The sequence below is a fragment of the Leiobunum rupestre genome, chromosome 3, assembly GCF_980474605.1.
Source record: "Leiobunum rupestre chromosome 3, qqLeiRupe1.1.hap1, whole genome shotgun sequence".
In the NCBI taxonomy this organism is placed as follows: Eukaryota; Metazoa; Arthropoda; class Arachnida; order Opiliones; family Sclerosomatidae; genus Leiobunum; species Leiobunum rupestre.
The window spans coordinates 61,460,410-61,532,498 of NC_143386.1; the positions used below are offsets into that span (position 1 = coordinate 61,460,410).

The following is a 72,089-nucleotide window of genomic DNA, read 5'->3' on the forward strand; positions in this document are numbered from 1 at the left end:
ACATTCTTGGTTCTGTATAGACTAATAAACCCATTGGACGAAACACTAGCGAATCAAAACGTAAAACTAGATCTACGTCACGTAGACTGAAAATATCGAGAATTTCAATTGACGTTTGAATCATCCTCCTAGGAAATCGCCAAGAATTAATATTTCCGAGAGCCAGGCCCCGCAAGGTATTGTTTATATAGTGCTTGTGGAAATAATGGAAATTTTTCACCTGTAAACAGAACGTCGTGTTTTTGCCGAGCCTTAATATGTCGAAAAAGCTACCTGGTTAAACGGGAACGCCATGGGGAATGCTTGTTGCTGCCGTAAGGCTGAAAATTTTCAATTATTTTAACAAGCAATATAAACAGTTAGGAGCAACTAACACAGCACCCCACACAAGGAGAACGCAACCCGTCAAAAGTCGCGCATTTTCTGGTGTACAATTTTCATTGGTTAGACGCTTTAGCGCCGGCTGCGGCCGTCGGAAGGGGAAAATTCGGAAATGGTCTAAAACGTAAAAGTTCGTCCAATTAAATTTGTACACAACACTGCGTTAGCGTTTTTAAAAGCTAGCTGAGTTCTCCTTATGTTTGTTGCTCCTAGATAAACAGTGACTTGCAGGTCCTATCTCTCGGAAATATTACTTATTTTAAATTTACTTGAAGACGTTGTATATATAAGCGCCTATTGGCTGAAACTTATTAAAATATTAATAAATCATTATAACAATATGAAATGAAATTTTATTAATGCAATATTTTTTGAGACAACTCGGAAACATTTTTTTTTGAGATTCCGCCTCTTTTAAAATGAGACACATTAAAAAATTAACACATACGTACTTCGGATGAGAAACATTATTTACAAGTTTGTTTTTATCTCTCAACAATTAACAATGTGCGGACGAAAATGTTCAAAACTTTCGGTTGAATTCTCGATTTTTTTAATCTTTATTTCTTTAAAAGGCTCTGGAATGTACGGCTTTAACAATTTTTATTTCTTTAGTCGGATATAATATTTTTTAGGTAGACGAGAATATATATCATACGCTGTACAAAATATAAATAAAAAATAGAGAAATATATGTACACAAGGTATATTATTTTCGACTTGGGTAAGCAAGGCACCTCCGATTTTTGTATTCTTTAAAATGGCGACGAATAATTTTGATTCTTTTTTCTTCTTAATATATATTTTATTATTATAAAAGGCGCTAGATGGCGTCATGGACGGGTGCTGAAAGAAAGTGCCCAAAAATGCAACAACAAAGAGTTCTTCCTCATATCATCAAGAACAGCGCGCATGAAAACACCATTCCAAGTATCTGCAACACAAATTCACAATGATTCATTTGATTTTTACCTCTTTAGGGTTGCCGAATATTAAGATAAGTATGTAATTACGTCATTTCTGAAATGACCACCCATTTTTGGTGAACTTGAGATTAATAGCGTTTTCCATTTGACTGATCTCGAGTGCTCTAAATCGCTCTGATCAATATTTTATGTTCCATTTGCGTATTCGGATCTGCTCCGATCAAGTTTCGCGTGTTCCATTTCCCGCTCTCTGGGGCTCCGAGATCGCTAGAAACCGATCTGCCGATTTCGACAGATCAACGGATCGAAATCGGGATCTGAGCAAATTTTGCGTGTTCCTTTGAGATTTTTTCGCAAAATGGCAGACAAAGACGCGAAAATTCAAATTACTAGCAGACGAAAAACAACAAAGCGCAGGAATATGTTAATGGAATTTTTCATTTGAGGTTTTAGGTATTACTCTAGTCGATTGAGGCGATATCTAGGACGTGAGCGACAGATTCGGAGCGAATGTCGAGCAATCAAATGGAAAACGATATAAATCATTCGGCCTAATAAACGCTCGTTGACTCGTCATCAAAGTGTCGAGGTGATAACCAACGCCTGAAAATTGGTTTATAATTTTCGTATTTTTATCGTAAAGGCTTTATTTATTTTATCAGTGCTTGTGGCAATAGGTGAAAACTAGGAACAACTCGAGCTGTTGGCTCGCGTGGAAGAGCTTGCCACCTAGGAGCCACAAACACAAGGAGAACGTAGCTAGCATTTAAACACGCGAACGCAGTGTTGTGTACAAATTTCATTGGACGAGCCTTTACGCTGAACGTTTTACGGGTGGGGGGAAAGACAATTTCCGTATTTTCCCCTTCCGACGGCAGCAGGCGCTAAAGCGTCTAACCAATGGAAACTGTACACAAGAAAATCGACGACTTTTGACAGGTTGCGTTCTCCTTGTGTGGGGTGCTGTGTTTGTTGCTTCTTTGATTAAAAGCATTATAAGTCGCTATCTGACTTAGACCTAAGGTGGTGCTGGTGTTTTGAGTGCTTAGCTGATTATTATTATTATTTCAGCATTATGGAGCGTAATTATAGACTTCTAGTAGTAGTAAGTAATTGAATCAACACTTAGCTAATCCTAATGGCTTTAAAAGTCGCTTGATGACTTAGGCCTAAGGTGGTGCCTTGGGTCGAGCCTTGGGTATTAGCCTAGCTGATTACGTATTATTAATATGGTAAATCTGACAGTTTAGTTTGTGTCAGTTATAGTAGTTTGAAGCACCGACAAGTGCTTATGATTTTGGGTATGACGTTAATTTTACGTCATCCGCACATGACTAACAGTAAATTAACTGACACACTTAATAGAAAAGAGTTGATAGAGTTCCGAATTGACTTACCAAAATGAGAGCAATGGCAATAGCAACTCCGGCCAAAGGTCCAGCGTGTTTCTTGATGGTCTCTTCAACTATGCTGTAGCAGCCCTGTAAGGTCAATGACGTTTCGTTTCGTTAGCTCAAAAAACACAAAGGGATTCTAAGTAATTCGAATTGGTAAACTTACATTCAAGTAAGCATTCGTTTCGTTGGGGATTTTCGTGCAGTCTTCGGTCTTGATGTCTCTGCAACAGCTCTCGGGGACTCCGCCAGTTTTGAATTCCGCGTTCATCGTCCAGTTCTCGTAGCTCATGATTCCGCAGCATTTCAACTGAATTCACACGGAAAATTTAATTTTTGGACAACAATATCTCGTGCAGGGTTTCCACAATATTTTCAGACTGAAATATCCCGACTTTTCCCTGACCATTTTTAAGGCTATTAATTTTAAATTTACTTTTATCAGATGTTAATGAGTTTACTTATATCAAGAATGTATTTATGTATACTTAAAGAGCATGACTATGTTGGGACAATTTTTAGCATCTTACTCTAGTATAGAGGAAGATGGTGTTATTTTCGCTCCTGATGTATGAGGTGGTGGTGATGATGGTGAAGCTTAATAATACAGTGGAAGCTATAGGTCCGTATAGTCTATAGCCCCGTAAGGGTCCCCGGGAATTGACGAATTATCTTTAACGGCACTCGATGTAAATTTAATTCAGGCGTCATTCGATTGGTATTAGTCCTCTCTATCTACCTATGCCAGTGCTGGGCCGCGGTTCTAATCAAAGGGGGATATTTCGCCCCCGATTGGAAATTACGGCGTATAGGTAACCGGGATTCAACGAATTATCTTTAACGGCACTCGATGTAAATTTAATTCAGGCGTCATTCGATTGGTATTAGTCCTCTCTATCTACCTATGCCAGTGCTTATCCACGGTTTTCAATCAAAGGGATAAAATCAAGAGTGCTAGGAGGAAGAGGCTACTATTGTGCCATCTTGTTATAAAATGCTAGTATCATTATTTTTAAAGTCAAATTTACGAATAGCATCTGCTTTAGGCCGCGACGCCGCGAAATTTTGACCGGCGGCGGTGGCGGCGGCACGATTGGCGTGCGCCGACAAAAAAAGTCGGCGGAGGCGTAGAACCAAAATTTAACGGCGGCGTCGACTTGGTGCGGCTTTTATTTGCATTACCAAAGTAATAATTGAAATCAGGAATGCTTATCCTTCCGTAACGCGTATGGTAAGATCACTCTGATGGCTTTGGCCCCGCCTACGAGATAAAAAATAGTCTGCGCGCGCTCTCACGTTGTTGTTTGTTAAGTTAACATAGTGACGTCACAAAAAACCGTCAGCCACATCGAGACGAAAATCTGCCGCGATAAGCATTCCAAGTAGATGTATGGATACCTGTTGAAATGTAATAAAGAAAGAACTACAGTTTTGTTAAATATACAAAGAGACTGATATTAACGGAAAATCTTGTAGCCCTGTTAAAAATATTTATAAACCGTCAAAATGTTTCGGCGGCGGCGGCGGCGCAAAAAAACGTTCGGCGTCGGGGTCTAATCTGCTTAAACCGCTACCTATCTAGGCATCAATGGAGAACCATAGGGGGCGTAGCGATAGTTTTCGGACGCGAATATTCATTCTTTACATTCTAGCGTATAATTTAGTAAGTGATGATTCTAATTAAAAATATATACATACTTTAACGTTGATAAACCTAAATCTTTTAAATCACCTTCATAAAATTTAGACGTTAAAATTAAATTCCCCGAAATTTTACCAATTCTTAAAATTCCCTCGCTTTTCCCAGTTTCCCGTGACTTGTGGCAACCCTGTCGTATCTTTCGGGAGATGTGTTTGGGATGACTTACGTCGCGTTGCATTTCGTCCCAGGCTTCTTTGATGATTTTGTCGTCGTCGCCGTACTTCTTGATGCTTTCACTCAAACCATCTTTCACATAACCGGATACCTGCCGAAATAAATATTTATTTTAGACTCAACATCAGCCGTGTCCTCTGCGTTTACGTTGTAAATCGCGCGTTGATTGCACCTTCCTAATACTTTATGGATTTGAGGAATATTATCTGGGATTTGTTTTGGATATTTTTGTGGATTAGTGAATATTTCAATATACGTTAGCCGAAAATCTATTTATGTCTTGTTCAACTTTTTTTAAAAATAAAAATTCCGCGCGCGTCTGGATATTTTAGTGTAAATGGGCTCGAGTGATTTCGCTCCATAAAATAAAAAAAAATTGATCGAACCTTTTACGCTAAAATATCAATGAGCGCGCGGAACCTTTTAACAAGTTGAACAAGACATACACAGTTTATGCTAGCGCCTATTGGATGTTTTGGATTTTTCTTATGAACTTTGTGGATTTTTTTTCGAGAAATTTGTTGCTTGGTTAAAAATCCATAATTTAAAAAATAAATAAAAAACCATTGCCGGATTTGTTCGTGGATTTGGGATTTTTCGGTGAGTGTACGAAAATTTTCAGAGTTGGCACAAAAACAGTTTTTATTATTAAAAAATCCAGTATGGTTAAAACTTAAAACCGGATAAAACCACTAATTCAAAATAGGGTGTATTCTCGTGACGTCATCATCGCTGTAGTGGAAGGCTAGTGTCATCCGCCTTTTCCCCATAACTATCTACCTTAGAGCAATGGCCGCCATCTTCTCGTGAATACTACCTATACTCAAATTGCTTATATCTAGCCCTCATTACTTCGAAAATGCTCAAATTGCCCGATTTCAAAATCAGGTTTTTGAGCGTGACAGTACCTTTACATCGTGAGGTATAGCAGACTTATTTACCTGTTTTTACCTCTCCGAGGGGACAAAGTCCCCTAGGAGGGGTTATACAACGACCGTGTCTGTCTGTGGGTCTGTGGGTGGGTCTGTGGGTGGGTCTGTGGGTTCGTCTGTGGGTGGGTCTGTGTGTGGGTCTGTGGGTGGGTGTGTCTGTCTGTCAGGACTGCGAACGCGTTCGCATTTTCGGTGCAAAGTGTAATCACTGCGTACGCAGTTTCTCAAAGGGTTGGCAAAACCACCGTGCGACGGTGAGCGTTAACGGATGCATTTGCGGTTTGGGTTGGATGGTGTTTTTTCGCTCACCGTCGTGACGGTTTGGTGTATTACGTTTTTGTAATGTTTATGCGTAGGTTGTGAGTGTTGAATTTGTTGTGTTTGTGTTCTGATGGATGTGCATGTTGAGTCTGTTGTGTTTATATGGGCGTTTTCTCTCCAACTTCTTCTTAATGACTTTGGGACGGACCGAGTGCTGAGTGTAATGCTACCTCTCAACGTTCAATGGCAGGGTTTCCACCAGTTGTACACGGTATTCGTCTTAGTATCAATTTGCGATCGCATCGGGCGGGATTTGAACCCGAGACCTCCTGATTGACAGGCGGACGTTCTACCACAGAACCACCGACACTTGTTACGCCTTATTGAAAATTAGACCTTCAGCTTTATCGGAAGCGTATTTAATAGAGTACGAAATTTTGGTTTAATTGAAATAGAATTGAAATTGAAATTATTGCATCGAAGAAATTCTAATTTAGCGATTTCTCATTTGATTAAAAACAAATGCGTCACCCAGGTTTCGAACCCGTGCCGTTCAGTTAGGCAGTCGAGCACTCTACCACAGAACCAACGATAACTTCAAGCTACACTGCAAATAAGACACTCATTGTAAGCATTATAGTTAACAAAGTCCTGAAATTTTTTACGAATGAAATTGTGAAGGCCTAATGTGGTTTTTTTACGAAAAAATTATAAAGACTTAATCTTGTTTAATATAATAAGTTGCTTTATTTCAATTTGGTACTTTTGTTTAGTGTTTTTTTAATGAATGGAGTTTAAGATTGTTTCTTCTATTATTTGACGTTTTATTTTTGCGGTTGTATATTTGTTTTATCTTTTATTCTTTTAAAATTATTTACTTCTTCCGCAAAATGGTTCATTTTTTGGAGGAACCTTTTTACTTATTTTTTGTGTATTAATGTTTTGAGAACCTTTACGTTTGGGAAAGGATAATTTTTGACGGAACCTTCAAAGTGTATACGTCGCATTTTCAAAAAATTTAATGGTCAAATCTTGTTTTAGCGCAGTCAGCAGATAAGATAAAGGGTAGAACCCGTTAGTTTTTTGTAATTTATTTAGTTTTTTTCAGTCGTATATTCTTATCTATTAGGTTTAGCGTATTGGTTTTCAAGCTTAATAATTCATTTATTAACAACATATCGAGTTGGTCTGGTTTTCAACTAGGTCGTAATTTATTTTAAACGTTTTCTCGGCTGATTAAGATGTTTAATGCAGTTCATCAATTGGGTTCGTTTGTGTTTATTTATAAAGAACCCTAACTATTCCCTCTACGGTCATTTATTGATATACGTTTAGTCAAGTGGCTTTCTGTGCTTTGTGAATGGTAAGTTTTTCCCTTCTTGTTAATAAGTTTTTTGTTGGTGTGGATATTTGGATATCTACGATTCCTAATGCAGTCATTGATATCCTGGGTGTGCGAGTCATTATATGATATGGGAAATTGGACGGTTTTGGTCTTTTTCATGCGGTATGTGTCACAACGTCAACAGGTTCCGACAGTCTACGAGTCGTCCACTACCAGATATCTACGGTATCTTGATCGGGCGATAGTTGAAATAAAATGAGCGTTAACTATGCGGCAAGTATTTCGTAAGCGACAAAAATACAAATACCCTCTGTAGATATTTCTTTCATTAAAATTGGCTTCGTATTATTTTTAACTGCTAAACTTGTACCGTAAATAGGGTTAAAGTCAATTGTGCATTGTTTTAGTACGTCTAACTCACTGTTGTAACTACTTAATTTATAATATTCTGAATAAATTAATCTCGGTTGTTTCGTCTCAATTATTTTAATTCAAATTAAAATTTTATACCGGGCGGGATTGAACCGGGATTACGTTATTAGTAAATAACTCTGAATTGGGGAGATATAACTTAGAGGGTCATCTCGAGAAATTATTACCACTAGGGACAATGCTTCCGAGGAGAGGTTTATTTTGGCTTGCCAACTTGTTACCTCTCCGAGGGGACAAAGTCCCCTAGGAGGGGTTATACAACGACCGTGTCTGTCTGTGGGTCTGTGGGTGGGTCTGTGGGTGGGTCTGTGGGTGGGTCTGTGGGTGGGTCTGTGGGTGGGTCTGTGGGTGTGTCTGTCTGTCAGGACTGCGAACGCGTTCGCATTTTCGGTGCAAAGTGTAATCACTGCGTACGCAGTTTCTCAAAGGGTTGGCAAAACCACCGTGTGACGGTAAGCGTTAACGGATGCATTTGCGGTTCGGTTTGGATGGTATTTTTTCGCTCACCGTCGTGACGGTTTGGTGTATTACGGTTTTTGTAATGTTTATGCGTAGGTTGTAAGTGTTGAATTTGTTGTGTTTGTGTTCTGATGGATGCGCATGTTGAGTCTGTTGTGTTTATATGGGCGTTTTCTCTCCAACTTCTTCTTAATGACTTTGGGACGGACCGAGTGCTGAGTGTAATGCTACCTCTCAACGTCCAATGGCAGGGTTTCCACCAGTTGTACACGGTATTCGTCTTAGTATCAATTTGCGATCGCATCGGGCGGGATTTGAACCCGAGACCTCCTGATTGACAGGCGGACGTTCTACCACAGAACCACCGACACTTGTTACGCCTTATTGAAAATTAGACCTTCAGCTTTATCGGAAGCGTATTTAATAGAGTACGAAATTTTGGTTTAATTGAAATAGAATTGAAATTGAAATTATTGAAATTCTAATTTAGCGTTTCTCTATTGATTAAAAACAAATGCGCCACCCAGGTTTCGAACCCAGACCATTCGGCTTGGCAGTCGAGCGCTCTACCACAGAACCACCGATAGCTGCTTAGATTCACTGAAATTAAGACAGGCATCGTAAGCATAATAGGTAATAAAGTCTTTTTTTATTAATGAATTTATGAAGGCCTAATCTGGTATTTTTTAAAGGTTAAATCTTGTTTTAGCGCAGTCAGCCGAGATTAGAGGGTTAAAGGGTAGACCCTGTGGGTGGTCCACTTTCTTAACGACCTATATATAGTTCTGTTAATTCAAAGGAGATAATTTAACGTTAATTGCTTTAAGAGGTGGCGGTTAGTCAAGTGGCTCTCTGTGCTTTGTTGATGGTAAGGTTTTTGCTTCTTGTAAATACATTTGGTGTGGATATTTGGATATCTACGATTTCTAACGCAGTCAATGATTTCTTGGGTGTGCGAGTCATTATATGATATTGGAAATTGGACGGCATTGGTCTTTTTCATGTGGTATGCGTCACAACGTCAACAGGAAGTGAACGAGTCGTCCACTACCAGATATCTACGGTATCTTCATCAAGGGCGAGTGTTGAAATAAAATGAGCGTTAAAGATGCGGCAAGTATTTCGTAAGCGAGTAATTCCAAAAAGCCTCTGTAGATATTTATTTCATTAAAATTTGCTTCGTATTATATTTAACTGATAAACTTGTTCTGTAAAAGGGTTTAATTCAATTGTGCATTGTTATAGTACGTCTAACTTACTGTTGTAACTACTTAACTTATGATATTCTGAATAAATTAAAATTGGTCGTTTCGTCTCAATTATTTTAATTATAATAAAAATTTTATACCGGGCGGGATAGAAATGGGTTAATATTTTTAACAACTAACTCTAAATTGCGGAGATATATCTTTAAGGGTTATCTCGAGAAATTAATACCACTAGGGACAAATCTTCCGAGGAGAGGTATATTTTGGCTTGCCAACTTGTTATACCCTAACATGGTCGCGGATTTTCACGTGCAAAATGAAAGTTAAGATCCCCCAATTGCATATATCTAGCCCTCATTACTTCGCAAGACGACGTAGCAGACGACAAAAAGTGATGGTTAAGTTTTAGTTTCGTTTTGGAACAAAAAATGCGGAGTATTATATTTGCATTTTTTGTTTGAAATAATAAACCATGGTGTTTTTTTTTCGCCAACCCTGTAAATTTCCCAGAATATCGTGACTAATGGTAAAACGCATTCACGTCAATTCGACTTACCCTATCTTTGTAGACGAAACCCATAATAGCTCCAACCAAAAGAATGACGAAAATTATCATTAGAATGATGAAGAACTGTAAATGTAAAACGTCCAATGAGAATTGCAACTTGCTTTTTCTAAGGATTATTAGCTGGCGTGGGTGCGGGGGATTTCTAATTACCGTTAAGAGGAGACACTTGACTTCCTTGAGGGCGCCGCAGCAGCCCAGGAAAGAGATGATGGCGATGACTCCACCCATGGACACCAAGATGGCCGCCGTGCTGACGTACAAGTTGGTGTCCAACAACTTCTCCATGTTGCCCTTGTCGGCCAGCGTGTAGATGCCGACGCCGCATATCACCAATCCTCCCAGCTGAAAACACACCGTACCAGAAGTAAATTAGACCTGTCTTACGGAGAAGTATTCGTCTTTTAATGGGGCTGTTCGCAAATGACGCCAAACCATCAATTTGCTCCCACTCGCAACGAAGAACACAAATTGGCAAAACACCCACCCCTAAATTACGGCACAAATATTTAATGGAATCATAATAGCACCATAAACCATCAAAATATTTAATTTCTTTCAATATTTCGAGTATTTATTTATTCTTTTACCTATGTCTTCCATAAAGAATGCGTTGATGTTATATTCCCATTATGTCACTAATTTAACTTAAAGCAAGTGGCGGCTCTATCATTTCCACCTGTATTATGAAAAGACCCCTGTTATTAGAGCAAAGAGTATAAAAACTACGTAACCTAGAGATATAATGACGGTCGAAAGCAGTAAAGGAAGTTGTAGCAACCGGGGGGGGGGGAAGTCACTCAGTGAATTTGCACTTCAAATTTCGGTACCGCAGCGCCACTACGGCAGTTTTAAGTGGCAATCATTTTGATTTAGTTCAACATTCTTGAAAATTCCTTAAGGAATTGGTTACCTTTAGGATTTGGCAACGTTAGAGAACAAACGCCTTATTCTTCACTTTTTGAAAATAAACACCGAAACAACGAATCCACAAATTCTAACTAAAAAAATCACGAACCAGTAACTAATTACTGTCACTTTTTTGAATTGACAGATATTAGACAATTAAATATCCAAAATGCCAAATTTAGCACCTCCGCAACACCGTAACTGCCATTTTTCTCCGGTTTTATTATTTATTGTACTAAATACTGCCGTAGTGGCGCTGCGGTACCGAAATTTGAAGTGCAAATTCACTGAGTGCCTTCCCCCCTCCGGTTGCTACAACTTCCTTTACTGCTTTCGACCGTCATTATATCTCTAGGTTACGTAGTTTTTATACTCTTTGATTAGAGTATGGTCATGAATCTATCCGATTCATCTAAAAGCAAACTTTACTGGAGAGCGTGGTGCCATCTATTTATGACAAAGGAAGCCATTGTAGAGTATTATAGCTAGACAACTTATACTCTATTTAGTGAACTTTAACCTAAATTATATATCCTATGTAAAAATATGGGTTATAATTGCCGTAATTTATGTTATTGGCCAATTTACAAACGATCCAATAAACGTGAGGGGTACCTATAAGTACCGCCTTTTTGATTTCGACGCTAGCGACATCTATTGTAAAAAGAGCTACTTCACGTCGAGCCGCCACTTGCTTTAAAATAATTAATAATTTAGATTCTGGTAAAAAATTTGCGACCCTCTCTAATTATTGCTAAATTTATTCGCTTGATACATGTAACTTTACAAACTACCATTGATTTTTCAAAATACTTTACATGATCATAACCAAAACTAATTAGCTAGGTGGCTTTAAGTAAACCGAATTTAAAACTAATTTAGAGAAAATGGTTTATAAATATCCTTACGGAATGTAATATTTACATTTTACATCGTTAGTCGACTTGTCAACAGCCTGTGCCTGAGGAAATACACGTTTCATTTTTCGCGTCCTAGATAAATATTTATCTCGTTAAGAGACATAGTATAAAATTCTGATCGTCGATCAATAACAGACAGACATACTCCATCGCCGCATAAGGCTCCTTGTTATTAGTATGTCTGGCGATGCGATGAAGCGCCGTACCCTTACTAGATATTCGGCTACAGTTAGATAATTACCCCTTAACCCTTTGACTTAACTACAAGGTGACGTTCGCGATAAAGAACCATAACAAACAGGTTGGTCACGTACGTTACGGTCTCTAGATAAGTTAGTGAAGTGACAACTTACACCCAAAGTGGACGTTATAAAGATGAAAATTTTGACGAACGTGCAACACATATTTTGTCTCTGTATTTCACGACTGGTAAAAGCGAACAGTTGCCGTCCATGCGTCCTTTAAATGAAATCCATCCTCAAAGCGCAAAAACTGTACAATGCGTTTTCCACTTCCCGTTATCTCTCACTGCTGGCTGAGAGGCTCCGTCGCCAAAAGTACTGAAGCACCGGAGGGGGGGGGGGGCGCGGTGGGGCTCTGAAAGGAGAGGGCAAGTCAAGGGCGGGGGCACACTTACTAGCTTGAGTCATCGCTAACTAAAGCCAGGTTGTTCGCTGCTATCAATTTACAAGGTCTAGTTTAGAGCCAAAATATGGGCTACGTACGATTTTCTTGCTCACCACTATGTTCTCGGACTAAAAGTGTACTCTTTTAACTAGTGTTGTTAATTTTCCGGAAAAGTAAAATGCGGAAAAATTTCCGAATTGCGGAAAAATTTTCCGCAAATCGGAAAAATAAAAAATTAAAACATAAATTACTTTTTAAGGGTTTTTAACTATTTATCGATAAAAAATGTCTAATATCAGTAAATATACTACAAAACATTAATTGTGCTACATTGTTAATCAGTCTAGAGGTTTAGTTTTACTTTCAGATTCGAAAAAATGAGGCGAAAATGCCGCTTTATTTAAATTTTCAAACAATATATTAGACTAATCATGGAATGAAAACTTTTTTTATTTTTCACGGAAAAATACGGAAAATTTTCCGGAAAAAGGCATCGGTCATTTTCCAACTTACAACACTACTTTTAACCCTAAAATGTTTCATTCGCCTGTTCCGGGGATGATAATTACTCTACACCATAAACTATTCGTCTACTCTATTTACTCCTCAAAAGGAGGTGTCAAGAGGGTAAATCGGATTTTGTCGTCTGCTAGCCCCGAGCTCTTCGTTTTCCCCTTCTATAAAAAACTTGTAGAGGTTAACGGAAATAGTTGGTGTAGGGAGCTGTACAGTTGGCTAGCGTGGCATGTAGGGCTTGCCACCACCCTCCTACGCATTGTAACCCGGCCACCTGAATTAAAGGCTTCAAAAGTAGCATGATGACTTAGGCCTAAGGTGATGCCTTGGGTATTAGCCTAACTTATTATTATTATTATTATTATTATTATTAAAAGGCCACGGGCAGCCATTTTGGAAAAACGTTTTTACTCCGACTCAAAACTATTCGCCACCACAGAATCGGAGTAAATGACGTCAAAGCCTTGCTCTTCTTACCCTACTCCGAAATCCCGGAATAAGCGAAAAGAAACCAGCTTATACTCGAAGGCAATGTTACCTGAGACAACTAGCGGTTGGCATTAAACATTAATAAGCATCCAAGTAACTTCATTATCTGCTCAATAGATGGCCTTAGTCCTCTTCCGTATTTTTAAAGACGAAATTTTCAATTAAGAGCACCCACTGATAAAAAATTATCTTACAACTTACGGACTTTGTTAATTTATATAGACAAATTAGCTATTTTCTGTACAACCGTTAGTCCCTAGTTGTTAAATCTATCTTTTGAAACAGTGTTGCCATGATCTTTTTAAGGTAGAAGCGGGAGTCATTACAAATGACGGTGGTTGAAGTACGGTTACTTGAAATTCAATTGGCGCTTAAATAAACTCCTCTCCGACTGTCTGGCCCCCCTGTTGAAAAATGCTGCCAGATCTATGCATAGAAAATTCTCAGCTTTGGCAGTATAAACAGAAACCATAGACAAACCTGTTATATGTCCAGTCGCGGCAGCACAAACTCTATAATCTGCTATGAATGATCTTATATTTAAAGGACTATTGGGGGGGAAATATTTGATTGAAAATATTAATTTATTTACGATCCCTTTCAAGCTCTTACTTCGTATTAGTGGCAGACAATAAATTTCACCCAACTTTATTTAGCGGACTATCCCCGCCTTTGGTAGTGGTCAAAGGTAACAGTGATTGTAGGTGGTGATTATGGAAAATGTCTTCCATATTCCTACAATCACCCAACAGTGCTTTCTCTCTTTAGAGTATAAAGATCGAAGGTTTTTTCCAGATTTGAAATATGTAGATACGATATCGAAATCCCACCCATTTATCGGCTAACTTTTATATTACAAACCCTGGAATGTGGTGAAACAACGATATCTCTATGTTGTGTTTTTATTCTATTCTAATATTCCTATATTTTGAAAAATATTCTATTCACGAAGGTCATATTAGCAAAATATCAGCGCCCATGTTTAGCCGCGTAAACTAACAAGTCTAATGGTTCGTTTAAATTCTCTTGAAAGCAGTCCTTTGTTAAGAATAGACGCGATCAAGGTCGTTGTATTTCTTAAAAATTGTGGTTCACTGGGTCTACCGTTGCCGTAGATTTCGGAAAGAGGGATAAATTAAAAACAACCTGCCTTCCCCCTCTCCCTTTTGGCGCCGTCTGTTGGTCAAAATATTTTCCAAACTGTAAATCGTGATTTCCAAGGTCGATTCGTGGCCGAAGTAGGAATTGTTATTTGGAACCGGTATCCTTGATAAACTTGAAATTCGGGATTTTTTTTTATCGCGTTATTATTATGCCTCTAATTCGTTTCATAACTTGCACCCATGTTGTCCTTTAGAAATATTTATATTTAAAAGTCAGCTAAGCGGCTTCTAATTAACGTGCTAAATCTTATCTTTGCAGTGCGCCTAGACCTACACAGTAATAAGAGCTAATTCTTAGTTAGAGTGTGCATTAAGGCCAACAAGACGAATAAATTCTGCAATAACGCCTAGAAGACCAGTTAATTCTTAGTCATAGTGTGCACTAGGGCCTACACGACGAGCAAATTCTACGATAAGGCCTAGAAGACCAGTTAATTCTTACTTATAGTGTGCTTTAAGGTTTAGAAGACCAGTTAATTCTTAGTTACAGTGTGCACCAAGGCCTAGCATAGAGCTAGTTCTTAGTTTTAGTGTGTGCCAAGGCCTCGACGATAATCTAATTATTAATTTTAGCGTGAACCGAGGCCTAATAAGACTGATTGTTATTTTTAATGTGCACGGTAATTAATATGGGAACTAAAGCTAAGTTCAAGAATATTTAAAATTATTATTGATTTTGTCATTAATCAACGAATATATCCGAGGCCTTGGTCCATCATAGCAGACGACAAAATTGGACGCCCCCCTAAGTTTAAAACCAGTGATGCCAGGTCGCGAAAATGGAATTTTCCTTTCCAACCAGGCCATTTTTTATGTTAGCTTTGAATAAAATAATTATTCCCCTCGAATTTCCCTATATTTTGATAATTTTTGGTCGGATTTCTCTTTTTACCCGTTTTAAGGTGTAAAAATTTCCCTAGATGTGGGAAATTTTCCTCAATCTGGCATCACTGATTAAAAAGCGCGCTGTTTGATAAATCAGGTTAACGGGACGCGTAGTATTATTTTTTTTAAATAAATAAGCCTTGGTCGAAAGTTACTAGGCGGGTTTTGCGAACCTCGTTTATCCTTCCGAGGGGGCAGATATGGGTTATTGAACCACAAAGAACTCTCAGCTGTAGTTACAAAAATACCGGAAGTAGTGACAAACGCGTATACAGTATAGATTATTCCTAGTTGCATAAGCAAATCTTAAATCAACAAAATTTGGAAGGGAAACTAGTCGAGCTTACTGGCTTTAGATTAACGTAAACATTGTTTTGATAACGGAGCTGGAGCGGGGTTTAAAACTAATATCGAGAGACATCTTACCACAGCAGTGATTACGGAATATTTCAATCGGCAACGGGCTCGCTTTGAAAATGGATTCGAACGCGTTTTATATGGTTTCCTTTTTTAGGCTTAGCTCACGCGTGTTTTTCGAGAAATCTCCTGCACAGAGGAACGCTAGAGCTCGTTTATTAAATGAACAGCCGTACTGCAATCTCGAGACCTCGGCAATGGGAGGGCAATAGGAAAAAAAAGTTGGAGGGAGCAACAGAAGTTTGGCCGAAAGCGCGCACGTACATTTAGTCAGGCGTGTAGAATACCCTCTTTTGTTGAGCCGCGACGCGAGCGCCTCTAGTGGTTCGTCGCGTTAATACTCCCGCGCTTTTTTCGCATCCCCGCGATTACGACGCGACTGATGGAGGCTTCACTCTTCAAATACAGGCTGACTTTACCCCTTCACGACGGGATTGGCAGAAGTGTCGGCTTACGCTAGGTTGGTTTTTTTTTGGATTAATAAATTATAAAGAGGGTTTGTCACTCACGAAGATGACGAAATTAACGACGAAGACGGCGTATTTTATGAACTTTCCACAGCCTTCCATTGTGCTCATGCTGAAAACAATAGGAAATTTTCCGTTAATAGAGAACGTACAGATCGCTATTTTAAACAATGAAATACGTTTAATGAGATATTGACACAGTTTTTGGCGACTGGTTCGAGCTTATAGGAACTATGGGCATTTTTAAAATAACTAGTTTGCTCGTTACTTCTTCCCTCCAAAATATTCCAATTATAGACTTTTGTTAAAACGTAGAGCGATTTAAATATTTAAATTTCTGATATTATAATATTAAATATAAACAAATCTAAAATCTAATATATATTGAATGTAAAATATAAAATATTAACTCTATTAAATATAAGATATTAATTCTTTTAAATAGAAGATATTAACTCTATTAAATAGAATCTATTAAATAGAAGATATTAACTCTATTAAATAGAATCTTTTAAATAGAAGATATTAACTCTATTAAATAGAATCTTTTAAATAGAAGATATTAACTATATTAAATAGAATCATTTAAATAGAAGATATTAACTTTAATAAACATGCTAAATATTAAACATGTTAAATATAAAATATTAAACATGTTAAATATTAAACATGTTAAATATAAAATATTAAACATGTTAAATATGAAATATTACACGTGTGAAATATAAAATATTAAACTTGTTAAATATAAAATATTAAACATGTTAAATATGAAATATTACACGTGTGAATTATAAAATATTAAACTTGTTAAATATAAAATATTAAACATTTTAAATATGAATTATTACACATGTTAAATATAAAATATTAACCATATTAAATTTTAATTATGTTAAATATTAATTTTTAACTATATCAAATATTACATTTTAATTATATCAAATATTAAATTTTAATTATATCAAATATTACATTTTAATTATATCAAATATTACATTTTAATTATATCAAATATTACATTTTAATTATATCAAATATTAAATTTTAATTATATCAAATATTACATTTTAATTATATCAAATATTAAATTTTAATTATATCAAATATTAAATTTTAATTATATCAAATATTAAATTTTAATTATATCAAATATTACATTTTAATTATATCAAATATTACATTTTAATTATATCAAATATTACATTTTAATTATATCAAATATTACATTTTAATTATATCAAATATTACATTTTAATTATATCAAATATTACATTTTAATTATATCAAATATTACATTTTAATTATATCAAATATTACATTTTAATTATATCAAATATTACATTTTAATTATATCAAATATTACATTTTAATTATATCAAATATTACATTTTAATTATATCAAATATTACATTTTAATTATATCAAATATTATATTTTAATTATATAAAATAATAAATTTTAATTATATCAAATATTAAATTTTAATTATATTAAATATTAAATTTTAACTATATTAAATATTTAATATATTAAATATTATATTTTAATTATATCAAATATATTAAATATTACATTTTAATTATATCAAATATCAAATTTTAATTATATCAAATATTACATTTTAATTATATCAAATATTACATTTTAATTATATCAAATATTAAATATATTAAATATTACATTTTAATTATATCAAATATTAAATATTGCATTTTAATTATATCAAATATTAAATATATTAAATATTAATATTGAACTAACTTCAACTCAACTTACTGAATAAAAATATTCTTGAATCATTAAAAATTGTACACAATAATCTAGACAACTTTTAATCCGTTTAATTTCACTTTTAATTATTTTTGATCGTGAAATGGTGGCAACCTTTTCTTATTGATTTATGTGGAATTTTTAATTGCTCAAATATCTTTGAAATTAATTAAAATTATTCAGCGAAAATCTTAAAACCATATTTATCGGACTAAATGTTAAAATGTTATTTTAAAGACTTCATACATTTTCTTCTGAACCTTTTAGCCACATATTAACTATATCTTTATTATGGAACTAAATAATATTTAGAACAATTGAATAACGTTTGACTAAATTATTTACGAATTATAAAATTAATTTTATTAGAATGTTTTCCATATAGAAAAAATTTAACTGAATTATATCTACTTTTATATTTGTAAATTTTCCATAGGTAAGGGTTTACTTTTACTACAGAAATACATGGTTTTCTAAGCATTTTTACTGTAATTTAAAAATTATTCAATAATATTATCGTGGGAAGATGGTAGCACGATATCATCCCTAAAGATTCTTAGTCGAGTAAAATCTTGAAGTAAATAATAAGTGTGGAATGCATTCAGTGTTCGAAATTTTGTTGAAAATATCTGTAGCGGTGGTTATACCCCTAAAATGTTACTTTCACTCTAAGGCACCGGAGTGTCGCGGTTAGAACACTTTACAGGCGTTTTTAGTTCAGAAACAGACCAAATATCTTTGAGAGATTAGACAAGTTAAATCTGTGCAAAAACCTCGTCAAGGAGTGTCCCTGGTGTTTACAAGCAATAAACAAAGTTACGGGGATTTCTGTACGCTGTCTTAAAAATAAATAAATTTTGCATTTTAATAAATATTCCCAAATCTAAATATCCAAACTATTCAACCATATTCAGAAAATGTCTAATTTGATTTAATAATCAAAACGGTTAAAGCATATCCTAAATTCTTGGGCGACGAATAAGAAGCTAAATGGCACTCAATGAAAGCAAAAATATCCAAACTATTCAACCATATTCATAAAATTTCTAATTTGATTTAATAATCAAAACGGTTAAAGCATATCCTAAATTCTTGGGCGACGAATAAGAAGCTAAATGGCACTCAATGAAAGCAAAAATATCCAAACTATTCAACCATATTCAGAAAATTTCTAATTTGATTTAATAATCAAAACAGTTAAAGCATATCCTAAATTCTTGGGCGACGAATAAGAAGCTAAATGGCACTCAATGAAAGCAAAAATATCCAAACTATTCAACCATATTCATAAAATTTCTAATTTGATTTAATAATCAAAACAGTTAAAGCATATCCTAAATTCTTGGGCGACGATTAAGAAGCTAAATGGCACTCAATGAAAGCAAAAATATCCAAACTATTCAACCATATTCATAAAATTTCTAATTTGATTTAATAATCAAAACAGTTAAAGCATATCCTAAATTCTTGGGCGACGATTAAGAAGCTAAATGGCACTCAATGAAAACAAAATACTAGTGTTGTTTATTTTCCGGAAAAATAAAATGCGGAAAATTTTCCGCAAATCGGAAAAATAAAAATTGAAACATAATGTTTTTACTTTTTTATCAATATAAAATGTCTAATATCAGTAAACATACTACAAAACATTAATAGTGCTACATTATTAATCAGTTTAGAGGTTTAGTTTTACTTTTAGATTCGAAAAAATGAGGCGAAAATGCCGCTTTATTTCAATTTGCAAACAATATATTAGACTAATCACGGAATGAACACTTTTTTTTAATTTTTCCCGAAAATTACTGAAACGTTTCCGGAAAAAAGGCCTCGGTCATTTTCCGCGGAAAATTTCCCAGCTTACAACACTACAAAATACCTTTTCTTAACTATGTGCAAAGCTAGATTGTTCACAAATCGTAAACTTACGAATTAATCATTTCAAATTTCTTATACTTCTTCGTTTAATGTATGTTAATCCCAAATGTAGAAATCGTCAGCGCGGATCGAAACCGATGTTTTTCTGTTACTCGCAAACAAGTCTCTCCTCTGTGGATCAATTTTCTCAAGTTTTATTCGATGGAAGGCAAACTCTCAACTGTCGCAGTTCAGCTCCGGGACCTTTTCGCTTCATGGCGTGTCCTTCGGATTATTCGCGATTTGAAGGTATCCACCCCCGCCGCCGTAGCCGTTGCGTGTCCGCGTGACGTCAGCGGATATCACGTGGAAACCCCTCCCCCTTCCGGTACGCTTGTTTGAATCACGGATGTACTGTAAGTACTGTAGGCGACGAGGCGATATGAGACTGGCGGAAAGTGTTCTTTTACCGTTATTCCAAGTAATTTCTGATTTTTTTTTAGTGATTGTACAAGTTTTCTTAAATTGGAGTTCACGTCACCGTGTTTTGGCGGTGGCAAATCAATGATCATAACGGTGCTGTTTTATTACATATGAGGTGTTTTAACTGTTACGTACGTTTACGACGTGACTGGTTTTTCAAAGCTCATGATTTCCATTTATTTTATCCGGATGTAATATTTGAATTAGCAGGAGACGTCGCCGAGGCCTACCATATTCTTAGGTTATTATTATTATTGTTTTTTTTTAAATAAAATTTAATAAAATTGACAAAAACATCGATTTATTTGATTTAAATCGTAGATTTTTTATTGTAATAATTTTTTAATGAGGTATTTTTTTAAGAGCAGCCACCGATTAGATGGCGCCACTATGTACTAGGGGAGTTGAACAACTACCAATGGGAAAACGGATGAAAGATTATTGCCCTTTACTTTTCTTTTCTATTGGCAATGAACGATCGTGATCTGCCTTCCCATTGGTGGAAATAGCTTAACTCCCTCTATGTCAGTGGCTCCATCTAATCGGTGGGCGCTCTTAACATTTTTCCTCACTCTATTGATTTTTAAATATTTTCTATTTTTCACAAATTTACGTGTAATGTCCCCTAAAATTTCAATTAAATATCTGAAATACCGGTAATTTAGTTGCCACATAAACAATTTTTTATCAGTCTCATAAATACATAAAAGTACAATAGTTGCTTAAAATCGTTGATTAAAAATCATTTGTTTTAGATCGCTGATTTAGAGTTCAGTAATTAAAAATTGTGCTCGCAGCCAAATGATGGCGACTTTTGATAATTCAAATATTTTGATTAAATGAATGTTCCGGCAAAAATTCAGTCCGCTAGCAATTTTACCAAAGTCTGGCCAAAATTTTGACTTAAGTTACAAGTCTATTAGTAATAAATTCCAGCTTTGAGCCGGACGATTACGTTGACATTATTTCGAGCACTATGAATTTTATCTGGGAACCGCCAGCCAATCAACTTATCTGAAACATTTCCTGATAATGCGAAACTTCCGGTTGCATTTATTTACTTTCTATCCCGGCCTGGAAATGGAACTTCACGATGGATTGTGTATATTATCCTGCTTAGTGGGAAGGAACAACGTCATTTAAATAAATACTTCTTAAGCCCACTCTCGAAATAGAGCGTAGGAAGTGCTTTCAAAAACACTTTTGTTCTGGTCTACTTTGGATATTTTAAATATAACTTTTTTTACCGGCATTTGAATCGTTGGAAATTTATCCAGCGTAACAGGTACTTTATTCCGTGAGTTTGAAATAATTGAATCCAAGTATTATTATTATTCATGTTCTGAGACGTGATAAAAAATCAAATGGAGATTTTATTTAAGATTGTATTAAAGTATAATTATTTAATTTCATAAAATAATAATAATTATTATTACAAATTTACAATACGTAATAAATGATCCTTTTAATAAAATAATATGGTTGTATATGTTAGATTGATTCTATTTCCACAAATGATAAAATCTATCATATATTTGCGAATGTTTGTTTGTTTGTCTGTCTGTCTGTCTGTCTTATTAAAGTGGTTCACATCTTTGCCTTAGAACGACTAAACTTTGACCAATTGTACTCAATGTACAAAGTAAGCACTATCGTAAGCCTGGGTTCCTCTAAGTTTTTCATTTATTTTCACGTTCTTCGGTTTCCCCTTTCCACAAAACTTGTAGAGGTTAACGGTAATAGTTAGTGTAGGGAGCTGTTGGCTCGTGTGGCATGAAGGGCTTGCCACCACCCTCTATTTGGAATGCTTATCCTGCCGTATCACGTATGGTAAGATCACTCTGACGGCTTTGGCCCCGCCTACGAGAGGAAAAATCCCCTTTGCGCGCGATCCCTTCTCACGTTGTTGTTTGTTAAGTTAACATAGTGACGTCAAAAAAAACCGTCAGCCACATCGAGGCCAAAATCTGCCGCGATTAGCATTCCAAATAGAATTATGGATTCTACGCATTGTAATCCGGCCCCCTGTTTAAGGTCACTAGATGATTTGGGCCTTGGGTATTAGCATAGTTGATTATTATTTAATATTATTATTTTTCGTGTTTATAATATAAATTAAAGACGTGAAATTGGTAACCATAGTGATCTATGTTGGTAATCTTAAAAACGGCACGCGGCGAAGCCACGTGGATTTATCTATTTTCTTAGCTGGTGCAAACTGCACCGCGACAATAGTAAAATATTCCAGCTTATCATATAGCGTATTTCATATAAAACAGCGGAAATGTGTGAATGTACGTTTTCCCGTTAGGCGAAATTAATTCTAATTTCCCCGTTATGACGTCGTAACTATTTCCTGTTCCCTTCGTAACTATTTCTAACCGTCCCGACGCGCCTGGCTGACCTCAAAAATTCGGTGGGAAAAATAGAAACGCTTTTTCCACCGAAAATAACGCAATTGTTTTTACCATTTTATTTTTCCGCGCGTGTAATCGTTTGTCGAATTGTCTTGGTGCTTAATTTGGCCGTGATATGAACGTGAAAATAGATTTCGCGTTGTCATCAATTACCTCTCTACATTTCGTCTTCCTTTCTGTAGCGTATACGCCCCCGAACTGTTTAAAAATAGCCAGCTTTACTTTTGGTTCTTAAACTTTGTTTTTTTTATATTATTTTTAGAATTTTTTTGGGACTTTCATGGATAATTTATTTTAATACGTTAATATCATTGTAGTGTACAATTAGTGTATTTTTGTGTATTTATAGTAAATTGTAGTTTTGTATAATTTTATTGAATTTTCATTTGGTATATTTATAATAAATTTAGTTTGGTATATTTATAATAAAATTTAGTTTGGTATATTTATAATAAAATTTAGTTTGGTATATTTATAATAAAATTTAGTTTGGTAAATTTATAATAAAATTTAGTTTGGTATATTTATAATAAAATTTAGTTTGGTAAATTTATAATAAAATTTAGTTTGGTATATTTATAATAAAATTTAGTTTGGTATATTTATAATAAAATTTAGTTTGGTATATTTATAATAAAAGGACGTTTAGTATATTTATAATAAAATGTAGTTTTGTATATTTATAATAAAATTTAGTTTGGTATATTTATAATAAAATTTAGTTTTGTATATTTATATTAAAATGTAGTTTCGTATATTTATAATAAAATGTAGTTTCGTATATTTATAATAAAATGTAGTTTCGTATATTTATAATAAAATGTAGTTTCGTATATTTATAATAAAATGTAGTTTCGTATATTTATAATAAAATGTAGTTTCGTATATTTATAATAAAATGTAGTTTTGTATATTTATTTTAAAATGTAGTTTCGTATATTTATAATAAAATGTAGTTTCGTATATTTAAAATAAAATCAGTTTCGTATATTTAAAATAAAATGTGATTTCGTATATTTATAATAAAATGAATAATCGTATATTTATAGTAAAATGTAGTTTCGTATATTCTTAGTGAAATGTAGTTTTATATATTTATAATGAAAAATAAATAAATTGAGCATAAAACTGGCTCCTTTTAAGTTGAAGTTCGTTACTCTGTTATTAAATAATTTACTCAACGAGCTTTCAATACGTTGCCATAAAGCATTTTTTGAGGAGTTCCAATTTAATTTACTTAACATTTTAATTTAATTAATTAACTGAAAAATTAAAATATAATTTTGTATATTTATAATTTTATGTGATGAAAAGTAACTAAATTTAGAGAACGGCTCGAAAACCAATAATAACGCAAAATCCACTTTAATTAAGTTCTATATTACGGAACCTCTAAAGTTCAAATACCCCTTTTCAAGTTGAAGTTCGTTGCTCTGTTATTGTGTAACTTACTGTGCAAGCTTTTAATACCTTCGCATAATCCGTCTTTACCGTGTCTAGCTAATATCAAATCGTAACTAAGTAAAACCTATCGGGTTAACTTTAACTGCGTTTCCATTGGACAATATTTTTAATAAACAGCGAGGTAATGACTTTTTTTCGTGTTCCGCGTTGGACTCTACATTCCCAAAGAAATTAAATACTCAAAGTATACATACATAGAAAATACTTTCCGCTAAGACCTTCCAATGGAGTTCAACAAACCGTTAATGATCATTTTCATCGAACCACCGCTAGATGTCGTTCTTAAATTTGTTTATTCCCGCAGGAAGGACCCTAGGCTTAAACTCGTACTCCGTTCTCGGGCGAAAAATAGCTTATGGCGAAAAATTAAGTACCCTTCTAGTATTCAATAAAGCCATTAGCCGACACGCGAACTAAATAACGCTTTTTGTTTGGATCGCGACATCCGCCATCTTGAGGGTCCGTCATGGAGAAATTTCCTAGTTAAATGCGCGAGTTACCACCCCGTCGTATTGAAATGAGAACTTCCACGGACAACTACGTTTCGCAATGATAATACTTGAGTGTTATTTTTCTGTATTTTCGCGTGCTTTATTCCTATATACGCATCTAGACCGATATAAAAGTTGTTTTGTCTCAAGCTAACGACGATTCCTAGAAAATGAGTAGCTTTTTTCCGGGAATCCTGTTACCAAGGCTGCGGGTTTAGTTGGATTATATCGCGTCTTGGCTACTTTCGCGCGGTTCAACCTTTTGAATCAAATAGTTCGTGGTGTTAGCTAGAGATGCCTTAATTATGTATTTGGCTCGTGTCAGTAAGCAGCATGTGAAAGTTGTTTTGGGAACGAATATTTCAGTCCACAAGCAATACGCCATATTTTTTCCTTTTAAACATATTTAGACTATTTTGGAGATCCACTGTGGCACACATTTGGGGATAATCATTTTTAAAAACCCAACGAAATGAAAACAAACACTTTATGAGTAATTTCACGTTCGTCACATGTGTGGGGATAGCATATTCGAACTCAGGACGTAGTGGAAACAAACGCTATATAATTAATTAAGTTGATGACTTATTGTGGTACACGTTCGTCACACGTGTGGTGATAGCATATTCGAACTCAGGACGTAGTGGAAACAAACGCTATATAATTAATTAAGTTGATGACTTATTGTGGTACACGTACGTCACACGTGTGGGGATAGCATATTCGAACTCAGGACGTAGTGGAAACAAACGGTATATAATTAATTAAGTTGATGACTTATTGTGGTACACGTACGTCACACGTGTGGGGATAACATATTCGAACTCAGGACGTAGTGGAAACAAACGCTATATAATTAATTAAGTTGATGACTTATTGTGGTACACGTACGTCACACGTGTGGTGATAGCATATTCGAACTCAGGACGTAGTGGAAACAAAAGTTTCACCTTTTTTGTACACTGATTAAGTAATTAGTAAACGATTACAGTGATTACAGATAGAATAATTGCAGGGTAATTTCGGAGCGTTTACAGTTTATTCCGGAGGGATTTCGGTGCGTTTATCGTAATCGTTCAGACAGAGTGTACACTGATTACGGCAAATGGACCAAACATAATAGTTTTCCTAATAATTCTAAATATTTTACGAAATTACGCAATGAAGCTACACCGCAAAAACTAATTAACTTAAAATTGGCTGAAGCGGTGCCAATTTCAGGTCGTCATTTGAATCGAAAACGTTTTTGACACCATTTCCTCGTGAGAACGAAATTCTAAGACTCCGAAGGTCGAGTTTTGAAAACCTTTTATCTCGTGATCAACTCGTTTTCGTCTTTGAGACGTTTGTTCCGGTACTTTTCGGCGCGTGCTATCGTTGCTACGGGTGACCTGCCCTTTGTATTCTTTCTCGAGAAGAGTGAAACTACTTTCTTGTTTCATTTATAGGGCCGGCAAAGAGGTCACTAGACCCTCCCACGAAAGTTCTAAATTCGTAAAACCTTAACCCCAAAACGCCTACTAATCGATTCAAGGTTCCACGCAATGTTCCCAGATCTAGAATGAAGATTGAATATTTTCACTTGTTTTTACCCCCTCGTGCCAAATTCGTTAATCACTTAAATAATCAGTTGTACAAATCATGAAATCCACAGAACGTCTTTCGATAAACAGTATTCAGGTGTACAAATGTTTTACGAGTGATTACGACCAATCACTCCAGGCTTCTGCTAAACCTGGTGGCGGAAATATTGAAGTTCATACCCCCTTTAAACTAGTGTTTTAAGTCGGAAAATTTTCCGCGGAAACTGACCGAGGCCTTTTTTCCGAAAAAAAATAAAAAACGTTTTCATTCCATGACTAGTCTAATATGTTGTTTGCAATTCGGAAAATTTTCCGGAAATTATCTGGAAATTTTTCCGCATTTTATTTTTCCGGAAAATTAACAAACTCTAGCCTGGTTATTGATTTGTTTTTTTATAATAAAATTGCCAAAAAAACTATTTATTTTATTTACATTGTACGTTATTTATTGTAATAAAATTTTTAATCCTGCAAAATTGATTAAATATTTGCGTGTAATATAAACTAAAATTTAAATTAAACCTCTGAGTTACATTAACTTTGTATTGGTCATTTAGTTTGCTCTGAATTGACATTGCTACCGAAACACTTTTTCTAGTTTCATATTGCAATAAGCCTTTCTATAAAGTCATTACGCTTGCCGAACTTGTTTTAATGTATCGCTTTCGTCACGAGATACGTAGCAGTTCAGTTCAGTTTCGAAGTTTAGATCTTTATAAAAAGGGCGACTCGTCGAATTTTAATTCGTGTCTTGCTCAACTTGCTAAAATGTTCCACGCGCTCTTTATTATTTTAGCGTAAAAGGCTCGTGCATTTTTTCATTTCAGGGAGCACGCGTGAAATCGCTCGAGCCCGTTAACGCTGAAATATCAAGACGCGCGTGGAACTTTTTAACAAGCTGAATAAGACATAAATAGAGTTTATGCTAGCTTCTATTGGCTGTCATAGCGAAACGTCACTTCTACGTCACGAATGACGCGCCCGATACATCTAAACAAGAAGGCCAATGTTACTTTATAGAAAGGCCAATTGAAGTTGATTTTAAAACTAAGAGTTGTTTTTACAAAATATAATCATATACCTTAAATTAAATACCAATGCCTAATTAATTAACGTTCTATACGAATTCCATTAAATTTTATCCTTATAAAACTTTATTAAAACTTCATAATATTATTATATAATATATTATTATATTATATTATATTATATTATATTATATTAATAAAACTTTATTTAATCTCACGAATAAAATTTCAACCAGATTTTGAAAATTAGCAGGTACTCGCGAAAACGGGTGGGCAGCACGTGCAGATAAAACAGTCCGGAAATAGAATTGGAGGCCATGACAAATAATGATTGGTCGGATAGATCTGTTGGGAAACTGACTGAAAGAAGCTATTTGAATTTCGAGTTGAACTGTTCAAATGGATTCTGTGGCTCTTTAACCTCGACTTCTATTAAAAAATTATTTAGGGGTTTAAATATTTAATATTTAATATTTTCCACAACTCGCAAATAAATTTGAATACAAAATATATATTTATATTTTAGGGATTTAAAGGGACATAATACGAAATTGTGAAATTTCTGTGTTCGATTCAAACTACTATTTTAGCAGTTTGAACCCTTCTACAAGGGCTTACAGCTACGAAATATTTTCCACAACTCGCAAATAAATTTGAATACCAAATATATATTTAAAACTACACCACACCCAATTAATCTAAATTACCCTATGAATAAATCATTAAAGCCGACTATTAGAATTGAAAATAGACCCTTTTAAACAAAAGGTACGTCGCTTTATTTCGGTTTCATTAGCCCCAGCACGGTGACTTGATGAAATAGAAATCCTGTGTAAGCTATGTAACTTCCTCTTTCGAAGCTGCCTACTACAATGGCCCGCTCATTAATTAAATTTAAGGGGGGATTTCCTGCAGGCCGTATATTTTATGTTGAACAATATGTTGTTTTGGGAAATATGTTGGATGTCTATGTTTTTTGGGAACGCCAGAATGTTTCCACTCTTTGCGGGAAGCGTAGACAGTACGCCGTGTAATATACGATTTTGACCCATATAACATTTTATTTCTTGGCATATGACAGATATATTTTATAATTTATTGTATTTACGATTCAACCACAAGGTTTGCCAAGTTTTTTTCCAATCTACCTTATATTAATAATTTCAAATCCATTAATTTTGAGCAATTGTTCAAACCTATTCAAGGGATTATTTATTTGTTCGTGGTTTTGCAATAGAAAAGTTTAAATCTTATTTATTATCAATAATTTGCCAAGTTAGCGAGTACCACGAGTAGACTCAAAATCCTTTTGGCGCGTTTGTGTGTTTTCTACTGACGTGACAACTAAAGGTGTAATTAATTGAAAATTTTGATGTTCATTTAAACAATAATTTGCCCTAACTTTGTATAAGTTCCCTCACGGGTATATTGGAAAAATTTATTTAATCCATGATTTTAAACGTTTTTGAACTCGACGTTCGCAGTTTTTGGAAGTTTTAATAATTTTTTTTTTAATATTTGGGTTACTGAAAATGCACACGCCTACCTTCCCGGCCTGTGAACATGATCTACTACGTAAGCTCCACCTTTAGTTAGCTCCACCCATCTAATATCGGTCGTAAGAACGTTTTCTTTTATTTTTCGACGAAACATGTATATTTAGATAACGATTTTATTTAATTGATTATTCATAAATGGGAAAAATAGTTGGTAGATTCTCAATTACCGCGCGAAGAAAAAACATTTAAAAAAAAGTCCCCGAGAGATGGCGTTACAGTTACAAATTTAATCGCGATAGTAAACTTGCACGATCGTGTTGACTCGGACGTTCTCAGTAAATTTAACACGTTCTTGATTTTCAGTTTCACAAAGCAATGAAATATAATACGTGATTTAGTGAGCTATTTAACAATTGTTTTAAACGAACCGAAAGCGACGTATAAAATTAGAAATATTTCCTGTTAGTGGAAATTAAACAATGCAAGCATTACAATGTCAATTTGTACGAAACTTCTGTTGACTAAGCTTTATTAGCTCGAAACGCCTGAGTCAATCGCCACTACATTTCATTTTCATTTCACTCGGCCTTCGTGGAATTCTGACGATTACCACAGTAAAATTGACTTCCGCCTTGGACTCTCGTTGGACATTTACATTTATGATGAATACCGCCACTCTTTACCATTCACGTTGCAGGGTGTACTCAATTACCTAGAAGTGTGTCCCCAATGTCTGTGTAGACCAGCGCCTTAATTTTTCGAAAAAGTCTTACTAAAAATATATATTTATTCACTATTTTCGAATTAAAGCCATTTTCTCTATGATTGTAAATTTCTCTATTTTAATTATTTAATTAGATGTATTTAGGAGTTTATTTAAATTTAACATCGTAATAAGGAACTAACTTGCCTTGTACAAAAAATATTTTCACCCTCAAAATTCCATAATTAGACAAATTTTTACTAAGATAAGCTGAAGATGGCGCTAAGCAACATTGGGGAGCTTTGCTATTTTACATCGGCACGCGACGCATGCTCCTAGACACTTGTTAATAGAACGCGCCACGGAAAGCCCCCTAGTGCTATATAGCGCCATCTTCATAGAAAACGGAGTAAAATTCTTCCTCGGTAGTTATAGATTTAAATTTCCTTATATAGTGCCGGATACTTCGTAGTTTTAAAAAATACTTAAGTTTTTATTTTCAATTTAACAAGATACATACATAAGCAAATTTAAATCTATGATTAGTAATTACCATGTCAAAAAATTAAGTCTAGAATTTTTGATCCTCAGTAGTTATTTATTTATATTTTTATTACTTGGTTAGTTATTTAATTATAACCAACCAAAGCTAAAAAAATCACAAAACTATCCAAAAAAATTTTTCCCCCATAAAATAAAAGTTTAGCACATCTCATAATTTGTAATCGTTTTGCAATGTTACCCCACATATTACCCATACCCTGTTTCAAAACGGCTATACCCGTCAAAAAGGTGACGTTTGTCATTTATACCGGATCGTTATTCATTTGACACTTAGCAATTCCTTGGCAAACGGAACATCGAGATACGTGACTTTTGAAACAAAAAAAACCCCAAGTGTTATTACTTCAAGCGGACTCATTTATTTAACTTTAAATATTTGTCTTAAACCTTTTTTTACGATATTACCATTATTTGTTAATTATTATCAAATTATTATGCTAGATAGAAAACAAATAAGCAAATAGTTTTTCTCAAATTGGGATTTTTAGACTTGCTTGAATTTTGCTCTCATCGCGATGCAAGTAGAGGTATACCGTACCTCTGTAATAACTTATTTATACACGCAACAGCAGAAAATGGCTGTTTGTTTTGTCCCAGCCAGCTACGGTCGTAAAATGGCCATTTCATTACGTAGCTGTTTCATTCGAAATTCCAAAAATGAGGTCTCTTTGCGCGTTCGCGATAGAAGCTGAAGTTGTTTGTATTTGTGTGACGCGGACAGTGACCTTTGCACATTTCCACTAATAACGGGAAAGAGCTACAGGTTGCCCGTTCGCAAATGAAATGGTCTATTTAATTTAGATGCTCATGGTGGCCACGTGATCAGTGACGGTCTATGTTACTTTGAGGCTCTAGGCGCAATTTCCTCATAAGGCACTTTTAAGTATTTGATTTTTTATTGCTGTATAAATTTTGAGGCCACCAAAGACCACAAAGGCCTAGGCGCGCTCCTAGTGCGCCTATTTGATAATGCAGGATCCTGGGGAGTTTCGCAACTTTGGCCTCGTGATCTGTGACGTTAAATAATGTCATGGCGGACTTTTCAGGGTGGGGCCATGGATTAAATAAGCTTACAGGGATAGTTCTCTGGGGTACAATATTCACTCCAGACGTACCCTGGTGGCCAGAATTGTCAACGACCGGAAGTCTCGATTTTACAGATACACGGCGAGGGGGGGGGGATTGCAAAAGGGGTGCAATCGCGATTGATGAAATTATTATTTTTGTAGGCCAAGGCCTATTTACAGTTTGAAAACCTATAAACAATTTAACGAAAAATTAGGTGATATACATAAATGGCTAAAAAACAATATCAAAAAGGTCGCTTACAGTATTTATTTCCCACAATTAACCAGGACGTTCTATAGGTACTGACCACGATTGAATATTTCAATTGCAAATGTTATATTAAAACAAACCGTTAGAAAAATATTAAATTCGCCAAAGATTCAAGATTTTAATGGACAACTTGTAAAGAAGATGCAGCCCTTTTGCAGCAGGGCGGAGCCGCCGCAAGATGGCGACGTTTCAAGAAATCTTGTTCCGGATTTGTATCGGTAAAGGGGGTAAAATTGAGGGGACGGTAATATCTGGCAGCCTCGTATGAAACAAACTTCTTCAACTCGTAGTATAGTAAAATAGTAATATTAGAGATAACTATCCCTCAGTGGCGTAGCGTGTATTTCTTCCACCCGGGGCAAACCCTAAATTTTCCACCCCCCCCCCCCCTATTTTATAAATAGGTGAAAATTCTGTGATACTCTGTTGCTCTGTTGATTGCAAAAGGATTCAAGTCGTTTAAAAATTAAAATTTTACTCTGCGTGTCTTTCGCAACGCGAACTTTTTAATGCAATGGTCAATATTAATTTGTACTTCTTGTTCGATTGCCAAGATACCTTAAGATTTGTTAAAATCTACCCTTGAGACTTAAAAATTAAATGTTAAAAATTAAAAATTAAAAAGTAAAAAATATATTAAATGTTAAAAAAATTAAAAAGGTGTAAATAAAAAACGGTTATAAGAGATAAGAAAATTGAAACGAGAAATTTGTAATTTAGTTTGTTAAATCATACAAGAAGAACACCGCTTGACGAGGGGTCTCGAACCCGAAAGCTCCGGGAATATGTATAAATTTTAAATTTTAAAGATTTTAATAAAAACACCATGAAGTATCAGTCGTGATTTTAATACTCATTATAATTCTCCCAGGCTACTCCACCGCCCGATTTCGTGGGGGGTGTTTTGAACCCCCCCCCCTCTTGCGGCGTGGACATTTATCGAAAAAATGAATAATAAATTCTAACCAAGAATGTATTTATTTATACTCAGGGAGAATGAATATGTCGAGATTATTTTTAGCGTTTCTCCAATTCCACCCGTTGGGCCCCCCGGTATGCTCCTCCGCTTTAATAAAATCAAATAATACTGCAATCTCATTGGTTCTTAAAAATGACGTTTTTCGACGCGTTTAACGCTGCAGCGAGGACGCAAAAAATAAGACCGCCTCCTTTTTCCCTCCCTCCTCTTAGCGCGACGGGGTTAGGGGCTCAACGTGTCCGTCGATAGTCTCGACATATTCATTCTCCCTGAGTATAAATAAATACATTCTTGTTCTAACCGTGTCGATGAAAGATGTTTCTAAGATGTCATTTGCCTCTTCATTTTGCAGTTTTGTTTTTGGCCCGACACTTTAAAAGCTACATCTCGTGCCCTTCGCTAGATGTCGCTAGCGTAGAGTGTAATTTAGGGTGATTATCATACGAATGACCATTAGTTACAGCTCCGCTTAATTATCCAATATTATACGGACCAAGTGTGCTTTTAAAGACGTAATGGCGCAGTCAGTCGACGACCAATTTAAGACGAAGAAAAAGGGGGGAGTAACGGGGGGAGGTAACTATAACATTCCGCGCCACTGAATTCAAGGTCTGCCTCCGTCTACGCGAAGGTTCCAATTATCTATGCTAATTTAAAAAGAAATATAATTTACTTTTACGACTCATATAACAGCCATTTAAAATAAATCCATAATTTTAAATTCTCCAAATGAAATTTCTGAAAAAACAGTAGAACCGAAAATTTACTGATTGTGGTTCTTCATTCAGGTAAAGAGAAATTTGTAATCTGAATTGAAATCTAAATTTGCTAATATCCCATCCTATTATCATTGAAATATCAAGAATGTTAAATTAATTTCTAGCTTGCGATATGATCTCAAATGATAAAAGTGTTCTGAAAGTGCTCAAGATTGGTTAAAAATTATTAACTTGGAAAAATGCTCAAGGTTTAAAAATTACTTGCTTGGATAAATGATAAATTTTGCGAAAACAATTTATTGCTTGAGAAAATATTCATGAATGATATAAAAATTCCTAATTGGGAAAAAGGTCACGAATGTTGAAACAATTCCTTGCTTGGAAAAATGGTTACTAATGTTTAGACAATTCCTAACGTGATAAAATGGTATCGATTGATAAAAACCTTTCTTAAAAATGTGACAACAAATTCTTGCTTGCGAAAATGGTCACAAATGTAAATCCAAATCCTAGCTTGCGAAAATGGTCACGAATGTGAAAACAAATCCTAGTTCGCAAAAATTGTCAGGAATGTGAAAACAAATCCTAGTTCGCAAAAATGGTCACGAAGGTGGAAACAAATCCTAGTTTGCAAAAATGGTCACGAAGGTGGAAACAAATCCTAGTTTGCAAAAATGGTCAGGAATGTGAAAACCAATCCTAGTTTGCAAAAATGGTCACGAATGTGAAAACCAATCCTAGTTTGCAAAAATGGTCACGAATGTGGAAAAAAATCCTAGCTTGCGAATTTAAATCATAATTTAATCATTTTTTATCTTTATACAGTCAAAGCTACATATTTGAATTTAACAATTTTTATTAATGATTAAATCATTCGTTGGTGTACTAATAATCATGGCAGTGATCTTCAACTCGGAAATTACCCCCACGATTTAGAAAACCAATCCTAGCTTGGGAAAATGAACACGAATGCTAGTACCAAAATTACTGTAACTTTTTTCCTTAACGCATCCCTATCAATTAAAACAAAAGAACTATCAATTACGGCAAATTGAATAATGTCCACAGGGGAATAAACCTACATGAAACTTAATTCTTTCATGGACAAAAATGAAAGACTGTTGAAGAAGAAAATGGGCTTCAGGGCCCTTTCGTGAAAAACTATTATAATCCACCAGGAATCAAACTGCAGTAATGACACTTCAAGCGCTTATAGCAGCCCCAAAATTTCCACTCCCTCAAGGTTCCACTTTTTCATACGCCATGACGCGAAAGCTCGCCGTTTGGAATGGACGCCGTAGTCCCCGTTGATAACCCAGGGGTACGAAATTAAAATAAAAACGCCATGATGAATAATGTCACTCTGCGAGGTCCTTCGCCAAATTTCAACAACTGGCGTCATCGCAATAAGCGACTATAAATGAAAAAAACACATGGCTACGTGGAAAACGTAAACGCAATAATGTACAGTACGCGGGCATTGTTTAAAGAGATTAAGCACCTACGCGTTAAGCCCAAACGCGGAACCTTTTGAAACGCGTTTCCAGACGTTTACGAAAACCTGTACCAAAGCTTTGTGGAAGCTAACGCGTTTTAGTTCAACGAGTTGCGGTTAAACTCTCTAGTAATGGTCCCATTACAAAGTGCACTACGATCGATAACTGACGCGTGACAGTGAAGCATGCTGGCAACAAGCTATAATAACCCAAACAAACTCCGTATTCCAAAGTGAATATGAAGGGCGGGGAACGGGTGAAGTTTGCTTGTGCGGGTTGTTTTCAAACTCCTTCATTTGGCCAAGCCAAGAATAGTTTGTGATCTGACTACCAAGTTAGAAACGCGAGCGAAAAAAATATTCCAGATGTTTGTCGCGCGTCAAAATGCAAATCAACTATTTATCTTGTCCTAGGCCTAAAACAATTTGCCAGTTTTAATAGTATTTTTTTTTAAATATATAACCCATGATGTAATACTGTCCCTAAGATGACTATGTTCGAATTTTCCAGGGCACGAGAGAGGGGAAGGAAATACGTCCCCGGCGCCTGTTTCAATCGCTTCGGAAGCGTCACTTTTAGGGAATCAATGAGATACCGTGCTGATTTGTTTCAACCAATGAGATACCGTGCTGATTTGTTTCAACCAATGAGATACCGTGCTGATTTGTTTCAACCAATGACATACCGTGCTGATTTGTTTCTTTTAATAGAAAAGTTGCTTACATTTAGAGCATGATGGGGATTTGGAACAACGCTCAAAATCGTCTTGACATAGTCATTAACTCTAGGTAGAAATCATTTTATTCTTGATATAACTGAACGGATAATTTCATTGTTGTTTAACTGTAACAAAGTTATAGCTCGAGCTTTTGTGTGAATTACTCAATTTACGCTAATTTACGAAGTAAAACCAATTGGTTTCGGTCCTATTTTAGCGTCGTTAGGGAGGTATTGATAATTTACACTTTACATCTTGAAAAATTGGGGTAATGACTCTCAGATTTGACCGAAATAGCTCCTTTTTTGTTATGGAAATTATCATAGAAGTATTGTCCGTAAATTGTGAGGTGATTGATCAACCAAATGCCCTTTTTTAAGAGACGTAACGAAGTATCTTAAAGCCAAGTTTCCATCAAATAGTTAACTTTTAAACTAAACTTAATGATCTAAAATTTAACGGAACAAGTTGATAAAATCTCATCTCTAATGATATTTGTTTATCGTTATCAATTTTGCTTATTTTATGTTATAGATTTTTAATATTTTTGGCCTATTTTTCTTGATTAATTATTTGGGTGCAGAGATAATTTAAACTTAATTAATCTTAATTAATTACTATTTTAATGTATTTTAATATAAATGGGCATTGCCACAGAAATTGTTTTGTAGTAAATATAATGAAGAATGCAAATCAATGATTTTTGGATTTTGATTCTAATCAGACTGCGCTGGTCGTTCATCTCACTAGTACACACGCTTCCCTCATTTTATATAGTACGCGAAAAACTCGGTTACTTATCCTATTTTTGCGTCCTGATATTCCAAATACCTAGGGAAACCGTTGCTCGTAAATATTGTGGGCCGAATTATAGGCAAGGCGTTAGCAACCGAACAAAAAATATCTCATTTCGGTAAAAGCCCTGAGGCTCCGCGTGATGCAACGCTATTAACGAGTATTAGCCAAGGCTTAATAAGAACCGAATTTGTTTGTTGAAACCTCGCCGTTATGAAACGAAAAATGCACTTTGACACGATAATTTCCGAGCAGTCTATTTTAATTGTACTTGTTTAAAATTGACCTACAACTGTCTTCTATCGAGAACGGAAAACTAAATCATAATTGCGTACGATTGAATGTGACGCTTAAAGCTCGTCTTGCATTACCGCGTTTTCCACAGTTCTTGTTTAAACAATTTCTGTTTAATTTTTACAATATTATAAATAAGCAGTCTTAAATGAGGAAGTAAGAAGAAGGTAAAGGACGTTTTTTGAATTACCAAATAGACTACCATTTATGGAATTAGATAACGAAAATTTAGTTTACCTTTTTTTGGGAAGGAAAGTTTAATAAAATGTTTTCGAAAAGGTATCAAAACGGTATCAAATTTCATAAAAACAAAAACTTCCTTAATTCCTTTAACCTAAAAAATAATCGGACATTTCTTTGCAAGGTCAACCGCTATTTTCTTACGTGTTGGTGTCTTGAAATGGGTCATCTTTGAGAATACGGAGGTTAGCCCACCTTTTAATGAGAGGGGTTTTCCCACTTCTTTGACGAAATTCAAAGAGTGTTCTAAATGTACGTTTTTTGTATAGAAAATGCGGTCAGTTAAAAAGTTATGTTTGATTTTTTTTAAAAATGGTATTCGAATGTCAATAAAAATTAATCTTCAAATATTTTAAAAATTTTATTCGAATGCTATTAATTTTTTTTTCATTTTTGTAAAAAGTTGTAATTGAATAATAGTAAAATTTAGTCATTAATTTTTGTAAATATTGTATTCGAATATTAGACAAATTAATCTTTGAATTTTTGTAAAATGTTGTAATTGAATAATAGTAAAATTTAGTCATTAATTTTTGTAAATATTGTATTCGAATATTAGACAAATTAATCTTTGAATTTTTGTAAAAAGTTGTAATTGAATAATAGTAAAATTTAGTCATTAATTTTTGTAAATATTGTATTCGAATATTAGACAAATTAATCTTTGAATTTTTGTAAAATGTTGTAATTGAATAATAGTAAAATTTAGTCATTAATTTTTGTAAATATTGTATTCGAATATTAGACAAATTAATCCTTGAATTTTTGTAAAATGTTGTAATTGAATAATAGTAAAATTTAGTCATTAATTTTTGTAAATATTGTATTCGAATAATAGACAAACTAATCTTTGAATTTTTGTAAAATTTCTTTTCGAATGCCATTCATATTAAACTTTTAAAACGAATCTATAAAGTTTTGTAAAAATTTTATTCGAATAATAGTAAAAAATAATCTTTAATTTTTCAAAAATTGTATTCGAATGATATTACAAATTAATCTTTTAATTTTAGAAAAAGTTATATTCGAATGCCTTTAAAAACTAATTGAATTTCTTAAAAATTGTATTCGAATGCCATTAAAAATTAATCTTTGAATTTTTTTAAAAATTTTATTCGAATGCTATTTAAAATTAATCTTCTTAATTTTGTAAAAATTGTAAATAAATAAATAAATAACAGCTAGCTAATACCCATGGCACCACCTTGCTATTAAAAATTATAATCTTTGAATTTCTAAAGATATTTGAACGCTACTAAAAATTAAAAATACCGCATCTAATAATATAAATTTTCAAAGTTCTTTAAATGTTTAGTTACAATAATAAAATTTCTTTCAACCGTTACCTCAGCGTCGGGACGAAATAACCGCTAGGGGGTCACTATGGAACAAAGAATGGTCTATTTCGCAAACATTCCCCTTTCCAAAATTATGAAATTCATGTCCTATTTTAAGAAAAACGATTTGGTCTTTTGTAGTTTTGACTAAATAGTCGATAAAATGAAGCTTTCAAATACGTTTCAATCTTATATAAATATAGGTTAGCTGATAAACGGTTCCATAAGTTTAACCAATGTTAAATTTTTACTGACTCACTTATGGAACGTTATTATACATTTATGACAGTCCTACAAGTTCAGAATGAAACGGTTCTTTACGGGCACTACAATTGCATCTATAACTTGGATATACAAAGTGACGCCTTTTGTTTGACGAAGCTTAAGCACCACCCATTTCATCGGTGCATCTGACATTCCCAATGTATATATATGTAATTCCCAGTTATCAACTTTTGAAAAAGAAATCCCCGGAGCTAAAGAAGCTAGATTAGCGCAAAACTAGCCTTAAATCTCATTAACTATATAATCACCTAAAATGTTTGACATATACAATATTCTACTACTACTAATAATAATAATAATAATCAGCTAGGCTAATTGCCCAAAGCACCACCTATTGCCCAAGTCATCTAGAAACTTTAAATGTCTTTAAATCAGGGGGCAGGGTTAAAATGTTCAGAGCCGTACCTAGACCAAATGGCGCCCTGGGCAAAACATCAAAATGGCGCCCTCATAACCTTAGGTAGAAATATTTTACGACAAACTAATACTCAGAGAAAAATATTTATTTTAAAATAACGTTTATTTTTACATACTCATACATATATTTCATTATTTTCGAGTTTTTGTGAAATATTTTCAATTTATTTTTAAATTTTTTTTTTAAATTTTTCAATATCTAATTTAAATAATAATCTTAAATTTTTCACCCCTAGAAATTTTGCGCCCTGGGCCGCTGCTCCGCTCACCCTACCCAAGGGACGGTGCTGAAAATGTTAAATCAAACACATTTTGACTGCAAGCACAAATGTTATAAACATTTTATATTCTATAAAAATAAGCGATATTTTTGTATAAATTTGTGGTTTTTTTTTTCAGAAATTTCTATTCATTGCACCTGAATAATAAAGACGCGGGTATGGAAAAATGATTACTATAAGTTCAAAGCGTAATTTTCTGCCGAATATAAAAAAAACAACCGAATGCGCACACAGATCTTCATTTGTTTTGTGATGTCCTGTTTATTTGTTATCAACACAAGCGATTTGCATGGCGCCAAAACCAACCTATTATAGGCAGGTTTTATCTTAATTGACATTTGATTAGCCCATCGTCAGCTTGCGAGATGATCTTGGTTGGCGCAGGGCGTAGGTGGCACTAAATACGATATCATTAGTGGATGAAAAAAATAACCTTTGGCGCAATGCGTTTTGAGGTCAAGGGGGTTTCCGATTCGTGTGGGAACGACAAACCAATTGGTTTTCAATTAAGTTACAATTGATCTACTTTGGCCGATCTAAAGGGTTTCCGAAATTTATATCGCTAATCAGCTTAAAGTACGAATATTATTTTAAAGGTTAAAGTCGATTTTGACCTATTTTACCCCTGTATATGTATTTCACTAGCACTGCACAGGTGATCATGGAGAAGCTGACATATATCGGGAAATTATATATAGTGGTATGAGCCTAGGTTTTTTTCTGCCTGTCCCCCTTTAAATTAACTTAGTGGAGCACAAATACCCTGGTGGTAGGCCAACGGCTGAACATGTTGGCCTAATTTAAAGGGGGACAGGCAGAAGAAAACCTAGGCCTTTAAACCTTAAATTTTATATGATCATTCTTCAAAAATCTTAATGAATCATTGAACTCCTTGAAAAATATTGTGAATATTTTATTATTTTATAAATTTACATGATAATTCTTCAAATATCTTAAAAAATTATTGAGCTTTTTGAAAAATATTGTGATTTTTTTAAAAGTAAATAACATTCTTAGGAGAATTATTATACTACTGGAAAGTTATTCTGTAAAAATAAAAAAATCTCGATCGGTCGAAAATGACAATGTGAATGTGGAGAAAGGGCGGATATCGAAACATCAAACTATCAAAATTTGTGTAAGTTAAATTTTAAGTACTGGCAGTATGTTACGCTATATCCGACATTTTAGTCAAATCATAAGCTAAATGTTTAAGCGGACGTAAAATACCTGTTTAATTTTTGTGCCCGTAAGTCGAAGCATTTCATTAAAATCACTAGAATCGGCATTACAGACCGTCACAACTTTGAATTTGGCCAATACTGTCGATAGTTTGATACTTCGATAGCAGCCTCTTCCGCACACGGGCTTTGTCATTTTTGACGGATCATGATTGGTTTCGCCATTTTTGATTTTTACAGAATAGCTTCCTTTAAAATTTGCATCCCAAAATCCTTTTAAAATATCTTTTTAAACTGGAAGATAGACGTCATAAACTCGGTAATCGAGTAGAAAGTTCGAAATCACGTAAAACAAGTTTACCGATTTTTTATTCATGGAGCAATTTGAGATGGGAAACCCTGTTAATATTCGCAAAACCTCTTGACCTTGAGAGAGTTAGTGAACCCCCCTGGTCGATGGACCCCTTAAAAAAGAAGACTACGCCCCTACTAGCATCCCTCCGGGCCCCGGGAGAGAGTGATCCTTGTCCAATTTTCAAAAATGCCCATAACCAGTTATAGAAACAAAATTTGTCTACTGAATCTCGCGTTAAATTTAATTAAACTAAATTAACGTAATCAAATTTGTCAATTTCGATATAATTACAAAATATTATATTGATAAAAAATTGAAACATGCAGAATTTTTATAATAAAATTGGACGTACCAGTGTTAAAATAAATCCAATGGAGAAAAAGCACGCGAAACAATTAACGCAACTTGGAGCGACGCTACAAACCACCTGTTATATCGTCCACACAGAACTGTAGTTGTATTTTCAACTTGTTGCCTAAATCGGGTCACAAGCGGAGAATTCTCCCCCCAAAAAGAAACTTCACTTGGGAAAAAAGAATCTTCACTTGGGAAAAAAGAATCTTCTGTACACACCGTTTTCACCCCAAAAAAGTGCGACTAGAATCTGGGCAAATGCGCGGCTGGCTGAGAGTTTCGCTTTCGTTTGGAAAGCGTACGTTTTAAAAAGCTTCGAGCCGCTCGGATTGAAAATAATATTATTGGCAAAACTAGTTTGATGGCGTTCCACCAGGGGGCTTTCCGTTCCGCTTTGATAGAGATACTCAGCGCGTTGCTGAATTTAATCGCGTCTATGGTCGATACCAGTATAGCTTCTTCCGTACTTCTTTTCCCATCTTGACACAAACCTGTTTTTCTCAAAGAGCTATTTTTCCTATTCTCCGTTCGTCTGTGTAAGATTAAGCGAGCTGTACGTTTGCGTAGGGAAATAAAATAATTTATTAATATCAAAAACTACCGTGCGTATTGTGGACAATTATAATATTTTAATTTTCAAAATAATACAAGTTGTTACGGCAGAGCTAGATAATTTTAAGAGGTCACAACATTTCAACGATTATTCGGATTGTATAGTCGTTATAGAAAATATAATTTTAAGTTGTAAACACGCCTTTGCGAAAGGACTCCATACACTGCCGCGTTCTTTTAAGTTTAAAATCGGTATATACAAACAGTTCGAAGGAAAATCACTTAATAATTTAAAAAGTACAATTTTTCGTCGCCTTTTTTTCCTTAAAAATTGGCGGAAATTAAAAACTGGAATATTTGAGTAGGATTATCGTCGCGACCTTTTAAATCATCAAGCAAAGTGCGCACGAAAATACCATTGATAAAACCTGAAATATAAAAGAATTTTCAGTTTCTATGAAACAGTGTTATTATTTTCCAAACTTACAATTATAACTGCAACAATGATTCCCACGATGGCCAAAGGTTTCGCGTGTTTTTCCACAATGTCTTTAACAGCTCCGTAACAGCCCTAAAATTACATTGAGAGAAAATTGTTTCAAAGTTTAAGATATTCTAAACGTGTTTAAGCACTCTGTCGTGGATTTATTTTTAATCCGCGTATCATAAGCTTTCGTACGAGTACCCACACAATAGGGTTGGGCCGCTTATTAACGATTTTAAGTAAGATTCAGCGACCTCTGGAGTGTTTTCTGTTGACTAAAACTTTTAGATAATATAGATTGTTTGTACTCGTTTTATAGCTTATAATAAGAGCAATTAAATTTCGGAGATTAAAAAAAGATGAATGCAAGTCAATTTGAAATGAGCTTACTTTATTGTAAAAACTGCTGGTTTGGTCTAAATTGCAGGCCTTTCCATCAACGCAACAACTCATTGGAAGTTTATTTGGTTCGAAGGTCGGATTGAAATTTTTCCAATCGTCGGCCTTTTCGGCTCCGCAGCATTTAAACTAATGGAAAGTTATAACACTTATTTTAATTCTAAAAAAGACGTTCTTTGATAAAACTCGGATAAATTTACCTCTTTTTGGATGTCATCCCAAGCCTCCCTTATCGGTTTTTTCTCTTCGGCAGTGGTGCTGTATTCTTTAATGGTTTCTCTCAAACCGATAACTAATTGGTCTTCGAGCTATAAATAAAAGAGCGTCAGATGGCGTCATAAACATCCCAGTAGTTGAAATACCTTATCTTTAACGACAAAGGCGAAGATGGAACCCAACGCGATAAGTATGGCCAGCAGGAACATGATGATGAAAAACTGTAAACGGAAGTTAGCCATGAATAACAGTCCATCCGCGATATCAAGTCCGGGACTCTTACCGTGGCGAGAAGGCATTTGACCTCTTTGATGGCTCCGCAGCATCCCAGGAAGGAGATGAAAGCTACAATGCCGCCGAAAGCAATCAGGATACCGGCCGAAGCCGTGTACAAGTTCTGACCCATTATCTTTTCTACGTTGGAACTGTCCGTAAGCGTCCATATTCCCAGAGCGCATATTGCAATTCCACCAAGCTGAAAATAAGCAGCAACATCGTGTTAGTTCAACCTTCATTACGATAGACTAGTCAGGGTTGGCCGATTTAAATCAATTTTTATATAGTATTTTTGAAAAAGAAAAAACTCGCCAATTGCTATAATTTAGGTTTAAATATTATCTTTCTTGTACTTTCTCCCTAATGTTGCATTGGAATCTACCTGTGGGTGGAGATTCCGCCGAATTTGTTTTGTAAAAGTACCAAAATAGGTTTTAAGAAAATAAAACTTCTATATGATTATTAGCTTAAATTTAATTAATTAATTATACATATATATAAATTAAATCTTTAAAAATTTAAACATTTGTTTTAGGTAAAATTATGATACTAAATTAAATAAAACTTTGAAATTTTAATTAAAATCAAATAATCAAAAAAATCTGATTTAAATAAAAAAATCGATTTGATTTTTTGCCGTCTTAAGCCTAATTACGAGCCTTATTGTGCAGCAGTATTTTGCCTATGGTCTTCTTGTTTCTTTCTAAATCACTTTTTCATGACGTTCTGACGTAACTTTGCCTATATTCCTTTATGGAATTTGATTTTTGTTTGACACTTTTGGGTGTGTCGAGATATTTGGTGGAGGAAAGTAGTCATTACCAATAAGGTATTTAGGTACGAGTAGAGTTCCTTTAGTAGCAAGATTTACTTCTTCGGGCGAGACTGAACAGTAACGACATCTATCGAGTCCTTTTTTAAAATGTTCTAAGTGCCAAAACCATATTTATATAACTGAGAACGTATGAGTGTTCGAACCCGTTAGTAACAAGAAATACCAATTTACGCTAGACTCAACCTATCAACTTCCAATTGCTACAAATGCGCCATCTATCGAGGACTGATTTAACACATTTTTATCGTTGCAATATTTAAGACTTAATTTAATCTATCGTTAAATTCTGCATAAATTAAAATTGCACGAAGTAAATCGACCTTTTTCTTAATTAAACGTGTTCTCGAAAGATAACAGAAAAGGTTATTAGATGGCGTGGTGCAATTGGGAAAATAAGAGTTTCAGTTTAAGGGAAGAGCATGGGCAAATGGAAGAGCTTGCGTAGTACATCATGCTAGATACATGTAGACCAGGCAGGCAGACCCGTACGTTCTCAGTAACCTATTTACCAAAAGCGACATAAGACCCAAAAGTGTGTCAGTACCGTATACAGGCCCGACAAGAGAGGTGGTAAACCGTTAGAAATTACCGTCTAGGGGACTCGCGCAGTTTAACGAGTTATACTTTTCCCGGGTTTCTCCGAGGGGTCGGTCATTTGGACAAATCCCGTACAAAATTTTGAAAAAAATCCACAAATCCAAAATCCAAGAATTTTGCTCCCATAGACTTTGTATGACAAATCCACAATAAAAAATCCCAAATCCCGTACAAAAAACAGGCAAATGTCCGACCCCTCGGGTTTCTCTCCGAAAAAGTATAGCTATCTCCAGTAGTAACCACTCTCTAGGGGCCTGGATTTTATATTTTACCTGGGCCCGCTTTCGGCGGCCCTGACGGTATAATATTTAGTGAGAGCTGGTCGCAAAGTAAAAAGAGGGAGTGGGAGAGGCGGTAAAAAATACGTCATAAAAACTTGAAATTATCTCCACTTCAGCGCCGCCGAGTGAGGAATTTAAGAACTATGCCTATTGACAAGAAAACCGAAGGGAGAAAATTGCGGCAGACTATAGGCTAAATAAAATATATGGTTGCTAGTACTCTGCCAACTACTACGGTAACTACGCTATGTAGTCTATTGCGAGACTAGTACCCAGTAAATATTTAAAGACGGCTAAGGTAGAGTTGACACACTTTTGTATATACGTTATTATCAGAACGAATAACCTTAGGGCGACTATACTACAGTTCAATTCTCGGGTAGGAAATCTATAGATAGATTTTTATCGTTGCCAATTCTGTCATGATATTAGCACTCCTTTCGGTCACACTCCTTTAGCTTGAAGCGGAACTAATTCATTCTTCAAGCAGAGCTGCTGTTGTTATAATAAAAATGCCTCCATGACTGTACCCAAGGATGATCATGCAATACCTACGTTTCACAAGAGTGAAAAACCAACGAAGCTCAGTTTCCAAAAAAAAAACTTTCGTTAGAATTTAAAAATTTTACAATTCATATTAAGAGTGGATAGTTTAACAAATTTACAATTAATAGTAAGTGGGGATAATTTAAATTTTAGAATTAAAATTAAATGTAAAAATTTTGCAATTAAAATGAAAAGTAAAAATTTTACAATTAAAATTAAAAAGTGGATAATTTAAATTTTAGAATTAAAATGAAAAGTAAAAATTTTACAATTAAAATTAAAAAGTGGATAATTTAAATTTTAGAATTAAAATGAAAAGTAAAAATTTTACAATTAAAATTAAAAAGTGGATAATTTAAATTTTAGAATTAAAATTCAGATATTATTATTTAAAATTTTACAATTAAAATTCAGATATTATTATTTAAAATTTTACAATTAAAATTCAGATATTATTATTTAAAATTTTACAATTAAAATTCAGATATTATTATTTAAAATTTTACAATTAAAATTCAGATATTATTATTTAAAATTTTACAATTAAAATTCAGATATTATTATTTAAAATTTTACAATTAAAATTCAGATATTATTATTTAAAATTTTACAATTAAAATTCAGATATTATTATTTAAAATTTTACAATTAAAATTAGGAGTGGATAATTATAAATGTGATTTTAATGAAGATATAATTTAAAATTAAGATTAAGAGTGGAAATAATCAGCAAAGCATTTAATACCCAAGTCATCTAGTGACTTTCATTGTCTTTAATTCAGGTGGCCGGTTTAAGAGAAGAGTGGGTAATTTAAAAATTAAGAGTGTAAATAAGCAAGTTCCAGCCATTAAATTGTTACTAAACTTACTTTAAAATTTACCTACTAGCTATTTCAGCCTAGGGAAATCTTTAAAAACTAACAGTTCGTTTTTCGTTCTATGGCTCTTTCCATAAAGGCCGATATAAGTTTATTCAGGCTCCACTATGAAGGAGTTGGTCAAGGAAAAACCTTGAAAATGTCCCAATACTCGCGTACATAGCATTTGAATTACAAGGTCGTCCAACCACTACCGTGTAACAGATTCGAAATACTCCCCTTTTGATAATATCATTTCTTTTATTGTCAATTATCAATCATATACCACTTCTTTTTTCTTAATTGTCAGCAGAATAGCAGACGTCCTCACAAAAAACGCCCTTCTCTACTAAATACTAGTGGCCGCCATTTTAATTCGATGGCTAGCTTCGAAATTATTTGTTACGTACTTTTTAAATAATAGACATACGGTTATCTTGAAATAGCTTTTTTTACGAAGTGAACGAAAATTCATTATTTTTTTCACGAGGTATAACACTCTTTTTCGCGGTCTTTTCGACCCCTCTTTTTGGCCGCCCGCTAGCTGGAACCACCGGTGGGGGGTCTAGGCTCTGGTCTTTGGTCCCAGGATATGGAGAATGGAGGTTAAGGGGGGTAAACTCAACATGAACGCGCCCAGCAAAATTCCCCAAAAAGTGTATACAGTAGGTCATTTAGATAGTCTTTGAAAATTTGTAGAGGGTCAAAACAAAGAATATAGACCCCAGGAATCGAAAGAAAAACCGTTAATGTCTCGGCTTCGAGTTGACTGTAGAGCTTCCGGCTAGGCGAATCAATAGAACCGGAAATAAGTGCGTCAACCTAGGTTTGCCTTTGGAGGCTAGAGACAAGCAAATTATACTAGATGGAGCTGCAGTTTCCATTCCTGGGGTCTAAATTCTTTGGTCAAAATAAATAGGACTTAGTTTATTTGCTGTAGACGTTGGTTCAACTCTATTCTCAGAATATGGATGTTAAGTGGTTGAAGTTTGTTATCAGTGTACCGGTTTCGCGTTATCTCAATTCGGTTAAATAAAGTAATCGGTTTTATTGTTTCCATAAGAAAATTATAATTTTATTATTTCTAAGGTGTGAACGGCGTAAATACGGAATAAACGAGTTTTCGTAATCCCAATACCCTCTGACTTTAGAAATAGCTATAATGACGTTAATTTTCACAGTAAATGGTAAGCCTAACATGACGTCATCGGGGACATTTTTATCACGGTAACATCCTTTTCCGCTTATTTTGTACGGAAACTAGTTTCTAAAACACAGCAAACAGGCGAAACCACAAAAATAAACCCAAAGATAAATATCCCACAAAATAGCCAGCCCTATTTTGAAAGAACTTTGCCCCTATTTCTACGTATACATTTCGTATGACCTATTCGGCTGTAAGTAGCAGCACCTACGTGACCACCATCGTACCGTTATAGATTTTGAATTGAGGTCAGAAATACATATTTTTATGACGCTCGATTTAGCACTATTTGTATGGCGGGAATGCGTTTAGAAATATTAATATCATAATATACCTAATAGGCATGCCCCGTACGTAGTTTAAATTATGGCCAAAAGAGTGACGCACAACGGCGAAAAATTTAAATAGCGGATCTTTTTTCGTCTGCTCGCTCACAACCTTCATAAAATGGTTTGTGATTAGGAGATAGTGGTCATTATGTGTACCCATAACCTCCGGTGGTATGGTCTCTGTTACTAGGTACACCGGGCTATAAATTCTGACACACCATCATATCAATAAATATGACCAATATCACCTTACTAATTTTCAAAGTCATTACGCAAACTAGGTTTATTTCATATTCCTAGTGTCTAAATTAGTATAAGGACGATAATATACTACAGAGTTCGGGTTGAAGTTCAAATCCCCAATGTGTCTGTGTCCAAAAAGTTTCGGTAAAACAATTACCATTTAAAAATAGTTAACTTCATACTCCTACGATACTAGATCAAACAGTGCTAAGCGGACGAATTTAAGAGGCATATTTTTGTAAAGGTAGTCGGCATTATATCATGGTTTCCTCCCCACGAGGCCTATAAAGACAGCCTACAATTCTTCAAAAGGCAGCAATTCAATAAAACCAAGATAAGGGTACTTACAAAGATAATGAAGTTGACAAAGAACATGGAATACTTGATAAATTTCCCGCAGCCATCTAAATCCGATCGAACCATGGTGATGCCGTTAGTTTTACAAATCCACCTACGGTAAAACAAAAAATTAGTCGAAATCCGGATAGCTTTGAAACTACGTCTCAAACAAGCAACCTGTTGAATCAACTGAAACTTTCGCTATTGAAGGCCGCTCTCAAAGTATTCCCTTTAAATCTCTCCAACGTGTCGTGATGAATTGCAACGCGAAACGAAACAAATTTCAAAATAAACCGAACGACGCGATGTCGAGTCACCGTATGGAAATCTACGTACAGATAGTCTGAGATGTTAAGCTTTCCATCGCGCGTTGTTCTGTTTTTTTGGCAAACTCCCAAAAACGGTTGAAGGTCTTTTGGGGGAAAGAGAATAAAGGTAGGGAATGGTATCGCGTATACCCGTCGTTACCGACGCAAAAACAGACGGCTCTTTCGACTTACACGATGTTTGTTTACATCCGTTCCCCGCTTTTCCCCCTTTTTAGTTTTACGCCGAAATATATTTCGGCGTAAAACTATTAGTATAACGAATAGTGTTGCTGTTGTTGTCGTTCACATTTGCAACACGCGGGTATGTGTCTGGAATGGGGCTGAAGCCGGTACAAATTACTGGGGCCGGGCTTGGACTCTTTCTTTCTAACTTTTTTACGCGGAAGCGTATAGTTATAAGCATAAGACTATCAAGGTCCCCTTGTTTCAATTGGGCATAAAGGCGCGTGTATTCAGCAATAGACAGGCGCGGGAGAAAAATAAAATAGAATCTACGCTACCTGGCGGAGAAATAGGTCAAATCCTCTCAACCCCTCTGGCCATCCGGTAGCATTGCATTGGGGGATTTGTGCATAAGTTTCAATTTTTCATGTAGCCAGTCATTTGTCTAACGTTAAAATCCCATTCGTTTCAAATTTAGGGGGCTTTGATAGATTTATGTTATCAGCTATCTACAATAAGAACCACTCTCTTGGAGGCTTGGAGCCCGTAATTGTGAATTTACCTGGGCCCAGGTCCGCATTCGACAGTGGCGTAGCCAGGATTTTGTTTAAAAAAAAAGTAAAAAAATAAAAATATTTCTACGTACGACCATACGTTCCGGGGGGGGGGGGTGCCCCCAGTGCCCCCCCTGGCTCTACATGCGTAATCTGCCAAACCAAGTTACACCAGTTAAGATTAGTTATATAGTTGCCATTTGATGTAGTTTTTACCGGAAGTATCAAACTTTAGGCATCGCAAGATCAATTTGGGCCACCAGGGGCCTAAAACTTGGGCATTAGGAACCGTTATGGTAAATCATCGAGATTGAACAAATAGCCCAACACATTCGATGTGAAACGTAAAAGTGGCTGAGCCAAATTGTTACCGTCCTAATGTGTCTGATATGGCCACTACTCCGCTATATACACTTTTAAGCTCAGTTTCCTGTTGTAAATTATCTTTGAGGGTTTTAAATTTCCCCCTTGTTGTTTGTTGCTTGAAGTTTTTTGTGAATGGAGAATTTTAGGCGTTAATGGTATTTTTTTAACCGTTCGCCATGTTTTTATAAGTGTGGGGTATAGTAGGTTATGAATTTGTAACTGGCGTTGCTGTCGTCTTTAGTTGACAAAGGTTGGCGATAGGGGGATACTATTAGTTAGTGGACTGGCAACGCCATCTCTCGAAATAGAATTTTATCAGACCAGTTTCTAGATTGTGGACACTAGGGCATAGGCACCTTTATGATAAGCTACGCGCCTAGGGCCCCTATTTTGCCTGAGACACAAAGGAGAGAGTTGTGCCAACCGTAACATTTTAACTTTTGTGACCAAGTCTCGAGATTAATTTTGCTCAAATAATTGCTTTTCGTGCTACCTTTTGAGCGAACACTTGGTTTTCGTGCAACACCTGGCTGCAATAGTTTGTTTTCGTGTTACACCTTGTGTCAATAGTTGGTTTTCGCGCTCAATTTTGTGCCACTACTTTGTTTTCGTGCTACACCTTGTGCCAATAGTTTGTTTTCGTGCTACATTTGTACCAATAGTTGGTTTCCGTGCTACACTTTACGCCAATAGTTTGCTTTCGTGATACACTCTGCGTTAATAGTTGGTTTTCGTGCTACATTTCGTGCCAATATATTGTTTTCGTGCAACACCTTGTTTCAATAGTTTGTTTTCGCGCTACACTTTACACCAATAGTTGGTTTTCGTGAAACACTAGCTGAAAGTGTACTATTAGTTAGGGTATCGAAAAGTTAAACACTTGGTATAGAGCAACACATAAGTAGAGGAAAAGAAAACGGAAGTTAATGACCGACAATAATTTTTGAACTTTTTTATCGTGAATTTAAATTAGGCTAAAGTTGAACTAATATCTGCTTAATACTTCGATGGCGTCGTGCTAACATTCGTAAAAAATGTAGGCGTTGAAACAATTGAATTCAATGAGAGTTTAAAAACATCAATTCCAATAATCAGTAACACGGTTCTATTGCCAATTACTGGAAAAGTAATTGAGTTAATTTAAACCACTCTGTATTCTGTCCGTTATCTGAAGACTCCTGGTTCCATTGTTTTCGCTTTAAAGCATATAGCCAACAGTCTATAATTATCTCCATAAGTCTGTTAGTTAGTTGAAATAATTAAATATTGTTCAGAATGGGCAATTTTGTTGGTTCATGAGCAATGTTCCAATTAATCGGTCACCTTATGGTGAATAGCAATAGTACAACAATTGTCCACACGAGGGCTAACGTTTTGCGGTCATCCAATGAAATTATTAATGATACTATACTAACTTCTGTATGTAATTTAGAAATTACGTTTAATAAAGATGTGTGATGGTCCTCAAAATGTGTTACGTTTACACTGCTTATTTCAATCGGAATATTTTGAAAAGTTGGAGGTCAAACTAAATGGTCTTTAAAAATAGCATAGTGAGAACGCGCGATTAATCTTAAACACAACCAAAATGTGTGTTCATTCTAGAAATGATTCCCAGTAATAATTTAATACGCATAATAATAAGCCTATGGTGAAACTTATTGTCATAGCTCAAGCAAGACGTTTTTTAGGGATAAATAAGAAAGCTCCCCCCCCTAAAAAAATCCAATCTCCCAGCATTTCATTGGTTCCCAACAACTGACGTCGTTCGACGTGATTGAAACTTCGACCATTATGCCCGCGGATCGCCTCAACAAAGTCATTCTAGCAGCAGACCACCTACCCCTAGAAGGACTCGCATCAATCTCGAAAAAAAAAGGTGTCCCAAAAGTGTTGCAGCTTTTTTTTACCGCCAACAGAAAATAGCGCGTGAAAATTCTTTATTTTACGAAATTAAAATAAAAAGTCGTGCGCGAGCCAGTATACATGGAGGTTGGTTGGTGGAGTGGATAGTACTTTTGCCTCGCAGCAAGAGGAGTCGGATTCAAACCCAGCTTGTGGCACTGGGTGAAAACTCCTTTTGCGTTGAGTTGGCAAGTTCTCTCCTCATTTGTTAAAGGGGTTTTCATCTGAGTTCTTGGGTTTCCACTTTCCATAAACACTTGTTGAGGTGAACGGTAATAGTGAGTGTAAGGCCTTGCCACCACTCTCCTACACATTGTAACCTGACCACTTTAATTAAAGGCATTAAAAATTGGTGGTTCCTTGGGAATTCATCTATCTGATTATTATTTTTTATTATCGCGTGTGGTTGTCTCTTTGTACCTTCCAAACTGCCTTTACTTTCCGTGAGATGGCGCACTCTCAAAAAATCCGCATCACATTCGAGACAAAAATTTAAATTACTACAAAGCGAAACCTGTCCGTCTTGGGGTAGGTGGTCTGTGTTCTACCTAAGTAGAAATACACACATTCTTGGTTAAAACAAAAGAAACGGAGCCTTACATCTTCGTAATGTATTTAAAGCGCGAACAAATTGTCCTCAATTCAATAGAACTCTTGTACTGTGAAAACAGGGTACCGTTATACAAAAACACCCCCTTGTAAGCCCGATCAATTCTGAAAGCGTGGGAGGTATGGATTAAGGTTGGCTCGCACTTTGAGATCGCTCTGTGTCAATCAGGTCCTCATTGTTGTGGGATTGGTTACTATGGCTACGCGTTCTATCCACAGTATCCCCGTAGCAATGGAAATTCTATCCCCCTACACTCGCCCCCTATGATAAATACCAACACCCATTTCTAAGAAATCAAAATCACCGATTAAAATTTATCGATTTTTTTATTCCTAGTAAATTTACTATGCCATGAGTCTTTCAAAAAATTAAATTTACATCAAGGAATATTAAGCTAGATTAATTTAAATTTTTATTTATCACAAAATTATTCTGTTAACTTAAATATATTTAATTTAATACAATATCCTTAATATAAACTTAGGGCTGGATTGTAATGTTATTTTAATTCTAAAGTTTTGTAACTTTTACACTTCAAATTTCCCGCGCAGTTTTAAACGCGGCTGTCTAGCACCATCTAAAGTTGATTTGTAAGTATGCCTACTTCAATTTATTTTATTTAAAAAAACGTGCGCAATATTAAATACCAATGTAACTATTAATAGACTTAACTATGTTTATTTACTTATCTATTTACTACAAATGTAAATTATCTTTTATTTAACTTTTATAAATGGACGATAGGTAGGGCCAGTTGATTACCTTCGCGTAATATTTCAAATTGAATGGCGGCCCAAAGAACAGAAGTATATTACTAAAACCTCAAGTGGAATGTCTTATATCATAAGTAGAATAATATAATTAATATGACCATATGGTGAATTGTATGCTACACCAGTTCTTTACAGTGGCGTCAAAAATACCGAAATTAAATTTTAACGAAGTTGTGTGCAGTTGATCTAACATACATTTTCGGATTGGAAGATTTCAATTTGAAACACGAGGCTACTAAATTGCCCGATTGCTAATCTTTTTGTTATTAATTTATCAGAAGCGGAGAAAAGCACGGAAAAAATGCACAAACAATGCTACAATTGTGATACTTTTGGTTATTGGTTGCTGGCTCGTAGCTTCAATTGCTTCTAAAGACGTCAGTTTAAGGGGATCAATGAGATATCGCTCTTATTTGTTTTCAGAAGAACGAAATTACTCTTCGAGCGTGATGGAGATTGGGATTTTTAAGTTCTTTTAACAGATGGTTTGGTTTCCACGTATCCAACCCGTAGCTTCTAGGACTTGCCCATAGATACAGTAATCGATCAGAAACGAACTTTACCATTAGTAACATAATAACAATAAGTATGTAAATTAGGAATAATGGTCATCGAACTGATTTTCAGAGCTATAGCGCAGCCACGGTTTAGTTCTGAGCACAGAGCCCCCTAGTATCATAAGTCTATAATTTTATTTTATAAGTTTGTCACTTTGAGGAATATTTTACTGCTAGCTAGTCAGGGGCGGATTAACCCCTTCAGCCCCTCTAGGTACCAAAACATTTGGTGCCTGTAGGCTTCGAGGTTAGGAAATATAGCGCCATCGGCCTTAATATCGGTAAACTAAATATTGAATGTTCAACTAGCAGATATTGTTTGAATTTCTAGGTTTTCCGGTTGAACTTTCAGCTGTTATGCAGAGATAATTTTGAACGAGCAGACAGCTTTCATTTATTTAATTTAAAACTCGGTCGGTAGGCGGCGATACTCATGACCAAAAATTTAAAACATACTTGGACCGTGGGCAGGGTTCGTACAAAGTTTCCGGAATTAAATTCCCTGACATTTCCAGGTTTTCCCTGACTAAATTTCCATATTTCCCTGTCCATTTTTGTAGATTAAATTTATGTTTTGAGGTAAAATCTTGAAAAATGTTAATTATGTATTTTTCATACATTTTTCTAAAATTTATTTGCCGGATTTTTTTTGGACAATTTTAAAATTCCCTTACTATTTAGGACCATTTTAAATTTCCCTGACTATTCCCTAACCAATGGGAATCATTTTCAAAATCCCTGACTTTTCCAGGTTTTCCAGGTATTCCAGGTCGTGTGCGAATCCTGGTGGGGCTTTATCAGAGTTTTGGTGCCCCTAGAAAAATGCCGCCCTAGGCACGTGCCTACTTTGCCTAATGTTTAATACGCTCCTGGAGCTAGCAACGGAGTGAGCTTATATACGCAGGTAGCTCACAAAAAATATACGCCTCCATGAACAATAACAGAGTAAAATTGTCTATGTTAGGAGAGGTACAGGAATAAAAATAATGATTGATAGACCCTTTTCGGTTAAAAATATGGCCATAGACATCGGTCCCAGAAATAGGGTATTGGTCATTTGGAAGACTGAATGTATGGTTGACTACATTACTAAATAAATGAAGATATAAAATTAGATTAAAAGTAATATTTGCAACTTTAAGGCTTTAGCTGGTAAGAGCTCTAAACAGTTTTTTCAGTTCGGATAACTGTTTTTGTTATAGTCTAAATATGCCTACTACTACCAAGGACGATAACAGGCTACTCAGTTCCAGTGCCGGTCCAAACGAGGGTCCAAATCGGAGCTTGGCGAAAATATCAGTGTCGAAGAAAGGTTCGGTCAGGGAATTAATATTAAAACAATATGAAGTGTCATACTTATTGTTTTATGTTACTTTTGATTTTACCAAGAATGTAGTCAACTCCACCTGAATTCAAGCGTCTCAATAAAAGCAGATCAGTGAGTCCCCAAGGAGTAATTGCACTGAGAGTGTAGAATGGAAAGCTACGTTTTATTTAGTCCTTGTCACTTGGTTTTGAAGCGGTGCGGAAAATAAGACCACATTTTAAGCGGTAAAAGTTATATAAATTTAAAAAAAGAAAATTTTACCTTTATATCATATAAAATTTATCGTTTACTTCGACCAGAACGAACACGTGTGCAACGGCTTGTCTCTTTTGTGAAAGCATGGTGAAAGTGAAACGCAAAATCTATTTTACAAGACGGATTGAAGTTGGCTTAGTTAGTTGGTTACCGGTTGAATTGGCAACCATGTTACCGCCCGACCGAAAATATTTCAGATCAGTGACTACGTCATGGGATAAACGAAAGGAGAGCGGCGTTTATTGAGACGACTAACTTCGCTTACTTCCAGTGTCCAAACGTACAACAAAGAGTAGACTTAAAAATGTACACTGACAAAGGAGAGTACCCGAGGTGTTTGTTGCCGATTTAGTTCAAAGTCGGGCGTAATGTAGACCTATATGAGGTATGAATTTTCCCAAAAGAAGACGTTGCACTACCCATTCGATATGCCATAAGAACCGAAAATGTTTTTGAACACTTAAAACCAAAAAAATTTAATTTAAAAAAGCATGGGATATTCTCGGTTTCATGAAAATTAAAAAAAAAATTAAAATCACGAAATGGGTATTTTGGACCACATTTATCTAAATTTCATCAAGTTTGGATAAATTGGAACATTTTTGGGGTAAAATTATAACAATATTTGGGTAAAATAAGGAAAAAATCTTATTTTTGTTTCAATTATAATTCTAATTATAGCACAGACGAGAAATCAAAAGACTACCAAAATTTACCTGAAAAATGTATGCAATGAAGCTTCTAGTGGATCTTCACAATGGCACTTTTGAGCTACTTGAAAGCTCTTATATCATGTTCGTTCATTCTTTGAACTCTCAGATAAAATGTAGATTCAGAGAAACGATATCGTGGGAGTTACCTAATTTGTTCCGCGTACTGTAACTGATATTGATAATGTCTTTTATCAATGAGCTTATATTTAATCAGGCTTATTCGCCTAGTGGTAAGAAAACGGAGTGATATATAGATGTTATTTCAAATAGAAATGAAATACCCTTAGCACTTCAAATTGGTGCTGCTACAGACGCTAAAACGTAGGCAACGTCACTTCCGGTCACTATATCCGCCATTCTCGTTCACTTAGGTGGCGATTTTGGGAAATACCTCCCGCCACTGTGGCTATAGGTGTTTTCATAAAATCCCCATCAAAGAACAGCTTAGGAGGTGGTATACTCTAGGAAGGGACATGTAACTGGCTGTAGTCTTTGGTTTTTATTGATTTTTCGGGAAACATGTTTGCCAGCTTATTGACGTACATTCATTCGAGTCGCGCCGATGGTTTTAGAACTGGAACGAACTGAACTGAACTCCCATCAAAGACTGAGGAGGCAATTTTTGTCGGGGGGGGGGGAAACAACATAGCTGGATTTTATGAAAACACCTATTGGGTGCTTGCTCGTAGCGTCGTAGGCATACGTCATAACTAAGCCCCGCCTTGAAACGGCCGCCATGACATTAATTTCAATTCACAGATCACGAGGCAAAACGCCACAGATCTTGCGAATGATAACGTGGGTGTCTTAATATCTTAAGAGGCGAAAGCAGACGCTATTAGTTTTTCCTCATCTTTAATTTGATTTTATAAATAATCATACATACAGTTTAATATAACCATGGATAGTAGATTTTAGAGGATCGTTAAAGAGCCTGGTTTTTAGCCCCCGTAAAGGGGTTTTCCACCGAGATCTTCGGTTTCCCCTTCCCATAAAAACTTGCTGAGGTTAACGGTAATAGTTAGTGTAGGGAGCTGTTGGCTCGCGTGGCATGAAGGGCTTGCCACCACCCTCCTACGCATTGTAACCCAGCCACCTGTTACTTGATCACGCACAAGCAACATTGCTTATGTGGTCGAAGGTGGTGCCTTGGGTATTAGCTCTATTTAAAAAATAAAAAAAAAACTAATCACACTAAGGGAGTCGGCCAAGGTTATTTGAAAAAAACAAGTATCGCTAAGAGTGGACGATAGTTAGAGCATAGCGCCGAACCAATTTTCAACGGCGGCGGCGGGAACTATAATTAGTTCGGCGGCGGCGTGGTGCGCCGATTTTCAGAAAATAATCGGCGGCGTTGAAAAAAATCGGCGGCGGCGGCACCTAAGGGGAAAAAATGCCCCCCCCCCCTCAGAAATAGCGCCAGAATTTTAATAGACCGCTATAGCCGGGAGTAGTGGCTCACTCCTGTAATCCCAGGCGTCCGTAAGGCGGAGTTTGTGGAAGGCCGTGTGAGGACGACTACCAATCCCCCAACGGGTGGTCGGGATACTTCCGCCACGGGTTTCCCCACCCCTGTCCCCACGTATCCCCCCGTTGGCGTGGCCGTTACACATATCTCGCCCTGATTAATAAGCTATTGTGTGTGTGCTGGTGTCTAAGGCCTCGGGTCGACACCGATGTTGGTGTATCTCAAAAAAAAAAAAAAATAGACCGCTATATAGAACTTAAATAGGTGATTATGAAAAAGAATTGCGCGCAGAGGCTCACGGGAGTTGGTTATTTTTTGACAAAGCGTCGGCTGCTTAAATTCGTCTGCACCTACCGAGGCCCGCGGTCGTCCGCGTTTAGTAAAAAGCACCAACCATGGATTGATTGTTTGAAAAGTTAGTATTTTTCTAAAATTATTAAAAATACATAAAGTTAACAAATTTATTACATATTTTTTTATTTCTTATAGTTCTAGACCAAGTATTGATAAAGAAACAAGCCCAATTTTAGTTGACATTTTAAAGGCTGTAAAATAAATGACCACACTTACAATTAGGATTTAAATGATCTAGTATTATATTGTACGAACCGTTTAAACGTCTTTAAACAAGAACTGGTACTAACGCCAATGGTTGAAAGGAATTAAACCTGAAAATGAATTAAAATAAATTTGGATAGAATTTAAAAATATTTCATTTATTAAATCAATTACCTTAATTTAACGACTTTGAAAACTTCTCTCAAAACTAAAAACGAAAAATCCTTTCGATTGAACAATGAAATTATAGAAATCTCGCTAACCCTTGCCCAACTAGCCAGACGAATTTACAAAAAGGGCCAATTTTGATACTTTCAACTTGGTAGTACCTAACCAAATCACGTGACCACCGATATTTTTCATAATCACCTATTGTTAAACACATTTAAAAAAATACATGTTTAATAGAATGTTTTTTATTAAAATAGGAACCACTTGTTTCCAAAACAAAGAAGAGGTAACTTTGGTTACATACTATCAGATGTAACTTATTTAATCATAAGTGTGCCTGAAATAATTTTTTCATAATGATACCGTGTTGCAAGGATATGACGTAATTGACGTCACTTCCCAGTCGATGACGGTTTTATCGTCATCAAAACTAGTTCTCGCGTAGGGGGGGGGGGGAGGAAGTTAAAACCAGTTTTACGCGACGTTAGTGCTGTATTTTCTTTGGTGGCTGTCAAAGACTATATAAAGTTACGCGTAGCTTTATATAGTCTTTGGTGGCTGTGAAACAAGGTCTCATTTAAATTTTTTATACAGATATGTTAAACAGAGGCACACTTATGAGTAACTATGTCACATATGATACTATTAAACTAAAACATTTACGCTAGTAATAACATTACTGTACTAATTTACTACAATTTCACTAGTATTATTATCTATACACTCTTTTTAGAAACTTTTGCTGGGCGCCGCCATTATCGTACAGACAACCAACGAGCCAGCCCTCTACCGCATAAATTTCATCCCCCGAAATCCGGTTTTTCCCCGCGCATTTAAGTCTATTATCACAAATTATTTTATCTTTGTATCAAAGGAATTCTTAAAATGTAATAGAATAGTCATTGCTGAATGCAGCCAATGCAGCATACGTTTCTGTACTTATTACAAAATACGAGGCGAGGCAACTCCAAAGCCGTTTTCGTTTCTTTCTCTCCTATCCCAGCTATCTGCTGCAGAAAATCTTGGTGCGCGCGGTGCAGTGGTGCCAGATCTTTTGGAAATTATTAATTATTTTTAATTTTATAACGCTAGTACGGTGCACCCAACAGCCTAGGAATCGTAGCACTACCAAAAGAAAATCTATGTAGTTTAGATCTCAAAACGTAATTATTATACTTTAATAATGGAAATTAATTCGGTGGCGAAATGAAAATGTTTCGGCGTTATCTAAATAATCGGCGGCGGCGGCGTTTGATCGGCGGCGGCGCTATCCTCTAACGATACTGTTCGAAAAAAGAAAAAAGATAAACACGAAGTAAATTTTTACGCCAAAAGGTTTTTTTTTACGTTTTTATAGATTAAATATGATATACTAAATATCAGTTGATAGTTTTTATTGAATTAAAAAACCAAAATTAAAAATTACTAAAATATAAAGCGCAAAAAAATATCGGGACAATATCAACCGCATTAGATTGCCATTTTGAAATTTTAAGATCACGTGGCACAAACGACCTCGCAAGACTCCCTCGGAGTCTCTCTAGCGGATTGATACTCGGGGAGAAATAAAATGCACTGTGGAAGGGTATCGAAAACCTGTCCTCTTAATTTACTGTCCATGATATAATATTTGCATCGTTTGCTTATATTTTGATAAGTTTATTTAAGAAAAAAAACCGATCTTATGACTTTTTAATTTGTCTGTAGCAGATACTAGATCATAGGCGCTACCTCGGAGAAGCTACCTAGACTCATTTCGGTCACGAATAAAGATTTATCAGTTAAATATTCTTGGTAATAAATTAACCGTTATAATAATAATAATAATAATTTATTTGACGACATAGTAATATATTATAATAGTTAATTTAAATACATACATCACCCCAATAAGCAGAAGCTCGTGCGTGGTGGGGCTAACAGCGTATAATAGTCATAATCATGACCTTTGTGTGTCACAATTTTTTTTAGTTCAACAATAAGGGAGAAAAATTAATTAAAATCTAAAAAATTCAAAGACGTTCCTACGTAGACATATTCTTAAATTTTTCTTTGAATGATTTCTAAAGGTTCGATAATAGACTTAAAAGTGCTACTCCAAGCAATGATTCCATAACTTAAAACAGATTGTACTATAGCATGATACACAATTTTTATCCACGACAATGGAAGGAAGCCTCGAATTTCATAAAATTTGCAAAATACAGAAGCGTAACCTTTTTTATTACGTTATTGATATGAGAATCCCATTTCAAGTTCTTGTCGATAGTTAATCCGAGATATTTAATTTTATTAACTTCCTCTAATTCCAGGCATTTATCGGTGCAGGTATGAATATCTTGGTGGTTATGAATTTTTAGATTAAAGTTATTAATTTTTAGACTAAAGTTATTAATTTTCAGACTAAAGTTATTAATTTTTAGACTAAAGTTATTAGTCTAACTGTAGATATTATGTATGTTAACTACCATAGCTTTTGAACCAATCTAAGGCCAAGCCTCGAATACCACATTTTTCTAATTTCATTATCAGTATCGCGTGGGAAACGGTGCCAAAAGCTTTTTTTAAATCTAAAAAATGCCAATGGTTTTTTTATTCTTATCTCGGGAATTATATAGGTAATTTGTAACTTCAAGTAATTCATCGTTAGTGCTTAATTAATTGCGGAAATCATATTGGTTTTTTGATAGGATGTTATTATTTTCAAGGAATGTAGTTATCTGAATTTTAATAAATTTTTCAAATATTTTCGGAATGTTACTGATTAATGAAATTGGCCTATAATTTTCAACATTCGCTTTTTTTCCTGCTTTAAAAATAGGGACTATAATGGATTGTTTAAAAATGTCTGGGAAAATTCCGTTAGCAATTGACAAATTTGAAATGTGAGATAATGGTATAGATATTTGATTTTTGAGCAATTTTATACATTTTACAATGATGTTGTCCAAACCATTGGAACTAGTGTTTTTTAAATTATAAATTATAGTTTCAACATCTTTGGGAGTACTCGGTGAAATAAATAGACTACCAGAGTTTTTATTAAAATTATCCACGCAAACATTTTCACTATAATTAAGGTTATTTCCTTGGTTTATAATATCATTTGCAAGGGTTGGTCCTACCGAAGAAAAGTTACAAATCATTAAAGAGGTTGGCCACAATCTTCGGATTATCTTTTACTATTAGACACTCACGACCGTTTGTAATATTATCAAACGTTTGCCTTTTTTCAAGTTCTGTGTAGCTTCGTTTATAGTTCTCCAAATTAATTTTGGGTCTTTATTGTTGATTTGTAATTTATTTTCAAAATAATTAAATTTAACTGTTTTAATCAAAGAGTGAATTTTATTTCGATGATTTTTATAATTATTTTTAAGGAAAGGTTATAAGGTTCCATTTTTATTTTTTGAGCCATTTTATCTCGGTTTTTTATAGCCGTGATTAAGTTTTTAATACTTTCCTTTGTATAGATAAATATACCACTCCCTGCACTTACTATTACCATAAGCCTATCATAATGTCCCCATAAGCAAAGGTCTAGGCCAAATGTTTTACGAACTATGCATTTCTGAAATAAATTTCGCGAAATGCATTATGAATGCGCACATGCCGTGCGCGAACGTTTTTAAACTTGGAACCACGCGGCAGAAATCTCCACCACGAGCCCTTAGCACCGTAGCCAAGGCTTATTCACAATTTTATCACTTTAAAGTTTAAAATTAGGCTAAGGGTGGTGCCTTGGGTATTAGCCTAGCTGATTATTATTATTATCATTATTATTGTACAAATTGATAGTACAATAAGCGTCTGTAAACGTCTATTAGGAGTAACCCTAAAACTTAGCAGAAATATAAATTCTAGTAAACATTTTATTTTATTGTATATGAGCCTGATTCGCTCCAAAGCAATGTGCGGGTCTCTTGCCTGGGGAGGATGCTCTAATTATCTATTATTAAACATCGAAAAAATTCAGCGTAAATTTGTAGACCACCTGTATTTTTATTTCTTAAAAAAACATTGTAAATATAACTATGAAAACATACTTAAAGACATTGGCTTATATTCTCTTTCAACGATTCGCGAGCAAACCGAATTCATTTTTTTGTACAAATTGTTAAATAACCTCCTTATAAGCTCTAACTTAATTCCCCAAATAAACCTCTCTGTCCCTAATTATAATATTAGATGTATGGATACATTTAAAACTGGTCGCGGTAGATTAAATCCAATAAATAGGGTCCAAATTATAGCTAATAAATTCAGTAAAACAATTGATATTCACAATTGCAAAATTAATATTTTAAAACAAATTGTATAACCCGTGTGACTTAAATTATCGTTCTCCTCAAAACAGAAAATTATAAATTCCTGTCAAACTATGAAAATTTAATCATCTACACTCCTAGTCAATGTAATTTCCGTCTCATTTCTTGTATAGAAACAATATTTAAAACTATGTAATTTGTGGTAAAACTTTTTAACAATGTATAAAAATTATAAAACCAAAAATGTACCATGCCATGAGCAATTGAGCATCTAAAAACAAACCTGTGTAACAACTTGCTGATACATCATTGTATTGTTTTGCTACACATTAAACCACCTTTTTCATTTCATTTCATTTCATTATTATTAATTAACACTTAACTTGGCAAAATTATTCATCAGAACCTAAAACGCATTATTAGAAATAAAAGTTGTGTTTCTGAAGGTATTTATTTTTCAAATGTGAGATTTAGACATGTTTTGTGAGGCATTTATCAACCCGAGCGTGGCTGCTCTACCAAGTAAGATAATATTTTAGATGTAGAAATTTTGAAAAAGAAGATGTCGCTATACTGCCCTATCGTCGTACGTTCATTTTCTTCTCGCATGGACAATGCCATAAACATGGGGCTCTATGCTAGACCTTCACTTATGGCGACTTATGATAGGCTTATGCTACTACTGTTAACCTCAACAATGGCCTCTCTTGAGGACTTAAACTTGGGGAGAACTCTTTTCTTAATTCTGCAGTTAAGATTTGGCAAAGAAAAAAATGGAGATTTTAAATAAATTCACTGCCCACAATTATTTCATCGAACATTTTATAATCTTTTTAAGTCTTTTTAGGCACCTCATTTACCAATTTCCGTTACGTAGATTTCGATTTACGCTTGGTATAAAATGACGAGCAATGGTGGTTGACCGCACCGAATGTGACGAAAAGGTTGTCGCATTCCTTTGTGGTCCTAAAAAACATCAATTGAGGATAAATGGAAATCTTGTAAGGCCAAAGGTATCGGTTAGTTTACCGTATTTGTCATTAAAATTGCTTTCTATATTGCGAAAATTAGTGCTCTTAGATACTTGGTCCATGGTGTAGTTGGATTGTTAATAATGACCGGGAATGCCCATTGGAAAACAGTTGGTGTAAACCGGAAGGGGTGGTTTTTACAGTCACAATTATGTTTCACATATGTGTTTAGTTCCCTGTATTCCACATGTTACATTTCTAATGAGTGCCATTCGTAGAAAAATAAATATACCATTTTATTTGTGGACTTAAGACTATAAGTCATTAGGCCTAGTAGGTTATCTTTGACTCGTCGTCTTAGTGAGTGCATGCAGGAATTTAAATTATTCATTCTTCCAATTAACTTTCCAGCTATTGTCAATAAAACCCACCAGCTACTGATGATTACAATTTGATCTTTTACTCGCTCGTACCAACAAACTGGATGCCAGTATCACGCTATCGAAATATTAAGCTTATGGAAGACGAAGCCCACTCGACATTATGCACCTACTGGCTTTTGGAATTCATCAATTTTGTACACTAAATAGTGCTAGTGTTGCACGAAATTAAACTATCGGCGCAAAGTGCAGAGCAAATATCGGCAATAATTATTTCGACATAATAATACTTACAGAATATCATTTTAGACTTATGATACCGACCAGAAATTTTTGCGAAAACTATACCTACGTCCTCTTTTGGTTGCCATGAAAAACTTGACAGGTAATGTAATATCTTTGGCAGCCAGTAGCGTAAGGATGAACGAAAAGTTTAATTATAATTTTACATAGTTTGTATTTTTTCATTGGTAACACAGAGCAATTTGGACGTCCAGATGGGTAGTCTACTGTGGGGCGGCGGGTCTCCGTATGAGGCGCAGTGGTCATGTTTCCCGACCTTTTGGAGTTCACCGGGATCTCCGGTGCCAGCTGTGCCGGGTTATATGGACCGCTGTGTGCCCGTTGTTCCCCTTTAGGAGCTCTTTCTGAAGGGTGTGACTCTCTACCTACGTTGGTAGGGTGTCGGCTGGAGTTGCTATAACATCCACTCTATCCCATAGCGGTGCCTGAAGTGGAAACTGGTCGCCCCATTGCTGCACCTTCTGCTGGGTTGAGTGGCTCGCGTCGAGGGTGAGACCATCAGTAGTAGGGTACTACTACCCATGCTGGATTTGTCACCTCTCTTGCTTGTGGACGCTGGCGTAGGGCATTCTGATGAGACCACCGGTGTAGTAGGCTGTTTGATCGCTTGGAGCACCGGTATATAAATTTCTGACCACATATCCATATTAAAGCCTATCCGCACCCAAAAATGATAATCTTCTATATGATAGCTATGGCACAAGAAGGAAATCAAATTTAAAAAAAATTAAATAATTATTTCCATAGTTATTTTAATGATAAACATTGCGCCAGCTGCAGATGTAGCTGGCGGGTTTACGTGATAATTATAAGCCTCAATTCTGCATTATTTTTAAATGATTGGATAAATTAATAGCGATAAAATTATGGCAAATAATGTGAAGAAGAAAATAGGGGAAATGAGAATCAAACTGATTCCGATGATAGTATGGAAGGAATTGAAGGCTGGTCACTGAACTAGAATAGAGTGCTTTCGTCTGATGCGATTTTGAAACCTTGTAACGTCACAGCTGTAGTGTTAATACTGGCCGCCATGACAGTTGCCTTTTTTATCAATAGACAAATTAAATTGGTGACGTCGTGAATTTAGAATTGAAAGCACTCCATTAATCGATTTCGAAATGACGTATTAGCACCTTTACGTTATGAGCTATGGTAGACTTCAAAAGTCGCTTGATGACTTAGACCTAAGGCTGTGCCTTGGGTATTAGCCTAGCTGGTTATTACTATTATTATTATTTACTTCCTTTTATACCCTGACAAATCGGCGTATTTTCAAGCGCAAAATTAATTTTAAGATCCACCAATTGGGATGTATTCAATCTTGGGTTTTTTGACACTTTGGGAAATGTAATTTTATTTATTTTATTTATTAAGGTGCCACTGCCAAAATTGTGTGGTAATGGATACAGTAGAAGAATGTCATTGTGGTCATGATGCTGAATCTATGAAAACTATCACTGAAAGAAGGGGATTAATTTTATACTCAATTGTTTAGAAGAGGAAGTTCTGAATACTGCGAAGGCTATGTTACAATTTGAGAAACCTCCCAATTGCAGCGTAAGTGAGATATTGTATTTGGTTATTAATTAGGCGATACATATTTAGATGGATATTTGAGTACGCTTCATTATCCCATCATGTGCGGTTATGAAAATAGAGCAAGTATTTCCTGCTCCAAACATAATTTATGCATGCGTGAGACAAATGCAGTAGAAGGAAAATGATGGCGAGACGCCACTCCCGGGGTCGGGGTCAGGTTCGGGATCGGGGTCCGGGATTTAAGGGGTGAAATGAGGGTAAAATCGTCGAAAAGTCAATGTATTTAGGGTATTTCTCGCGACGATTTGTTTTTTCGTATATCAACATATTGTGTCCAGGCCAAATTGTTCATTTATCTACGCTTATCTCGAAAGATACTTGAACGTATATCTTATCAAGTTTTATCGTACGGAATAAGTTGAAATGATGTAAAAATTGATAACCTAGGCGACGCGTGCGCAGATTACCCCGGGGGACGCGGTTAATTTGAATTTAAGAGTGTTTTGACGTCATGGAATATTCGTTGTTAAAGTAGAATGGAAATATTTTTAAACTTCATTTTAATATCATTGTAGTACTTAAATATGCTTGACACTTGAACCAATCTCACGAGTATTTCTTAAAACGAATATCTCGATCGCGTTTTATCGTACGAAATAAGTGGAAATTATGTAAAAAGTGATAACCTAGGAGATAGCACGCGTGCGCGGATTACCTGGGAGGCGCGGATTGCCCGGGCGCGCGGTTAATTTGAATTTAAAACATGGATTCCCTCTCCGAAATAATTCATGTACCCAAAATTGGACCGCAAGTTTTTTTTTCTTTTAGGGGAATCTCTATGGGAGTTTAACATTACAATAAAGCTAATAGGTCCAGTTTGGGGTACTTTTGGTCCAAAATGAGGTACATAGGGCCGAAAATGGTGACTTTGATCGTTTTAAGGGTACTTTTGGTCTATTTTGGTCCATTTTTGGGTACATCAGAAAAGCAGTTGGAAAAACGAAGAGCCTTATTTTTTTTTCCACCCATCTCCAAACTCCAAAAATTTATTGCTTTAATTTATTTATCCCTTCCGTAGGTATAAAATAAGATAAAAACCACTTACCTATATTTTAATTACGGTAAATTAAAAATACTTAATTAGTGTACTAAGTTACGTTTAAAAGAACCTTTTGTAACAATTCCAATATGTAAATATAGGTATAAGGATTGAAAAAATACTTAAAGTGGTTTTACTGATAAACTCTAAAGGAATTTAACTTTAAAGGGTGTCTTAGATTATTGTTTTTAATTTTATTCAAGTTGAAAACGTATTAAGAGTCCTTCAAAGTACTATAAAAGGATTTTATTTACGAACTTAATTCATATTTTCTTCAAACTTTCAATTCGCTTTTATTACTATTTAAATACGGTAAAATATAATTCTTATACACAAATATAGTCAGAAAGATACTATAAAACACTAAAATTAAAATTAAATTAAATTTGTGTGGATAAGATTTGTAAATATCATTTTAAAACTAATAACTTTCACGCTTTATTTAAGTCAAGCCAATAAAAACAATTACCTATATTTTAAATACGGTAAAATATAAATACATTTCCGATATGTAAATAGCTAGAATAACACTATGAAAAGTTCCTTTTTCTTCTTTTAATACGACAACACACAACTCTGATACGCAAATATATAAAGAAAATATAAAAAAAAATTACTCTACGTTCGAGACGTTAAAATACATTTCCGATACACAAATATAGATAAAGAAATACTATAAAATGTAAAAAGGTAGAATAATACTACACATTAACCATTATGAATTTAAGCTTACAACATCCTTCACGTATAGAGCATAACATATATGTTCAGAGTTTACTTGTTTCCTCGTTATCTTTATCACATGTGTTTTAAATAGCGTATGGAATAAGTTAAGAATGTACTGAAATGGTGTATGTTTAAACCTCGTAGAATAAATAGTAAAACATATGTTCAGAGTCGGCTTGATTACTAAAGCGAATAACACAGAGACGTTTCCGGTGTAGTCACGTAGGAAGAAAAATACTACAACACTCTCTATACTCTACATTCAACACGTTAAAATATACTTCCGAAATGCCAATATAGGTAGTAAAATACTACAAAATCTCTATACTTTACCTTCAATACGTTAAATTACATTCCAATATGTAAATATAGGAGGAAAAATACTACAAAAGCCTCTTTTCTTGGCGTTCAATATGTTAAAATAGATTTCTGAAATGCAAATGTAGGTAGTAAATACTACAAAATCTCTATACTCTACCTTCAATACGTTAAATTACATTCCAATATGTAAATATAGGTAGTAAATACTACAAAAGCCTCTTTTCTTGGCGTTCAATATGTTAAAATAGATTTCTGAAATGCAAATGTAGGTAGTAAATACTACAAAATCTCTATACTCTACCTTCAATACGTTAAATTACATTCCAATATGTAAATATAGGTAGTAAATACTACAAAAGCCTCTTTTCTTGGCGTTCAATATGTTAAAATAGATTTCTGAAATGCAAATATAGGTAGTAAATACTACAAAAGCCTCTTTTCTTGGCGTTCAATATGTTAAAATAGATTTCTGAAATGCAAATATAGGTAGTAATTACTACAAAAGCCTCTTACTCTACGTTCAATACGTTAAATTAATGATATGCCTCCGATCGAATCGTTCATTTTTTCCTATTTAAATATACGCATTTAAATTAGAATTGCTTCTAGTGTTCGGCAGTCGATTAATTTTTATCCACAAATTTTCCGATTTATTTAAAAAACGTTGGTAAAAAGAATATCATTTTAACTTATTTAATTGTGTTTTTTACCGAACCAAGCATTTATTTGAATAAAAGTGGTATTTATTTAAATAACCAATAGTTAAATAAAAATTGTTAAATGTTTAAATAATCGAAAGTGAACAAGCCTATTTTTTAAATAAAACAAACAGACTTTAGAGTTGATAAGATTTGTAAATATCATTTGAAACTAATAATTTTCACGCTTTATTTAAGTCAAGCAATTACATTTTTAAAAATGAAAGAAGTTAAACAATATAAAAATTTGTAAATATTGTAAATATTTTTAGGTAATAAAGAAATTAAGAAATGTTTTAACTAAAATATCTTTCATTTTCTACTACATTTTTAAAAATGAAAGAAGTTTAACAATATAATTATTCTAATATAATTTCAAAATCAGGTATTATTTAAAGTACAAATGCATAATTTAGTGAAGCAATTCTTATTTAAATACTTTTATTTAATTAATTTGTGTATCTGAAATGTATTTATTGAAAAATAAGTGGGTTTTACTATTTATCACGGTTTTTTATTTATATATATATATATATATATATATATATATATATATATATATATATATATATATATATATATATTGGAATTGTTACAAAAGGTTCTTTTAAACGTAACTTAGTACATTAATTTATTTTGGAAGTTCAAAACGTATTAAGAGCCCTTCAGAGTACTATAAAAGGATTTCATTTACAAACTAAATTAATATTTTCTTCAAACTTTCAATTCGTTATAATTTGAATTTAAATGAAAACATCATGGATTATAGGTGCGTAATCTACTATTAGACCGAACGGATTAAAAATACTTAAAGTAAGTGGTTTTACTGATAAACTAAAGGAATTTAACTTTAAAGGGTATCTTAGATTATTGTTTTTAATATTATTCAAGTTCAAAACGTATAAAGAGACCTTCAAAGTAATTTAAAAGAATTTTATTTACGAACTAAATCCATATTTTAGAAGTTAGTTTGTATGAAATACTTACTAACACCTGAAAAATGGACTTTAGAGTTGATAAGATTTGTAAATATCATTCGAAACTAATAATTTTCACGCTTTATTTAAGTCAAGCAATTACATTTTTAAAAATTAAAGAAGTTAAACATTATAAAAATTTGTAAATATTGTAAATATTTTTAGGTAATAAAGAAATTAAGAAATGTTTTAATTAAAATATCTTTCATTTTCTACTACATTTTTAAAAATGAAAGAAGTTTAACAATATAATTATTCTAATATAATTTCAAAATCAGGTATTATTTAAAGTACAAATGCATAATTTAGTGAAGCAATTCTTATTTAAATACTTTTATTTAATTAATTTGTGTATCTGAAATGTATCAATTGAAAAATAAGTGGGTTTTACTATTTATCACGGTTTTTTATATTGGAATTGTTACAAAAGGTTCTTTTAAACGTAACTTAGTACATTAATTTATTTTGGAAGTTCAAAACGTATTAAGAGCCCTTCAGAGTACTATAAAAGGATTTCATTTACAAACTAAATTAATATTTTCTTCAAACTTTCAATTCGTTATAATTTGAATTTAAATGAAAACATCATGGATTATAGGTGCGTAATCTACTATTAGACCGAACTAATTAAAAAAAAATACTTAAAGTAAGTGGTTTTACTAATAAACTCTAAAGGAATTTTGGAATTTTCTAGAATAGCAAAGTAAAACTAAAACGTAAACCAAGTTTAAAACGAAACTAATAACTGGGAGAAAGGTTGAAGTAAGTAATTTTTTTTGATTTTTCGTTTTTTAATTTTTGAGTTCCCTATATTATTATAAACTAAATTAAATATAATTTTTGAAAATTTGTGATAAAAGATCTGCTCCTTCGTGTTTTACATATATTTAAAAACTCGAGATTTTAATGAATTGTTTTCAAAGCATGAAAAATATAGCAGATCCTTTGATTTTAATTGTAGTTAGTAGTTACTTAAAAAAAAGTCGCTAGCTGACTTGGAGCTGGTGTAGTTAAATTTTAAAAATGTGTATTTTAAATTTTGTTTGTAAAAGTTTTTTTTGAAAAAGTTTAGTATTATAGTTTAAATTTATTAAATAAAATAAAATATAAATTATACATTTGGTTTAGTATTTTACTATTGCAAGTAAAATTAATAGTAATTTCAATTACTTTTTTAGTTTTTTTTTGACAAATATGCAAACTATTTAGTTATTTCAAAAACAAATACGTCGAATTATTTGGTATTCGAAATACTATTGGTTAGTTTTTATATCTTTAATTTTATTTTTCAGAACAATTTCTCTTTGTCTAGCTTCTTCTAACTTTAATTTAGATGGTCTTAAAGCCAAGTATTTAACAAATTTTGTAACCAAGTAGATGGAGCTTTAAACAATTTTTCAGTCATGTAGTCAAGGAAATGTTCAAATATACGTGTATTTGGTCATTTTGATGGTCAAATAGCCCAGTATGGAACTGCGAGATGATAGTCTGACATTGAGACGCGGATGGCGCCCGTGCCCCAGCGTCCGCGCCAGCCCCGTCGGTGCCCCATTTCACATTTCAGACGTCGACGGAGGCTCGGGGCACCATCAGGGCGAGGGCGCGGACGCTGGGGCACGGGCGCCACCCGCGTCTCAATGTCTGACTATCATCTCGCAGTTCCATACTGGGCTATTTGACCATCAAAATGACCAAATACACGTATATTTGAACATTTCCTTGACTACATGACTGAAAAATTGTTTAAAGCTCCATCTACTTGGTTACAAAATTTGTTAAATACTTGACTTTAAGGCCATCTAAATTAAAGTTAGAAGAAGCTAGACAAAGAGAAATTGTTCTGAAAAATAAAATTAAAGATATAAAAACTAACCAATAGTATTTCGAATACCAAATAATTCGACGTATTTGTTTTTGAAATAACTAAATAGTTTGCATATTTGTCAAAAAAAAACTAAAAAAGTAATTGAAATTACTATTAATTTTACTTGCAATAGTAAAATACTAAACCAAATGTATAATTTATATTTTATTTTATTTAATAAATTTAAACTATAATACTAAACTTTTTCAAAAAAAACTTTTACAAACAAAATTTAAAATACACATTTTTAAAATTTAACTACACCAGTTCCAAGTCAGCTAGCGACTTTTTTTAAGTAACTACTAACTACAATTAAAATCAAAGGATCTGCTATATTTTTCATGCTTTGAAAACAATTCATTAAAATCTCGAGTTTTTAAATATATGTAAAACACGAAGGAGCAGATCTTTTATCACAAATTTTCAAAAATTATATTTAATTTAGTTTATAATAATATAGGGAACTCAAAAATTAAAAAACGAAAAATCAAAAAAAATTACTTACTTCAACCTTTCTCCCAGTTATTAGTTTCGTTTTAAACTTGGTTTACGTTTTAGTTTTACTTTGCTATTCTAGAAAATTCCAAAATTCATTTAGAGTTTATCAGTAAAACCACTTACTTTAAGTATTTTTTAATCCGTTCGGTCTAATAGTAGATTACGCACCTATAATCCATGATGTTTTCATTTAAATTCAAATTATAACGAATTGAAAGTTTGAAGAAAATATTAATTTAGTTTGTAAATGAAATCCTTTTATAGTACTCTGAAGGGCTCTTAATACGTTTTGAACTTCCAAAATAAATTAATGTACTAAGTTACGTTTAAAAGAACCTTTTGTAACAATTCCAATATATATATATATATATATATATATATATATATATATAAATAAAAAACCGTGATAAATAGTAAAACCCACTTATTTTTCAATAAATACATTTCAGATACACAAATTAATTAAATAAAAGTATTTAAATAAGAATTGCTTCACTAAATTATGCATTTGTACTTTAAATAATACCTGATTTTGAAATTATATTAGAATAATTATATTGTTAAACTTCTTTCATTTTTAAAAATGTAGTAGAAAATGAAAGATATTTTAATTAAAACATTTCTTAATTTCTTTATTACCTAAAAATATTTACAATATTTACAAATTTTTATATTGTTTAACTTCTTTCATTTTTAAAAATGTAATTGCTTGACTT

At 34.3% G+C, this 72,089-nt stretch overlaps 2 protein-coding genes across 6 annotated transcripts; both read right to left on the reverse strand.

Annotated features, from left to right (window-relative positions):
* Nucleotides 1–798: 798 nt before the first annotated feature.
* Nucleotides 799–41,127, reverse strand: LOC149953702 (tetraspanin-9-like). Of its 4 annotated transcripts, none has more exons than XM_090168908.1 (8): nucleotides 19,872–20,091; nucleotides 16,215–16,284; nucleotides 9,933–10,124; nucleotides 9,771–9,845; nucleotides 4,570–4,668; nucleotides 2,868–3,011; nucleotides 2,705–2,788; nucleotides 799–1,315 (listed from the first exon to the last, which is right to left on the reverse strand). In XM_090168908.1, the coding sequence occupies exons 1-8, from the start codon at nucleotides 19,880–19,882 to the stop codon at nucleotides 1,271–1,273; spliced, it is 720 nt and encodes a 239-aa protein (XP_090025034.1). In that variant the 5' UTR covers nucleotides 19,883–20,091; the 3' UTR covers nucleotides 799–1,270. The 4 variants fall into 4 exon arrangements, with proteins under 4 accessions (XP_090025034.1, XP_090025035.1, XP_090025036.1 ...); XM_090168909.1 differs by lacking the exon at nucleotides 19,872–20,091 and adding an exon at nucleotides 40,819–41,127 and having other exon boundaries at nucleotides 800–1,315; XM_090168910.1 differs by lacking the exons at nucleotides 16,215–16,284; nucleotides 19,872–20,091 and adding exons at nucleotides 11,962–12,205; nucleotides 15,715–16,095 and having other exon boundaries at nucleotides 803–1,315.
* Nucleotides 41,128–41,427: 300 nt separating this feature from the next.
* LOC149953703 (tetraspanin-9-like) lies at nucleotides 41,428–55,618 on the reverse strand. Of its 2 annotated transcripts, none has more exons than XM_090168914.1 (8): nucleotides 55,533–55,618; nucleotides 47,988–48,090; nucleotides 42,755–42,946; nucleotides 42,618–42,692; nucleotides 42,456–42,563; nucleotides 42,247–42,384; nucleotides 41,860–41,943; nucleotides 41,428–41,800 (listed from the first exon to the last, which is right to left on the reverse strand). In XM_090168914.1, the coding sequence occupies exons 2-8, from the start codon at nucleotides 48,060–48,062 to the stop codon at nucleotides 41,756–41,758; spliced, it is 717 nt and encodes a 238-aa protein (XP_090025040.1). In that variant the 5' UTR covers nucleotides 48,063–48,090; nucleotides 55,533–55,618; the 3' UTR covers nucleotides 41,428–41,755. The 2 variants fall into 2 exon arrangements, with proteins under 2 accessions (XP_090025040.1, XP_090025039.1); XM_090168913.1 differs by lacking the exon at nucleotides 55,533–55,618 and adding an exon at nucleotides 48,156–48,324.
* Between the last annotated feature and the right edge of the window lie 16,471 nt (nucleotides 55,619–72,089).

Bases quoted from the DNA above. Each gene is read 5' to 3' on its own strand.
- LOC149953702 (XM_090168908.1), bottom strand. The intron at 9,846-9,932 runs GTAATTAGAAAT...TTACATTTACAG, and splicing joins TCAAGTGTCTCCTCTTAACG to TTCTTCATCATTCTAATGAT. The intron at 1,316-2,704 runs GTAAGTCAATTC...TTTGTGTTGCAG, and splicing joins TTGCCATTGCTCTCATTTTG to ATACTTGGAATGGTGTTTTC.
- LOC149953703 (XM_090168914.1), bottom strand. From the start codon at position 48,062: ATGGTTCGATCGGATTTAGATGGCTGCGGGAAATTTATCAAGTATTCC. The intron at 42,947-47,987 runs GTAAGTACCCTT...GCTTATTTTCAG, and splicing joins TTGTCAACTTCATTATCTTT to CTTGGTGGAATTGCAATATG. The intron at 42,385-42,455 runs GTAAATTTATCC...ACTTTCCATTAG, and splicing joins GGGATGACATCCAAAAAGAG to TTTAAATGCTGCGGAGCCGA.